Raw genomic sequence first — 72089 nt, 5'->3', positions numbered from 1 at the left:
CTGTCAAGATCCTTCTGTATCTTAAGTCTATCTTCCAGAGTGTTGGCTATTCCTGCTAGCTTGGTCTCGTCTGCAAATTTTATGAGAAAATATATATGAGAAAATTTGAAGAGGAAACTATAGGAGAAAAAAACCTCTGGAAGTAGAGATTCATGGCTGCTTTTATCCTATTTATCACCAGTAGCATTTGAAACAGAGAAGACAAGAAGGATTTCCACATTTGATTTTCTCACATTGGATGACCCTTCATCTCCTTCCTTCAGTCTACTTCCTATAGGAAGAGTGATTTTTTTTCTTTAATCTTCTTCCTTCATCCTCCATGAGAACAGCAAACTCAATGATGCTGGGTTGTTGTTTTTTAATTAGAGAATGTAGAGTTAATTGAGTTTACGTGCCTTTTGCCCCTTAAGAATCTGTCTCTAGATACTTTTAATGGGTTTATTCTCATCTGCTAAATATGGAGCCCTTTGAATGAAATGGAGGATTCCAATCAAGGTGACCTTGACAATCTCCTTTCATCCACTTCAGTATGCAAACAAGTTTGCAAATATGCTTAAATTACTGTATGTTTCATACAAGTTTTTAAGGTGAAACTAACAATATTAGCTAATGTAAAGACTTTCTGTGGGGGGAAATGATAAAAATAGTAAGGATTAGATTTGTGGTATATACAATTCTTGTTTCGTTCTCCTTTTCAGTAATTTCCCTGACTGGAAGTAGGAATATGTTTATGTTATATGGGAAGAATTACAGGAAAATGTAATCTGATAGTAGATAATTTAAAAACAACTACTATTTGTCAAATATTAGATTCTCAGATGAGATTTCAGTGGACCTTTTGAAGTTCATCTGAAACTTGAACATTTTATTTTATTTATTTATTTTATATAGTTTGTCAAACATGTACAAGCTAATAGGTATAAGTATAATCATGGACATAAGTACATGAAATGAATACAAATAAATGGGGACAATAGGACATGGACAGTAGGCACGCTGGTGTTCTTATGCACAGACCTCTTAGGAATGGTGTGAGGTCCACGGTAGACAGTTTAAGGTTCAAGCTATGGGGGTTTGAGGAAGTAACAATGGAGTCAGATAGAGCATTCCAGGCATTGACCACTCTGTTGCTGAAGTCATGTTTTCTGCAATCGAATTTGGAACGGTTTATCTTGAGTTTGTATCTATTGTTTGCCCCTGTATTACTGTGATTAAAGCTGAAGTAGTTGTTGACAGGTAGGACATTGTAGCAGGTAGGACATTGTGTACTATGCTTAGGTCAGACAGTAGGCGGTATAGTTCAAGGTTGTCCAAGCTCAAAATTTCAAGCCTAGTGGCATAAGGTATTCTATTATGATCAGAGGAGTGGAGTACTCTTCCCATGAAATACCTATGGACCCAATCAATTGTATTAATTAACATTAATTAACTTTCCTAAAAACCTTTTATTGTTTTAATGCCACTATTCTTTTAAAGCCTTTGGCCTAGTATGGCTTCCAAAGTTGACACTATGATGATGTTTTCATACAATCTACTAATAATGAGATTCAGCATATAGAAAATTATTATACCTTGGTGATCTTTGTTTTATTGACTCAGAGTCACTACCTTCCAATACTATATAATGAAAATTATTCCGAAGTAGAAATGAATTAATTTTAAACTTTTTCAGCTCTATGGAAAGGTTAAGGAAGGGGGAGGGGTTTGAAGTGTTTGTGTCAGGGGTGAAATCCATCAGGTTCTAACATATTCTGGAGAACCGATAGCGGAAATTTTGATTAGTTCGGAGAACTGGCAAATGCCACTCCTGGCTGGCCCCAGGAGGGGACAGAATGGAGATTTTTCAGTATCTTTCCCCTGGAGTGGGGTGGGAATGGAGATTTTGCAATAACCTTCCCCTGCTAGGCCCACCAAGCCATGCCCACAGAACTGGTAGGGAAACATTTTGGATTTCACCCCTGGTTTGTGTGTACTTATTGCATGTGTATGTGCATGTGTAGTCTATCTATCTCTCTATCTATCTATCTCTCTATCTCTCTATCTATCTATCTATCTATCTATCTATCTATCTATCTATCTATCTATCTATCTATCTATCTATCTATCTATCTATCTTTCTGTCTAGATAGATAGATAGATAGATAGATAGATAGATAGATAGATAGATAGATAGATAGATAGATAGATAGATCGATTGATCGATCGATCGATCGCAGGTGTCAAACTCATAGTGTCACATTGCCATCACGTGACATTTCATAATGTTTTTCCCTTCATAGAGCTGGGGTAGGCCTGGTCTGTGCATGATGCATCTGGCGGTTTGACACTCCTGAGAGAAATAGGTGATAGATGATAGAGACAGAGAGATTGATACCTCCAATACTAGGCCTTTCCTCTTGAACAAGGGAGAGCTTTGGCAATATGGAGCCTCAAAGTAACATAAAAATTATTTAAAAAATAAATAAGTTGAAACAAACCATAAAGGATACTGAAATCATATGAGAACATTCAACCAAATGCCATTTTATATGCTACTTTAAGGAACAATGTTTTGGTGCTGAAAAGTATGTTATGTCAGGACGTTCACAGGTTCCTAGATACTGTCCTTAGCAAGCCTGTTAAGAAGTTAAAAACAGTAGCCAACAAAACAGCTGTCTCAAATAGGAATCATGCAAAATGGGTGCAAGATTTCCTTAATGCCTAATCAATTAATAATTTAGTGATCCATCAACTATTTGAAAATAATATTCTAATTGCATTTTACCAGATTAGTAGTTGATAACAGGGTGCTCTTTATTTGCAGGGATAAGGAACAGTTGCCTATCATTTATAGGTGAAAAGCAACTCTAAGCATTTGTCATTATTGGCAAGAGTTTTATTACAATTGCAGTTCAACAACATCTGGAGAAAAAAAGACTTTTTCAACAACTGTTGTATATTAACTGAACAGCTGGGACTCAGTTTAAGCATTGGGATGCAGAAGATGTTGAAGTTATAATATTTATACTGATATTGATTGTTTCCTGATTGCTTGTTTGTAGCCTATGACTATCAATAAGAGTTGTATCATTAAGTGTTAAATTTGTACTCTATGACTATCATTAAGTGTTGTACCTTGATGAAGGTATCTTTTCTTTTATGTACACTGAGAGCATATAGACAAATTCCTTGTGTGTCCAATCACAGTTGGCGAATAAAAAAAATTCTATTCTAAAGTTCAGGGATCTTTCCCTCCTGAACTTTGGAAAACAGATTTCCATCCAAATGTTGTAAATTACATTATGTTGCCCTCAGTCTTGTATAGTCCTTAATTCTAAACCAGATTACTGACTTTGGTAATTGCATGAACTACTAAAAATGTATTTCTTAATAATAAAATTTAATTTGTAGTAATAGGTAAAGTCTAGTATTTAATTTAGCAACATTGGTTCCGTACATAGTGACATCTATATCTACTTCATGAAATGGAGATAAAAAAATGTTGCACTAAAGAAATAGGTGCTTTTATGCCTTACCCCACAAAAGCTTTGGAGCAGAATTTACAGGAAAATATTTTTTGAAAATTCATATTCACCAACCAATATTATTGTTATTACTCAAGATTCTAGGTTAATGTACTGACCTAGAACACAGCAGTTACAAGGAAGAGTAGGTCCACATAAAAGTAATTTTGCCTGAGCATTGAATCATGGACATTCATCAGAAATTCTAGATACAATACAGGATTTTCAGATCAAAACATGCTTTCTAAATTACTGACCTACAGCACTTTTTTCTCTTTTAAAATTTGTGGACCCAAAATTCTGACATAATTCTGATATCTGAACATAAAATACCAATCTCCTTCTTGTTATGTATTTGAATTTTTGGAGGGAAATTTGGGCCGGAAAAAGCACGTTTCTGATTGGCTGGTGCCTCAGCCAAAATTCTATTCTAAAGTTCAGGATCTTTCCTCCTGAACTTTGGAAAACAATTTCCATCCAAATGTTGTAAATTACATTATGTTGCCCTCAGTCTTGTATAGTCCTTAATTCTAAACCAGATTACTGACTTTGGTAATTGCATGAACTACTAAAATGTATTTCTTAATAATAAAATTTAATTTGTAGTAATAGGTAAAGTCTAGTATTTAATTTAGCAACATTGGTTCCGTACATAGTGACATCTATATCTACTTCATGAAATGGAGATAAAAATGTTGCACTAAAGAAATAGGTGATAGATGATAGATAGATGATAGATAGATAGACAGATAGATAGATCGATTGATCGATCGATCGATCGCAGGTGTCAAACTCTCAGTGTCACATTGCCATCACGTGACATATCACAATGTTTTTTTTTCTTCATAGAGCTGGAGTGGGCATGGTCTGTGCATGATGCATCTGGCGGTTTGACACTCCTGAGAGAAATAGGTGCTTTTATGCCTTACCCACAAAAGCTTTGGAGCAGAATTTACAGGAAAATGTAATCTGATAGTAGATAATTTAAAAACAACTACTATTTGTCAAATATTAGATTCTCAGATGAGATTTCAGTGGACCTTTTGAAGCTCATCTGAAACTTGAACATTTTATTTTATTTATTTTATATAGTTTGTCAAACATGTACAAGCTAATAGGTATAAGTATAATCATGGACATTCATCAGAAATTCTAGATATAATACAGGATTTTCAGATCAAAACATGCTTTCTAAATTACTGACCTACAGCACTTTTTTTCTTTAATCTTCTTCCTTCATCCTCCATGAGAACAGCAAACTCAATGATGCTGGGTTGTTGTTTTTAATTAGAGAATGTAGAGTTAATTGAGTTTACGTGCCTTTTGCCCTTAAGAATCTGTCTCTAGATACTTTTAATGGGTTTATTCTCATCTGCTAAATATGGAGCCCTTTGAATGAAATGGAGATAAAAATGTTGCACTAAAGAAATAGGTGATAGATGATAGATAGATAGACAGATAGATAGATAGACAGATAGATAGATAGACAGATAGATAGACAGATAGATAGATAGATGATAGAGACAGAGAGATTGATACCTCAATACTAGGCCTTTCCTCTTGAACAAGGGAGAGCTTTGGCAATATGGAGCCCTTTGAATGAAATGGAGATAAAAATGTTGCACTAAAGAAATAGGTGCTTTTATGCCTTACCCACAAAAGCTTTGGAGCAGAATTTACAGGAAAATGTAATCTGATAGTAGATAATTTAAAACAACTACTATTTGTCAAATATTAGATTCTCAGATGAGATTTCAGTGGACCTTTTGAAGCTCATCTGAAACTTGAACATTTTATTTTATTTATTTATTTTATATAGTTTGTCAAACATGTACAAGCTAATAGGTATAAGTATAATCATGGACATAAGTACATGAAATGAATACAAATAAATGGGGACAATAGGACATGGACAGTAGGCACGCTGGTGTTCTTATGCACAGACCTCTTAGGAATGGTGTGAGGTCCACGGTAGACAGTTTAAGGTTCAAGCTATGGGGGTTTGAGGAAGTAACAATGGAGTCAGATAGAGCATTCCAGGCATTGACCACTCTGTTGCTGAAGTCATGTTTTCTGCAATCGAATTTGGAACAGTTTATCTTGAGTTTGTATCTATTGTTTGCCCCTGTATTACTGTGATTAAAGCTGAAGTAGTTGTTGACAGGTAGGACATTGTAGCAGACAATTTTGTGTACTATGCTTAGGTCAGACAGTAGGCGGTATAGTTCAAGGTTGTCCAAGCTCAAAATTTCAAGCCTAGTGGCATAAGGTATTCTATTGTAATCAGAGGAGTGGAGTACTCTTCCCATGAAATACCTATGGACCCAATCAATTGTATTAATTAACATTAATTAACTTTCCTAAAAACCTTTTATTGTTTTAATGCCACTATTCTTTTAAAGCCTTTGGCCTAGTATGGCTTCCAAAGTTGACACTATGATGATGTTTTCATACAATCTACTAATAATGAGATTCAGCATATAGAAAATTATTATACCTTGGTGATCTTTGTTTTATTGACTCAGAGTCACTACCTTCCAATACTATATAATGAAAATTATTCCGAAGTAGAAATGAATTAATTTTAAACTTTTTCAGCTCTATGGAAAGGTTTTTGAAGTGTTTGTGTCAGGGTGAAATCCATCAGGTTCTAACATATTCTGGAGAATTTTGATTAGTTCGGAGAACTGGCAAATGCCACTCCTGGCTGGCCCCAGGAGGACAGAATGGAGATTTTTCAGTATCTTTCCCTGGAGTGGGGTGGGAATGGAGATTTTGCAATAACCTTCCCTGCTAGGCCCACCAAGCCATGCCCACAGAACTGGTAGGGAAACATTTTGGATTTCACCCCTGGTTTGTGTGTACTTATTGCATGTGTATGTGCATGTGTAGTCTATCTATCTTTCTGTCTAGATAGACAGATAGATAGATCGATTGATCGATCGATCGCAGGTGTCAAACTCATAGTGTCACATTGCCATCACGTGACATTTCATAATGTTTTTCCTTCATAGAGCTGGGGTAGGCCTGGTCTGTGCATGATGCATCTGGCGGTTTGACACCCTGGTTTAAACAATAGTTTATTGCATTCTAGACAAAACTGAAACTGAAACACTAAATGTTTCACAATGTTAATACTGTTCCACTACTGAGAAGACCCTCTGTGAGAGCGCACGGGTCGGTGGGAGGCATGTGGAACAGCAGGCGGTCCCGTAAGTACCCGGCCCTAAGCCATGGAGCGCTTTGAAGGTGGTAACCAAAACCTTGAAGCGCACCCGAAGACCACAGGTAGCCAGTGCAGACTGCGCAGGAGAGGTGTTACCGGGAGCAACGCGTGCTCCTCAATCACCCGCGCAGCTGCATTCTGACTAACTGCAGTCTCCGGTACACTTCAAAGGTAGCCCCATGTAGAGAGCATTGCAATAATCCAGTCGAGAAGTGACGAGAGCATGAGTGACCGTGCATAAGGCATCCCGGTCAAGAAAGGGGCGCAACTGGCGGACCAGGCGAACCTGGTAAAAAGCTCTCCTGGGGACGGGCGTCAAGTGATCTTCAAACGGCAGCCCCTCACCCAGGGGGACGCCCAAGATGTGCACTCTTTCCGTTGGGGCCAGTGACTGCTTCAACAGCCAGCCGCAGTTGCAGCTGACTGTACCGGGATGCCGGCATCCACAGCCACTCCGTCTTGGATGGATTGAGTCTGAGTCTGTTTCTCCCCATCCAGACCGTACGGCCTCCAAACAACGGGACAGCACTTCGACAGCTTCGCTGGGGTGGCCTGGGTGGAAAAGTACAGCTGAGTATCATCAGCGACAGATGATAACTCACCCCAAAGCCACTGATGACCTCGTAGCGGCTTCATGTAGATGTTGAACAGGAGAGGCGAGAGAATCGACCCCGCGGCACCCCACAAGTGAGGCGCCCGCGCCGATCTCTGCCCCCTGTCAACATCGACTGCGACCGGTCGGAGAGGTAGGAGGAGAACCACCGATAAACGGTGCCTCCCACTCCCAACCCTCCAACCGGCGCAGCAGGATACCATGGTCGATGGTATCAAAAGCCGATGAGAGATCCAACAGGACCAGGGCAGAGGAACAACCCCTATCCCTGGCCCTCCAGAGGTCATCCACCAACGCGACCAAAGCTGTCTCCGTGCTATAACCGGCCGGAAGCCGGACTGGAACGGGTCTAGATAGACAGCTTCCTCCAGGTACTGAGGGAACTGCCGTGCCACCACACTCTCTACAACCTTCGCAACAAAGCGAAGGTTGGAGACTGGACGATAATTACCCAAAATAGCTGGGTCCAGGGAAGGCTTCTTGAGGAGGGGTCTCACCACCGCCTCTTTCAAGGCAGCGGGAAAGACCCCCTCCATCAAAGAAGCATTTATAATACCCCGGAGCCAGCCTCGTGTCACCTCCTGAGTGGCCAGCACCAGCCAGGAGGGGCACGGGTCCAGTAAACATGTAGTGGCATGCAGCCTCCCCAGCAACCTGTCCATGTCCTCGGGAGCCACAGAATCAAACTCTTGTTATGTATTTGAATTTTTGGAGGGAAATTTGGGCCGGAAAAAGCACGTTTCTGATTGGCTGGTGCCTCAGCCAAAATACTATATAAAGAGGGATGTTTAACAGTTGTTTTTGCTGGGTTCTCACAATAAACTTAAGAGCTGTTGTCACCAATGATTGTCTCCTGCCCCCTCATTGCCCGAACTTAACACTCCTGACAGTTATAACTTTAACAAAAAGATTGGCAAGTTTAATTTATGCTGAAGTAATAAAGTTTAAGCCAATTTTGTTCATTATTGGCTTCTAGCTCAGCACTGCAATTCAACTGCTCCCTTTTGTTACTAAACTACATGATACTGTTCACACAGAGAGGGAGGAAACATGCCAACTGAAGTTTTCAACTGGCAGTTTCATTTATGTTTTCTCAAATTCTGTTCATACAGAAGTGTGTCAATGCAACTGCTGTTGCCTGATGTTATTTTTAATCACATCAGCTTGGACTTTGATTGTATCATGTTAAAATATTTCTTTCAAAGAATACAATAGATTCAGGACAAAAATGGTATATTCAATTGAAGAACTACTGTTAAGGCAAGAAAGCTATTTACAGTATTTTCATTCTCAACGGTCTTGAATAAAAGCTAAAATGCCAGAAAAGATCAAAACAAGTGTCATTTATTAGAAATTATTTCATGCTATTTAAAAAAAAAGATGCACCCCCCTTTTTAGAACATCTAAACATATTATTTCAAAAACTAAACAACAAACAAAATATAATTTTAATATGCTTGCTCCAGGGAATCATTGCTGTGATTGTATCATTTTTATAGATCATATTTATTTTTAATCTTTGGTTTCATCAAATTAAATTTTCTTCTGAGATTATGTTATCTTTTAAACAAATTTAAAACTTTCATAACGAATTCAGCTTTGAGTTGTTTTCATTTTTTCACAACATTGAGAGCTACCTCACATTTTTTTATGCATTAGAAATAATTAGATGGGTGGAAAAATTGCAGAAAGGAAAAAAATGTAATTATGTACATTTGACTCTCTCTATGGCAGGACCCACGTCATAGAATAAATTGCCACTATAGAGTCAAGGCAGTCTCCTTTTTCTCCTATAATTTAGGAGTTAAATTAACTGAAAAGGTCTGAAATATTGTTATTTTTCAGATCTTTTCAGATTTTTTTCCAGGTTTTGTGTTTTATTTTGATGATAATGATCTTACAAACTACTTAGTGCAGTAGAAGAGTAGGCAGCCTAGAAATAAATAAAGAATTCAAAAAGTGTTTATTCCGATTTATTTATTTCTGAACTGGCCTGATTTTCTTTGTTTAAACCAGGGCTGTCAAACTTGCAGCCCGCAGCCCTGATTTGTCACGTGCTGGCCATGCCCACATCCGGTTTAGCAAAGGGGGAAAAGTCCTGATAAATCAGGTGACGCTGTCATGATGCCGCGAGTTTGACACCCCTGGTTTAAACAATAGTTTATTGCATTCTAGACAAAAACTGAAACTGAAACACTAAATGTTTCACAATGTTAATACTGTTCCACTACCTGGTATCCACTAAATAGTATACATGCTCAGTACACCCTAACAATATGTAATATATAATATGTACTCAACAAAATAAATAAATAAAAATTAATTAAAATCTCCCTTTTGGTGTTTTCAAATTGAGGCTGGATGGTCATTTGTCAGAAATAGTGAATTCTTGTACTGAGGTTATGCTAAAACAAGTGCTTCCAACTCCTATATAGATACTTTTCATTTAGCTATTGTTTGCAGTTATAGCAGTGATGAAAACGTAACTTTGCAACCAATTCTCACATTTCCCACCCGACAGGTCTGTAAAACAAAGGAAAGCTGAAGTAACTTCAGAAGCACAGTCACCGTTTTTCTTAGCAATCACATCACCAAGTTGCCGTTCCAGTTATGGTCCCTAAATGAGGACTACTTAATATTCTAGAATTCTATGAAATGTTAATATTTTAATTAATTATAAATATTTATAATTATTTTTTTAAAGTATCAAACCATAATTATAATGCTTATAATTGTAAGAAATAAAATTTTGAGGGGTTCTTGGTGAATTTGTTTGTTTTCTTGCAGATGTTTCATTATCCAGACTAGGTAACATCATCAGTGCTGGTATTTAAAATATTAAAATATTTCTCCAGTCAATCATATCCTGTAGATCAAACTGTCATATACTGTGTCAAACTGATGGCCCATGGACCGGATGCACCACACATTTTCCACAAAGGCCAAAAACATCATGATATGTCATGTGACATGATCGAGTTTAACACCTGTGCTATAGATCATATGCTTGCATTGAATGGATGGCAGAGTTTGTGCCCACTAGCAAGGAATGTGAACAATTTTGCTAGCAGGAAAAAAAAAGGTTTTCTTTCTGGAATAGATATCTTGAAAATAGGCAAACAATGTGGGTAAGATCAGTGCTGTGCTTCCTTAAATTATGATCCTCTATATAAATGCCCTTCAGTATTGGACAGTATGGGACTGAAAGTGAAATCTTATTTTGTAGGTATGTTCCACAATGAAGATCCAAGTATCCATCATCCATAACAATTGTTTAAAACTGTAGTTTCTTAGTTTCCCCCGCTGAGTCTAAACTGGGAGAAAATGTGGCATGAAAATACTAAAAACAAAATAAACTTCATTTCTTGAAAAACAAGAAGTACACATACAGCATGTTTCTAGTGGAATAAAAACTACTCTCTTATAGTTTTTAAGGTTATTGCTTAAAACCTGTGCTGAGCTGGTTACAATCAGAAATCTATATATTCTGGTCACCTGTTGACAGCAGCAGCAATTCTTAAAAAAATATGGACTCAGGAATCAAAAGAAAGGGATTACAGAAACATTTCTGAGAATGCACTTGTAGGCTAACATTGCTCTTGTTTCAAATATTCCTCTTGGTGGATTAAGGGTGTTTAGGCTTTACTTGGAAGGTGTGTTCCTTCTTTCTTGAATGCAGTGACTGAATTGAGCTTGTCACAAAGACTGCACTTTTTAAGATATATTGACACAGGGAAAAACATTTGTTAGCTAGATCTAAGTAAATTCAGACTTCTAATAGAAGCAAATGATCTATAGATATAAGTATGTGTCATTTAAGAAGGCTGTGGTATGAAAAATTATGATTGATAACTGAACTCGAAGAAAATAGCATAAGGAAAAATGAAGGCTTCAAAGGAGGAGGAAACCTTGTATTAAAAATGGTTCAGGTTTTTATTATCAGCACAATCCCGAACTTTCAAAGCATCAAGGCAATGTCCCCCCCCCACCCCAATATTATGAGAAATCAAAACATACTCTTAAATATGTCTTTTTGAGAATGCAAGCACAAATGGTTGATTTCATGCATTTCATAAGTGGCCGTCTCTGCATACAGACTCTTTGGGATGGTTTTCCTTTTCTAGGCTGCAGACATGGATAAGGTGACGCATACTAGCCTGATTTTCTATGACCATCTGCACATCCTTGAAAAAAGTCAGGGTGTACCTAAACTAGCCAGCTCTGATTGCTTTTATCTCAGTCAGATAGCTGGCTGAGACACCAGTATAGATGCCTATGGGCAAAGTCTCTGTTGATCAACCTGCCTATGATAGAAGATCTGGAGGCAGAGAATCCAGGTTTCCTGGAAAACTCAGAATTGCAGAAACTTTGCTTGCCTTCACTAGGGAAGTGGGGTAACTAGTGAGCCATTTCTCTAGTGGCTTTTCACTAGGCTTTTCCTAGTGAAGATGCTGCTTTCAACGACACTGCTTTTTCCATACTCACACCAACAAGCCATTTCTTCTTCTTCAGAAATATCATAAAAACTTATTTTCTTTATCAATGGTATCTTTCTTTTTCAATTGTATGCCATCCAGATTTTTTTCTCCCTTTTCCTGCACTTCTTTTGATTCTGAATTTTGGTTAAGCTCTGCCATCTGCTAAAATGAATGCTATAAAATTTTACAAAAATGCAACACAATAATCAGGATCCTGAAATTTATCAATGAATGAACCACTCGCATTTCAGGGGGGAAAAATCACAAACTTTCATTGCATCTTTCCCCAAAACTTTCAAACAAGTTTTGGAATTTAATATAGCTGTTCCCTGGAGTATATCTGCTTTGGAAGGATATCTAACTATATTTGCTATTCTATTTTCCAGATAGCAGCTTGGCTAGGCTTTGAAAAAAAGGATGTTAGCATTTTTAAAGCCTTTCTACCCTCCCTCCCCCTTTTTATTATATGAATCAGTGTTCTTGGAGAAGTCAAAGTTCAAACCTCCTGCTGCATTACAATGCCTTTCAGCCTGATATTAGAGAGCAAGTCCCATTTTACTTTGCAATATGGAGCTTCACTTCAGCATTAATTCCATTCGGAAAGCAGCTGCACTTATAATAGATTCCTTTTAAGCAAAATGGAAAAGTATACATTTATCAAATAACTTTCTTTCAGTAGTGCTGCTATGGCCTTTGTTGCATCAAAGTTGTCAGCAATCAGCCCATCTTTTTTGAATAAATATGTGCCAAAATCTAACATCAGACAATATATTGAATACGCAATGAGAAAAAGTACAGGACAGCATCTGTCTGTATCCCTTTCTCTACAAGCTACTTTAATATATATTTATTTATGCTCATATTACCTTGCTGTACCAAATAAAAACTGTGGTGTATTTATTTGCTCTGGCAGCTAAACCCATATATTCACAAGCATTTGCCTTTATTGTTAAAAATGAGGAATGCTTTTTGTCTGGGGTTGCTTCTTTTGTGGGTCTGAGAGAGAATGACTAGCACAAAATAATATCTAGTGTCTTACCACCAAAGGGCAGGAGAAATCTATTCCAGCCTCCATTTTTTGTAGGCAGATCACATAAGTAGGTACTGTGATATTTAAGCTATGCCTTGGAAGATAAAAATGCTATTAGTGTTTGCTACGATTTGTGGGGTTTAAAAGCCAGATAATAGGGAAGGAAGTATCAGTCTCCTAGCTTGCTTTGCAATAGTTGAATGAACTAAAAATGACTATTTCGTGAAAGACCCAACCATTGTATGTTGTTTGATGTACCATGTGAATAAAATCATAGACTGTGGGCACTGATAGTCCATGTTTTCCAGAAAGTGTTCTACAATATTTTTATGATATAGATTGATTGTCTTGGTAGCAGTCATCTCTGAGTTAATAAAAATCCATTCAAATAAAAAATAGATACAACATATATTAGCCTAGCCCAGTAAACCATGTCTAAATGGCAGAGAGACAGAATTAACAGAAACTTAACTCATTTTTCTTTGTAGAGTGAAAATAATATCCTAGAGTGGAAGGGTTGGGGGAGAACATGGAACCACTCTAGGGCCTCTCTTTCTATATCTTTTTTCATATTGGTGACTTACAGAGTTTTAAGATGTAACTCAGGTATTGCTGAGGCAATATAAACCTGTCTCTATTACCGTTATATTGCTACACTGATGGTTGGAGCACAAAAAAATATAAGTCAGTATTTCTGACCCTTGATAGCTTTAAGGTATGTGGACCAACTCACAGAATTCTGACTGACAGGGGAATTCTGTAATTTGAAGTCCACATATCATAAAGTTTCGAAGCTTCTGAAATACTGCTGTGAGTCATAGTAAAGATCCTGGCTCTGCTCATTAACTGCCATTGTGAGGGATTTAAAGTGGGCAAGGCTGCTTTGTGGATCAATGATAATCCTTCCATGCACTTTGGAACACAAATATGTTATGTTTCAGTATTCAAAGAACATACAGGAATCTGGTAAGCAAGTACAAACACTATTTTAAGAGGAAAAAAACCCAGTATTTCAATGTAGGAGATTATGTTCTTTGAAGGAGATTGTTGTTCAACATGTTTCACAAGACACATTTCAACCAAGTAGTGGCATTTCCACAATATAATTGTTTCCTGCCATAACATTTACCACAAATTGAGCTTATTCTCCAAATTTAACCCAGCATAAACCCAGTGAGATCAGGAAAGTTTGCTTTTATTTGTTACAAGTAATTTTCTATCATCCTACCTGACAGCTAAATAGAAGCTTGATTGGAAAGCAATTATCATATTGGGGGAAATTGTGGATAAACAACATATTTTCATTCAATGGCAGGTGAATATACATGGCAAGTGATTCTGTGAGTAGCATTGTGTCACTTAAAAATTTTGCAAATGTAGTCAAGCCCAATTATCTTGTAGACAGCTGGAAACCAACATAGATAAAACATTGAAAAGCATTAACAAGAGTGTATATGTAGAAATATCAACAGTATGTATCTATTCTCAAATATTCCTGTATATCTATCCTTCTTGTATATCTATTCATGTACTATATATCTATCTGTATATCATTTTATTCTTTTAGAAGCATAGCTTTGTGCAGATCTAATTTATTCCCAGCCAATCAATTACAATTCAGCAAATGGTACAAAAGCCTAAAAATGATGTTGTATCCCAAAGGTGCTTTTTCAGGAAGCAACTGGCTTTCTTGTTTTTTCTTTTGAAGACATTTCACTTCTCATCCAAGAAGCTTCTTCAACTCTGACAGGATAGTGGAGTATGGAAGGATTTATATTCCTTGCAGACAGCTGGTAATTTGCATTTTTTTAGAGGGTCCTTGAAGCATTTGGAGGTTTATCTGTATCCTCAGGGTAACCTGAGTAGTGCTCCTGGTTCCTTTAGTCTGCAATTTGCAACTTCTCATCCAGGAAGCTTCTTCAGCTAGGACTTGACTATACTGTCAGAGCTGAAGAAGCTTCTTGGATAAGAAGCAAAATGTCTTCAAAAGAAAAAAAAAAACCAGGAAAGTCCAGTTGCCTCCTGGAAAAGCACCTTTGGGACAACCATGACCCGGATGACTGGGAATCTCTGCAGATGTTATATTATGATACAACTATGATATCGTATTATTTGATGAAGTTCCAGGTCCTTACTAGTTTCACTGGTAAGGCATTATAAAATGTGAATCTAGCATTTATGGTCTATGAAAATGAATCAGGGGTATGCAGTATTTCTTGCTAGATATTTTGAAATATTTCAGAGTCAGGAGGTATAATTTGTCCTGTTCCTTCCAGTGTTTTAAATTAATCAAATTAAAACAAGCGATAACTGAGGGCAGCATCTGGGTGAACTCACTCATCTCATCCTCCTAAGGAAAGTTCCATTTCATTCAATAAAAGCAGAGCATCTGCTAGGTCTACTTGTGCCTAGTGAATCACTTCCATCAGCAGATTAAGGCAAAGTGTTTAAACAGGGGGAAGTGCCAAAATACTGCCACATGTTAAGCAATGCTGGTGATTTTTAGGCTTTTGTATCATTTGCTGAATTGTAATTGATTGGCTGGGAACAAATTAGATCAGCACAAACCTCTGCTGCTAGAAGAATAAAAAGACAAAGGCCTTTGAAGGAAAAAGAGGTAAAGTGTTCTAACAAAATGTGATTAATTTTGTTTTTAACATGCAATAACAACAATTTGCAAGATGTTTTCATCTTCACAATTGTGGAGGACAGAAGAAAAACTATAATAGTAAATCATAAAAGCAATGTTATATCTTTATATTGGACAAATTCCACAGATCTAAGACTGAATTGGCTAAGCCATAATGTAATTGGGAAAGACAAATGGTTTAGCAAGACATATCTAAAGCATGTTTTAGATTTTGTTTTAGACTCCAAAAATCGTAATTGCTAAACAGCCTTTTTTAGGTTTATCTGCTTTGCCTTTACATTGGGCTAATGAAGATGAACAATGCAGGTCCATGAGTTTCATGTGACCCACAGGCTAATGTTTGTGGTCACAAAATCCTTTAGGATTGTGTTGAAGACTTGAAAGAGCAGACTCCATGTGAACATTTACATATTTGAGGCTGAATATTGTTGGAGTGCTCCAGGGATATTCTGGGAGTCACAAAACAGGGTTTGGGAGTCACTAAATAGCATGGGGACAGTGGCTATACATCCTTAGGTAAGAAAACATCAATGGCTCTTTTTAATACTGTTTTGTATTAAGAAGTATTGCACTGTTTTGCCATTTTGAGAGGGAGCAATACACTCAGAGAAGTGAACAATGGTAAGGATGGAATATTTTCTCTCTCAGTCCTTCTGTGCTGTACACACAATAGTAGGAATGAGCAATTGGATATTTTTTTTTATCCTATTGTTGGGAGTGCATTTTTACATGTGGGGACACATGCGTATATTCACACATGCATTTTTATATTTATCTCACACAAATTTGTAGTGGGGTTGCTGGAGGAAGAAAACTGTAATGTATCTGAATATTAGGAGGGAAATTTGGGCCGGAAAATACACATTTCTGATTGGCTGGTGCCTCAGCCAAAATACTATATAAAGAGAGAGGTTTGCCTGGTGCTTTTGGTGGGTTCTCACAATAAACCAAAGAGCTGTTGTCATTCATGTGATCTCCTGTTTCATCATTGCCCAGACATAACAAAAACTTTCTTCTTATTTCTGCTAATGTTATTGCAGATCTCCATTATCTCAATGGAAATTTAGGGATATTGTGGAGTGGGAGAGGGAAGATAATGAAAAACAACTTGAGTTACCTGAAGTTTAGCCTTTTCCAGTGAAGGATATTCTCTATCAAGTGCCACAAATGGTCCAGAGGAAAAACAACTTTGAGATATACTGATAGTTTATCCATGAACAACACATTTCAGAAGTGTCTTGGCTTCTTTAAAGACAGTTTAAAGCAGCTTGCAAGAGTCATATCCTTGGCTTTCTCTGAAAACTGTTTCTCCCTTGCTCACTTCTTTATGCTGTCAGAGATTGAAGATAAGGGAAATAAAAGGAGGAGAATTTTGCTCAATCTAGCAAAAAAAACTAGGTTCAAGTAAATATTCTGTTCTCCCACTCCAATAAAGAATAATAAAAGAGAAAGGAGATGACTGTATGATGGTTAATGGGAGATCAGCAGGAATGATTTTATTTTTCATTTGATCTGTTTGTCCATTTTTGCCTATTCCTATCTCTTTCTGTATGTGTTATACTACCACATACTTCTTCTTTCTTTGTTGTGATATCTGTTGCAAAAAACAAATCAATAATGAATATCAGAAATAGGGATGCTTTGATGAGCAAGTGGCAGGAGATTTCTACTATGTTCTCCAGTATCTGCAACACAAAATGTTTACCTAGTCTTAGTGTGGAGAGTATATATTGGAATGTTTATATACTGCAAATGATTTGTCTTTAATTGCTATATGATCAGGTTTTTTTTCTGAGCTCTTTAGATGTTCTTCAATTTGTTTTGTTTGAAATTTCATTGCAGGCTCAGTGAATGAAGGAATATAGCAATTTTTTTTCTTTCTAACATTTTGTTGACGGGTTATTGTTGTTGCTTTTTGGCCAGCCTTTTATTTTGGAGTTCAGAGTAATATGCAATGCCACTGTCATGAAATTCAAGTAACTACAAACTCTATCTGGGTGCACTTTATATTTAGTAAATTGGCTACATTGCTCAGCTTTAATGGGACGTTTGATAAAATCTTGACAAATCACATATGATTTGTATTTGTAGTTATTTTGTTACGAATAACAGTTTGAGGGTAATTAATAATTGTAGATACATAAAATCATATCAAAATACAAAATAGATTTATTTATTGTCTGATTATTGATTTATTGATTATGCATCATCAAGTTGGTATCAACTCTTAGCAACCACATAGAAAGATTTTCTGTACAATAATCTGTCCCTAAGTTTCCAATGGTCTTCCAAGCATTTATATTAATTCATTATCTGTTGTTAAATGGTGCAGATTCTTAGCAACTACAAAGATTTTTTCCATGATTTGTCTTTAATTTGGTCCTTTAGGTCTTCCACCAGCAGACCACTGCCACTGTAACTGAGTCCATCTGCTCTTGCTGTTGATCCTGCTTTTCTCTTTCATTCCACCTTTTCCAGCATTAGAGTCTTCTACAGAGAGCTAAATCTACTCATAATTAGTTTGAAGTAGAATAATTTAAGTTGGATCATTGATCAATCATTCTCTAGTAAGAACTCTGGATTGATTTGTTGGATGATTGTTATTTGGCTTTCTTGGCTGTCCACAATATTCTCAAAAGTCATCTCCAGCACCAAAGTTCAAAGGCATCGAGCTGCATCTGCCTCCAGCACCTTCCTCTACAACTTCTGCACAATATAGGTGCCTGTTTGCTTTATCTACCTTCATGTCTTGAATGTTCTTGCTGGGGATATGGACACTTTACTCATCCCTCTCATGAACACCACCACACACCTCCCAACTAAGGGGCAGCACAGAAAGGCTTGAGAGGGAGAGTACAAAATACAAGTCAATAATAAGGCCATACATAACAAAACAGGGTAAAAGGTAAAACTAAATGTTTTCTAGTGGTTTTGAGCATTTGTGACTTGTGGTTAGCTAAAATGTATTTCCCTTTGAGAAATACACTAAAGTAGTATCTTCCTGGGTTTTTTTTTATTGGAAATGATATTTCTGTATTGTTTGCTCCAACTTCATAATACAGTTACATTTAAAAATTAGACTATGCAAACAAATAGCATGCTTGAAAACTTTCAAAATAATCCTAATGATTTGTTTCAAATTATTGCTTTTTCATAATATATCATGATAGATATAGTTGCTAATTAATGCTATCATATTCACAGAAGGTAGAAATATTTTTGTATTTTGAAAATGACCTTTGCAGCCTCCTTCCATGTCTGAAGCAATGAGATTTTTAACAAGTTGAACAAGATAAAAAGCTGATCACAGTAATCTTACACTTTTGATTTCATCGGATATGATTTTAAGGTGTCTTTGAACCAGGGGTGAAATGCTCCCGGTTCGGACTGGCTCACATGATCCGGTAGCAATGGCGGCTGCTGGTTTGGAAGACTGGTAGCAAAAATCCCTGGCCCTGACCCCCCTGCCTCTGCTAAGCCGCACCATTAGCAAAGGTTTTTTTTTTTTACTTTTAAAAGCAGGTTTTTCTTCAGCCGAAACATGCCTTTAAATGTAAAAAAAAAAGCCTTTGAGGATCCCGCCCCTCAACTGAGATCGGCAGAGCCTTTAAACTTTAAAAATAAAATTAAAGGCTCCTCTGGCAATCTCACCTGAGTTCCTCATCAGCAGAACCTTAAAAAACATGTTTTCTGTAGAAAACATGTAGAAAACCTCCTTTTGAGAGATTCTAAGGCACTTTCCTGATTACTGATCGAATGCATGGCTTTTTTCCCAGCCCGAAAGCCCCACTTTCACTTTCAGCATCAGACAGAATCAGTTGCTTAGCTAATCTATTTCATCACTGAGCAACTAATGCTGGCTGGCTTTGCTGGCTGAGGAACTCTGGGAATTGAAGTCCACAAACCTTAAAGTTGCTAAGGTTGGAGACCCCTGATCTAAAAAAATATAAATAAAATAAAATAATAAAATAAAATATTTGTGCAACTTTCTGAGATTTGGTGTGTTTCTGTAGTGTTTCACTCTAACTACACAAATAAACAAAATATCAGAAAGCTGTATGTGGTATTGTGTGTGTGTGTGTGTCAGTTGTTTTGTGTTGTGTGGTGTGTGTGTAAAGTGTGAAAGTTGGTTTTTGAGCTTGTGGTTGTGTGAAGTGTGAAGTGTGAAGTGCAGCTGATTTTACATTGTGCATGAGTCAGTTGTGTTGTGTGTCTGTAAAGTGTGAAAGTTGGTTTTGGTACCGCTTATTGTTTTTTATACTTTGTTTATTATTTTTATTATTTATTGTTATTGGCCACACCCACCCAGTTATCTGACCACCAAGCCACACCCACCAATTAAGCCACGCCCCCAAAGCAGGGATTTCACCCCTGCTTTGAACTCATTTGTTAGCAACACTAATTATAGAAAGACCTCATCAAACCCAACTTAGCATAGTAGAACCTTACTCTCTTTCAATAGTATCTTTAAATGCATAATTACAAGAATATGCAGATATTTACTATTGTATAAAAAAGGTAAAGGTTCCCTTCACACATACGTGCTAGCTGTTCCCAACTCTATGGGGTGGTGCTCATCCCTGTTTCAAAATCGAAGAGCCAGCACTGTCCAAAGATATCTCCATGGTCATGTGGCCAGCATGACTAAATGCCAAAGGTGCACAGAATGCTGTTACCTTCCCACCAAAGATGATCCCTATATTTCTACTTGCATTTTTACGTGCTTTCGAACTGCTAGGTTGGCAGAACCTGGGACAAGCCATGGGAGCTCAACCCATTATTCGAGCCGCTGAACTGCTAAGGATTCGAGCCGCTGAACTACTGACCTTAGCCACTGAGCCACCACATCCCTTTTACTATGGTATATCACCACTCAAAATACAACTTACTTTATGGGTTAAATTGCTTTAGTTGTGATCATTATTCCATTGATTGATGACATATAATTTTCCTTCACTGTGCCAAAGTTTACTGTCTCCAGTAGTTAACTCTGTTTCCAGAAAATATTTGTTAGAAGTACCAAACTGCTGAAAAATGGTACTAGGAATATCTAATTTCTTTCTTTTCTTTTCATATTTACTTTTTTTGGAATGGCTGAAGAAATAATTACTTGTTTATGTCCTCAGAAAATTAATCAATTGTTTCCTTCAATGCCTATTCTTTACTTTTACAAGTAGAAGGAATAAAAAAGAATGTTACTACTAGTATGTATAAAGGTCTCCTGTCACTGTCTCTCCCTCCCCGCACCCTTCTCAAGTGTCTATTCATTCTAGGCTATATGAAAACTATAAAGAAAGAAGGGCAACATATCTAGGACTATTGCTTTTAAAGGCAGACATAAAATTATAATTAGAATACTGAGAGAAGAAAGAAAAAAGAGGAAAAGGCATATGCTAAAATAAACTTCAAAAATGTTCCAGATTTGAAAGGTCTTCAAAGAATTGAATCAAATTCTGTACATGCAAAGCCTGTTGTGTTTTCCATTTATTTAATGTTATGCCTTTAAAATAAGTAAATATTTACAAACATGTTAAAATATTCTGTCATCAAGAAGAAGGAAACCACTTTCTCTTTGCACTGAACTAGCTAGTGAATCACACTGCTAGGAATTTTGTCCAAGACTGAGGCTATGAATTTTTAACAAGATCCTGCATAAAGCTGTCTTTTGAAATGTTCTTTCTACAACCTAGCATTTTTATTGGAAGTAATGTTTGAATTTAATATTATACTTTAATATTTAATATACTTTAATATACTTACCTTCCTCTGTCAAGCAGTACCTAAAATGATCCTTGGAAGGAATTGCCCTACATAGTTAACAAAAAGGTTGCCAATTTAGGGTAGCATTTTTTTTTCAATAGTTCCTTGGCATTACTAGCCCACAAGAAGCACTATGATTCAAATTTGTAAGGATGATATATATTTCCAAATTTGAAATTAGACCAATAGAAAGAAAATTAGAATTCAGATTCAGTGAAATAATTTTAAATAATGATTAAATATTCCTCTTTATGACCAAGGGTTTAAATCAATACAATAAATGCAATGCAATACAATACAATACAATGCAATACAATAAATGCAAATACAATACTATCTCTCTGTCTCTGTCTCTCTCTCTCTTCTATCTCTATATTGGGGTGAAATGCTCCTGGTTCAGACCAAATTGCTGATCCAGTAGTGATGGTGGCTGGTGGTTCAAAGAACCGGTAGCAAAAATCCCTGGCACCCCCATGCCCAACTGAGCCACGCGATCATCAAAGGTTTTTTTTTTTAAACTTTTAAAAGCATTTTTTCTTCAGCCAAAAAAATGCTTTCAAAAGTTTAAAAAAAGCCTCTGACGATCAGGCAACTCAGCTGGGCTTTTCAGAGGCTTTTAAAACCTCTTTGGCCAAAGAGGTTGTAGAAAAAAATCATTTTAAAAGACTCCTCTGACAATCCCAGCTGAGTTGCCTGATCATCAGAGGCAAAAAAAATGTTTTTAAAAGAAAAGAAAGCAGGCAACTCAGCTGGGATCATCAGAGGAGCCTTTTAAAAGAATTTTTTCTACAACCTCTTCAGCCAAAGAGGTTATAGAAAAAAATGCTTTTAAAAGTAAAAAAACACAAAAAAAGTTGCCCATGCCCACCCAGTCACATTACCTCCCCCCATCAAGCCATGCCCACAGAACTGGTAGTAACAAAGTTTACATTTCACCCCTGCCGTCTGTCTGTCTTTCTTTCTATCTATCTATCTATCTATCTATCTATCTATCTATCTATCTATCTATCTATCTATCTATCATCTACCTATCTATCTATCTATCTATCTATCTATCTATCATCTAGCTAGCTAGCTATACATTACATTAAATTCGGTGAAAGTGGTATAATTGGATGAACTGTATTGAGGATTCAATAAGAGCAAACATTAACCATTACTTTTAGCAGTTTTCTACTTTTAACATTTTACTACAGGAAGTGTACAAAAACATCACAATGTCAGCAGACCTGGCTTCTGAAAATGAGAAATACTTATTTCCAATGTTGGAATGCATTTTAGAGGTCAAGACAGGAAGAGTGTCCAAAACATGTTGGATCAGACTAAACACGAACACATGACTTACATTCCAAAAGGAACTGTTCCGTAATCTACTTTGGATTTTTGCAACTGTTTCGACTTCAATATCAGCGGCAACAAACTGACCAAGTATTACTAGGGCAAAAGTGGACCATATATTCCTTCAGTGGAAATATGTAGTTTATGTGATTTACAGCACAAAGGTGGAGACCACTGATGGGAAAAAAAGGAGAGGAATTTGCACATTTTCATATGGTGTCATGTGGGAATAAATTAGCTGCCACTTCTACCTGAATGAACCTTGGAAATGGATATGATGAATATGATGGTTTCAGTATACATCTATTACAATTTGTTGTGTAGGCAAAAATCAACTCCTCTCTTCTTTTGAATTCAAGATGGCCTATCATCAAAAAACGACTGCAAATAATTTGCAATTTATTTATTTCTTCTCAATCAGGCTTAGGAAGGAAGGAATGATCACATTTTCTACAACAGGAAAAAAACATGTATTGGACACAGAATCATCAGTTTTGTATTTATTAACACTTCTTTAATGACACATCTTATGATAGTACCGATTTGTACAGATTTGCAAGGTGGGGATGGTAAAGGTAGAGGGTTTTCTCCCACCCCCCACCCACCAAAGGAGTAAAAACAATAGTTATTTGAGAAGAAAATAAGTTTATTTCTTTAGTATTGAATCCATTACTACCAATGAAAATTGTAGTGGTTTGTTAGTATACTGACTCAACTCACAGTGACAGATCCTGCCTTTAGAAAGAAACCTTTTCATTCAGTATAATGCAGCAGAGTATGATTTAGTCATGTGTAATTAGGATGCAAGATAGAGATGCCAAATTATCTTGGCCTTGAAGAATAAATTTGATGGATTCAAGACTGAAGCTGTTAAAGCAGTAACATAGCACAACCTGCCTCTCTGCATCAAATATTTTAATACATAACTATTGAACTGAAGTTGTAAAGAGAAATGTTAGATTATCAAGAGATTCAGATATTGCAGTCAGTCATATAATAGGTCATCTGAGTTTTCTGAGTTCCCATGAACATTTCATTTAAGGTCGGAATATTTTCTTAGGCAATATTTTCTTCTTCGTAAAGAAGATATTCTAGGTATCAGTCTCCCTATCTCTCTATCTTTCTGTCTCAGGCAATGTGTCACTCTGCTATTAATAGAATATTAATTAATACATTATTACAATACATTAATATATCTTTTGTAATGATAGCCACATCCAGTTCTACCCTAACCCAACACCACTGCTCAGGTTATCAAAGCAATTGGCATTGCTTTTTTGAGGCTTACCGAGCAACCACAGTTAATTGTTTGGAAGTAGCCTTTCAGACAAGGTTGCCAAAGCTTCCAACTATCATGTTACTTCGATTCCAGTTCTTCTTTGAATGTACATTTTCTACCAGTGAACTAAGGGTACATAGATCGTAGTAACTCTGATTCATTCTATCATGACATGTGTTAATATTTTACAATGCTTTTATTGCTGTTCTCTAATATGTACATGCATGAACCTCACTAGCCTTAATATATATTCATTTCTAGGCAAATATTTTCCAAACATGATCAGTTTTGCACACAGCTTTCCCAAACAATTTCTCGAATGTATGATAATTTCTGAACTGTGAAATACTTCAAGTCTGACACTAACAGATTCTGTTTTGAAGGATTATGGCATTTGACTTGAAAATGACAAATTACTTTTACATCTCTATCTGAAACAGAGCTTGTTCCCAATTGTTCATCAGCTGTCTGAACTTGTATTCAGTTTAAAATGGAAGAATACCAGTCTTGGCTAATGGACTAAATAAATAAAAGCTTAAATCAAAAACTGTGCTTATTGCTTAAATAATTCCTTTCTTTTCTGGTCTGTATATTCAAATTCTCCCAACAACAACTGTTGGAGGAAAATTAGATGACATGAATAGCTGAAAGTCATCCAGCAATCTCCAAGATCAAGGAAAAACCTGAACCCCGATCTTCCTAATTCACATAAAACAGCTTAACTACTCAACCATACGTAATGTTAGACCACACCCATACAAAAAGTTGTCATTTCCATGGCTATATGCTCTTCATTGGTGATCTGAATTGAAAGGACAATTTTCCTATAATGCAAAAGTATGGCTTCAAACTAATTTGTCAAGGTGTCCAGTAGTTTCACAAGCAATATGTTTCTCTTAATCTAACTCCACAATCAGGGAACTGATTTAATTTATGTCTATAATAGACTTTATTTATTTATTTATTTATTTATTTATTTATTTATTTATTTAGTGAGCTAAAAACCGTCGTGAGCTAAAAACACACCTATTTATTCAAGCGGGACTGGCATAATAGTGTTAAATTTTAATTCGGGGTTTTATTAATATTTCTAAAATTTTAAAACTAAATTTTTAATTATCAGCCTTTCTGTAATTTGCTATGTTTTAAATGTTTTAATTGTATATATTCCGTGTTTTATCTTTGGCTGTACACCGCCCTGAGTCCTTCGGGAGAAGGGCGGTATAAAAATTTAATAAAATAAATAAATAAATAAATAAATAATAGACTAAATCTGAACCAAATTGTGACATTCACAATTCCACAATCAATTCTGTATGAAATCAGAGGAAATTCAGAATAGACTAAAAGGACTGATTCTTTTTAAATTGAATCTATATACACTTTCAAAGATTCTCAGTAAGTTTGCTGGAAAGTCACAACTAACAGTTTTTATTACTTTTATGCCTATTGGGTGAAGCTGCATGCATCTTTTCCTTGTATATGTTTCTTTTAACAATTTAAAAAGATTAGCAGGGATGGAAGGGATCTTATAGGTCATCTAGTCCAACCCCCCCACTCAAGCAGGAGACCCCATACTATTTCTGACAAATGGCAGCCCAATCTTTTCTTGAAAGTCTCTTGACTCAGCCTTCCATCCTTTATAAGGTAGGTAAAATGAGGACCCAGATTGTTGGGTGCAATTAAGTTGACTTTGTATATAATATACAAATGGATGAAGATTATTGCTTAGCACATTGTAAGCTGCCCTGAGTCTTCGGAGAAGGGCAGGATATAAATTCAAATAATAATAATAATAATAATAATAATAATAATAATAATAATAATAATAATAATAATAATAATAATAATAATAATAAAAAGTGATGAAGCTCCCACAACTTCTGAAGGCAAGCTGTTCCATTGGTTGATTGTTCTCACTTTCCGAAAGTCATCCTCATTTCTAGGTTGAATCTCTCCTTGGTCAGTTTCCATCCATTATTCCTTGTCTGGCCTTCTGGTGCTTTGGAAATTAGCTTGACCCCTCTCCTCTCAAATATTGGAAGATGGGTATCATGTATCCCCTGGTCCTTCTCTTCACTAGACTATCCATGCCCAGTTCATGTAACTGTTCTTCATTTTAGTCTCCAGTCCCTTAATCATCCTTGTTGCTCTCCTCTGCACTTTTTCTAGAGTCTCAACATCTTTTTTATAGTGTGGTGACCAAAGCTGGATGCAGTACTCTAGGTGTGGTCTTACTAGGCTGTATAGAGTGGTATTAGTACCTCCCTTGCTCTTGATTGTATCCCTGTGTTAATGCAATTTAGGATTGCTTTGGCTTTTTTAGCTGCCCCTGCACACTGCTGGCTGATATTTAGCTGATTGTCCACCAAGGCTCCAGGATCACTCTCACAGTCACTGCTATTAAGCCTGGTTTTCCCCAGTTTATATGTGTGCTTTTGGTTTTTCTTAGCTAAGTGTAAGACTTTACTTTTCTCGACATTGAATTTCATTTTGTTAGCTAGGGCCCAGTGTTCAAGTCTGTCAAGATCCATCTGGATCTTCAGTCTATCTTCTAGGGTGTTAGCTATTCCTGCCAGCTTAGTATCATTTGCAAATTTGGTGAGTTCCCCTTCTATTCCCTCATCTAAGTCATTTATGAAGATATTGAAGAGTACTGGGTCTAAGACGGTACCTTGTGGCACCCCACTGCTTACTTCTCTCCATATAGACTTAGACCCATTTAGGACTACTTGTTGAGTACGGTTTGTCAGCCAGTTGTGAATCCATCTGGTGGTGAAACTATCTATCTCACTTTTTTCTAGCTTATGAAGAAGTAGGTTGTGGTCTACTTTGTCCAATGCCTTACTGAAGTCTAAGTATGTCCACAGTATTTTGCTGGTCTACTAATTTAGTCACTATGTTGAAGAATGAAATAAGATTGGTTTGGCATGATCTGTTTTTAACAAACCTGTGCTGACTGCTAGTTATTATTTTACTCATTTCTAGTGTTGGCAGATCTGTTTGTTTTTTTTTAATTATCTTTTCCAGTATCTTCCCAGGTATTGATGTTAGGCTGATTGGTCTGTAGTTTCCTGGGTCTGTTTTTCCCCCCCTTTTTTGAAGATGGGAACCTCATCAGCTCTTTTCCAGTCCTCTGGTAGTTCCCCAGTGTTCCAGGATTGTTGAAAGATGTGGTGCAATGGTTCTGAGATGACATCTGCCAGCTCCTTTAGAACTTTGGGATTTAATCCATCAGGTCCTGGTGATTTGTATTCATTGAGATCAGACAAGTGTTCTCTTACTATTTTTTTTGCTTATTTTAACTTTTATTTCCAGTCTGTTTTTTACAGTTATGTTTCTGGTAGGTTGGGCTATACTTTCTTTTTGCGTGAAGGCCAATGCAAAGAATGAGTTAAGCAGCTCTGCTTTCTCTCTGTTACCTGTTGCTTTCTTGCTGTCTTCTCTCTTTAGTGGACCGACTGTTTCCTTGATTTTTTTTCTTGTTATTTATATGTTGGAAGAAACTTTTTTTGTTATCTTTGACTTTTGTTGCAAGTCTTTGTTCATTCTGAGTGTTTGCTTTCCTGACTTCATCTTTACAGATTCTGGTGGTCTGATGATATTCTGCCTTAGTTATGTGTTCTTCTTTCCATTTTTCGTACTTGTCCTTTTTGTCTTTCAATTTGTCAGAGAGATCTTTGTGCAGCCATGATGGTTTCTTCTTGGATTTCTTGTTTTTCTTTTTCAGTGGTATTGCGCTGATAAGGGCTTTTATGATTGTATTTTTCAGAGTTTCCCAAGATTCTTGAGTTGTTTTCCCCTTTAGGATTTTCATCCAAGGAATCTTTCCCAAGTTCCCTCTGAGTTTATTAAAATCAGATCTTTTAAAATCTAAGACTCTAATATCATTTTGTTCTATTTCTTGTATTTATGTTATGTTGAATTCTAGTATGACATGGTCACTCCAGGGGTGAAATCTAAAAATTTTCCCTACTGGTTCTGCGGGCGTGCCTTAATTGGTGGGCATGGCTTGGTGATCGGGTGATCAGGTGGGCATGGCCAATAACAATAAATAATAAAAATAATAAACAAAGTACAGAAAACAATAAGAGGTACCAAAAAACAACTTTCACACTTTACACACACATAACACAATACAACTGACTCACAAACAATGTAAAAGCAGTTGTACATCATCCAAAATGGCCCCTGCAACAAGCAGGAGCCTCACAGAGCCACAAAAAGCTCAAAAACCAACTTTCACACTTTACACACATACCCAACACAACACAACTGACTCACACACAATGGAAAAGCAGCTGTACTTCACTCAAAATGGCCCCTGCAACAAGCAGGAACCTCACACAGCCACAAAAAGCTCAAAAACCAACTTTCACTTTACACACACACACAACACAACTGACTCTCTCTCTCTCACACACACACACACAAAATGCCACATACAGCTTTGTGAGATTTTGTGTATTTGTGTAGTTAGAGTGAAACACTACAGAAACACACCAAATCTCAGAAAGCTGCACAAATATTTTATTTTATTTATATTTTTAGATAAAAGCAGTTAAATTTAAAACTTCCTTAACTTTAAATTGCTGTCTAAAAAAAACTCCTTAAGAAACCCTCCAATTAACTATTTTTTAAAGCTTCCCCCCCCACCCAGTTACTTACCCAATTGGAGACAGGCAGATTGAGTTGGTCACCAAGGAGATGGATTGCAGGCAGGAAGATTCAGCTGCTAGATGATGCAACTGATTGCAGCAGTCGAAGCAAGCCTTAGCGAGCCCTAAAGAAGCAGCGATTAGACAAGTGGGGACAGGGAGATTTGGGTGGGCATGGGCGGGGGCTGTTGTAAGAGGTTGTAAAAAAATGATTTTAAAAGCTGTGATGATCAGGCAACTCAGCTAGGATTGCCAGAGGAAAAAAAGATTTTAAAAGGCTCCTCTGACGATTCCAGCTGAAGTTGCCTGATTGCCAGGACCTCTTAAAAGGATTGTTTTAACAACCTCTTTGGCTGAAGAGCTTGTAGAAAGCATGTTTTTTAAAGGTTCTGGCAATCAGGCAACTCAACTGGAATTGCCAGAGGAGCCTTTTAAAAGCTTTTTCAGCTGGAGAGGTTGTTAAAAAAAAGTTTAAAGTGTTCTGAAGATCCCAGCTGAATCATCAGCCGCGTGATCATCAAAGGCTTTTTTTTTACTTTTAAAAGCATTTTTCGGCTGAAGAAAAAAATGCTTTTAAAAGTAAAAAAAAACATCTGATGTTCGCGCGGCTCAGCTGGGGCAGGGGGTGGGGCCAGGGATTTTTGCTACTGGTTCCCTGAACCGCCCACCTCCATCACTACCAGATCGTGTGATCTGGTCTGAACTGGGAGCATTTCACCCTGGGTCACTCTCACCCAAGGTTCCTGCAGTTTCACCTCCCTCTATCACTTCTTCTCTGTTTTTAAGTATTAAATCCATTATGGCTGTCCCTCTGGCTCCCTCCTCTTTGTTTTGGAGAACCAGGTCGTCAGCTAAGTTGGTTAGGAACCTGTTTTATTTTTCATTTGGTGCAGAATTAGTTTTCCAATTGATATCAGAGTAATTGAAGTCCCCCATTACTACTGTAGTGTGTTTCCTACATACAATTGTTAGTTGGTTGGCAAAAAGGATATCTATTTTTTCTGCTTGATTGGGTGGCCTATACTATATACCTATGGCCATTGCATTCTTTTTGTCTTTTATCTTGACCCATATGCATTCTAGGAGGTTTTCATCTTTGCTTTCATGCAATTCTATTGCAATATAGTGGTCCTTTACAAACAGTGCAATTCCACCTCCGTTTTTTGTTTTTTTTTTGAAGAGTTTATAACCTTCTATCAGTATGTTCCAGTTGTGGGTTTCGTCCTACCAAGTTTCTGTTATTCCTACTATGTCATATCTACCTTTGTGTGTTAATAGTTCAAGTTCACCCTGTTTGTTTCCCAGACTTTGTGCATTTCTATTTAGGCACTTGAGATCTTTATGCCTGACTCTGGGTATGCTTCCTATAACTCCTATTTGGTATCTGAATTTGTCTACCTTCCCATCCCTCCTTACTTTGTTATTTGCCTTGCTTTCTAGGGGTTTCTGCTTGGAATTAGGTCCTGGGGATCCTAAAGCAGAAGGACAAATAGTGTTTTTGGTGATTTTTTAGGAATCATTATGTACTTACCTGAAACTACCATTGAGGTTCTGTGGTTTCATTGTGGGCAATATTGGACATATAAAGGTAAAGGTAAAGGTTCCCCTCGCACATATGTGCTAGTCGTTGTCGACTCTAGGGGGAGGTGCTCATCTCCGTTTCAAAGCCGAAGAGCCAGCGCTGTCCGAAGACGTCTCCGTGGTCATGTGGCCGGCATGACTCAACGCCAAAGGCACACGGAACACTGTTACCTTCCCACCAAAGGTGGTCCCTATTTTTTCAACTTGCATTTTTACGTGCTTTTGAAACTGCTAGGCTGGCAGAAGCTGGGACAAGTAACGGGAGCTTACCCAATTACACGGCAGCACTGGGGATTCGAACCGTTGATCTGCCAACCTTTCGATAGACAAACTCAACATCCTAGCCCCTGAGCCACCACGTCCCCATTGGACATATAGTATGTTCTAAAATGTTGCTTTGAAAATCCTTCCCTGGACCCGGCTGTTTTAGGTAACTATCGTCCGGTCTCCAACCTTCGCTTTGCGGCGAAGGTTGTAGAGAGTATGGTGGCATATCAGTTTCCCTTGCACCTGGATGAAACTGTCTATCTAGACCCGTTCCAGTCCGGTTTCCGGCCCGGTTACAGCACGGAGACGGCTTTGGTCGCGTTGGTGGATGATCTCTGGAGGGCCAGGGATAGGGGTTGCTCCTCTGCCCTGGTCCTATTAGACCTCTCAGCGGCTTTCGATACCATCGACCATGGTATCCTGCTGCGCCGGTTGGAGGGATTGGGAGTGGGAGGCACCGTTTATCGGTGGTTCTCCTCCTATCTCTCCGACCGGTCGCAGTCGGTGTTGACAGGGGGGCAGAGGTCGACCCGAGGCGCCTCACTTGTGGGTGCCGCAGGGGTCGATTCTCTCGCCTCCTGTTTAACATCTACATGAAGCCGCTGGGTGAGATCATCAGTGGTTTCGTGTGAAGTATCAGCTGTGGCGGATGACACCCAGCTGTACTTTTCACACCGACCACCCCAACGGTTATCAAGTGCTGTCCCGTGTCTGGAGGCCGACGGGTCTGGATGGGGAGAAACAGGCTCAAGCTCAATCCCGCCAAGACAGAGTGGTTGTGGATGCCGGCATCCCGGTACAGTCAGCAATCCGCGGCTGACCATCGGTGGCGAGTCATTGGCCCCGATGGAAAGGGTCCGCAACTTAGGCGCCCTCCTGGATGAACGGCTGTCTCTAGAAGACCATTTGACGGCCGCTCCAGGAGAGCGTTTCACCAGGTTCGCCTGGTACGCCAGTTGCGCCTTTCTGGACCGAGATGCCCTATGCACGGTCACCACGCACTCGTGACGCCTCGCCTGGATTACTGCAATGCTCTACATGGGGCTCCCTTGAAGGGCATCCGGAGGCTGCAGTTAGTCCAGAACGCGGCTGCGCTGGTGATAGATGGAGCCCTCGTGGCTCCTGTGATAACACCCATCCTGCGCAGACTGCACTGGCTACCTGTGGCTTTCCGGTGCGCTTCAAGGTCTTGGTGACCACCTTTAAAGCGCCCATGGCATTGGGCCGGGTTACTTACGGGACCGCCTACTGCTACCGAATACCTCTCACCGACCCGCGCCTCACAGAGAGGGTCTCCTCAGGGTGCCGTCAGCAAGGCAATGTCGCCTGGCGACGCCCAGGGCAAGGGCCTTCTGTGGGGCTCCCACCCTTGGAACGAACTTCCCCCCGGACTCCGCCAGCTTCCGGACCTTCGGACCTTCCGCCGCGGGCTTAAAACATATTTATTTAATTGTGCAGGACTGAGCTAGGTTTTAAATTCATGGGTTTTAATTGGGTTTTATTTGTATATTTTAATTAACGGGCTTTCAAATAAGTTTCTTAATTGTTTTTATTCTGTATTTATATTTATATGTTTTTAAATGCCTGTGAACCGCCCTGAGTCCTTCGGGAGATAGGGCGGTATATAAATACGATTAATAAATAAATAAATAAATAAAATAAAATATATTCAATATAGCGTTCTAACACATTTTTCTACAATGAGGACTTATATTAAGCATTTATAGCAGCTACAAATTCACAGTATGGTTTTGATGCAGTAATAAAAACAGAAAGAAATTGGGTCTGACTGTGATTTTACAACTGGAACAAAGGGTTGAAAGTTTAAGACTTATCTCCCAATTCTCTTTGTTTCATATTTTTAGCTAAGCTGCATATCGGTTGGATAAAACCTTTTACATGACAAAGGACATTTGCAAATTAGGGCCTTCAGTTATGTCAAAAAGACAAGTAATTTGAATAGAACATAATCACTGAGGGTCAACATTTCTTCATAGTTACTATCCTGATATTAAAGAGTTCATAAATGCCAATCCATTTATAATTCACTCTTTTGTATTTATTAACATAGAGAAGTCTGGCACTATTTCAGCTTTATAGTTATAGTGCAAATCAGCAACCTATTGCATTTAAGAATACAGTCAAGATTTCAGTGAACATTATAAATGAAACCTAGACTTCTAGACAGAAACACCTGTTTTCACTAAAGACTATCTTAAATAAAAACATTGCCTTAAGGATCTTCATAAATTTATGTACAAATGTTATGCATAGAAGTAAAGGTCTGGGATTTATATAGTTTAGGATGACACGCAATTCTGGCCAAAATCTAAAAGAGCTATCATTTATATTTCAAAACTCTTTAGGATTTACCCATCTCTGTGTTCAGCAAATCAGTTTATATCCAAATTTAAGTAGGACAGTAACTAGAATCCTGTACTGCCTATGCATAAAATTGGATAAGACTGGATTTATTTTGGAATGTGTCTCTTGTTTATTATAAAAGAAAATAATTCCTTCAAAGAGATAGCAGGAGTGAGAAACTGAAGGGCTTCTTGATGTTCCTGAGCTATATTACTGACAATTTTTCTTCATTGACCATGCTATCTGGAACTATAATTTCTGGATTCTCAAAGGCAGCCAGAAACATCATAGTTGAGGTGACTTCTTTAGTATTGTTTTACAGAAAGAAAATTTGTTCTTTATAATCAAGGGATTTTAAAATCTCTTAATGATGTGTAGGCTAGGAAGAATAAAGCTAAATAACAGTGGGCAAAGAAAACAAGGAGTTGAATTTACTTTATTCATCAACCACTCATTGCCAAAATCTTTGACAGTAATATACAAAAGTCAAACATATTAAAACAATCGAATCTCACAGTTAAATTACCAATTGTTATTTCAAAATGTTGGAATTTGCTATGTTCTTTTCTTTCCCCTTTTTTCTTTTCTTTTCTTTTCTTTTCTTTTCTTTTCTTTTCTTTTCTTTTCTTCTTCTCTTTTGGATGCTGTATACCCCAAACTGACAGCTGTTTCTGCTGTGATGTGCAAACAATATAATGTTACCTTCTTGTGGGAGCAAATTGTGATCATCCTAGCATTGCTAAAGTTGCTGAAAATGCTATAGATCTGCTTCATCACTATAGAAACATGTATTCTACTCAAATTCCATACTGACATTTATAGCTGAGAATTGAAATTATTTTTCAAAAACAGGAGTATTTACCGTCAAACAGATCATCTGAGTTAAATTTTCTTCATTCTCAAAATGTTTGGGGCACAGTAAAATAATAAGTGTATATTCATATATCCATGTTCTCCTTTACACACACATGCACACAGACATACATTACACAAGCACAAACACACAGTGACAGTTTCATACTTCATATGTTTTCATTGTTTAATAGATTTTTTTAATTCCAGAAAATGATTTTGTGACTTAAGAGTTTTGATGATTAAAAAGAATAGCTTTTAGTAATAAGGAAATTGTAATAATTTTTTATCTTTATCTTTCAAAGATCCTGGAATACCAGGAAACTACCAGAGGACTAAAAAAGAGCTGATGTTGTTCCCATCTTTAAAAAAAAGGGGAGGGGACTAGATTCAGGAAATTACTTTATCTGACCAGCCTGACCTCAATACCTAGGAAGATTCTGGAAAAGATAATCAACCAACGAATCAGTGAACACCTAGAGGCAAACAAAGTCATAACCAAAAGCCAACATCGGTTTATCAAAAACAGATCATACAAGACAAATTTTATTGCATTTTTTTGACAAAGTGACAAAATTAGTGGACCAGAGGAATGCTGTGGATATAGTTTATTTGGACTTCAGTAAGGCATTTGATAAAATAGAGCACAACTTACTATTTGATAAGATAGAAAAATGTGGGTTACACAAGATCACCATCAGATGGATTCGTAACTGGCTCACCACCACACTCAACATGTAGTCCTGAATGGAACTGCACCTACATAGAGGGAAGTATGCAGTGGGGTACCCCAAAGCTCTTTTAGGTCCAGTACTCTTCAATGTCTTCATCCATGATTTGGATGAGGGAATAGATGGGGAATTCATCAAATTTGCAGTTGACATCAAGCTGACAGGAATGGACACCACTCCAGAAGATAGGAAGGATCTTGACCAGTGGTGGGTTGCTACTGGTTCAGACCGGTTCTTAAGAACCATTGGCAAAAATCTGGCCAAGTTCGCAGAATCGGTAACAATGCCCAGCTGCCCACGCCCCTGTACCAGTTCCCTTGGCCGAAGAGGTTGTAAAAAAAAAAAGGTTTTAAAAGGCTTCTCTGGCGATCCCAGCTGAATTGCCTGATCACTAAAACCTTTAAAAAGTATGTTTTCTACAAGCTCTTCAGCCGAAGGGCTTGTAGAAAAATCCTTTTAAGAGGTTCTGGGCTGCATCAGGCAACTTCAGCTGGGATTGTCAGAGGAGCCTTTAAAAATCTTTTTTTCCTCTGGCGATCCTAGATGAGTTTCCTGATCATCACAGGCTTTTAAAATCACTTTTTAACAACCTCGTACAACAGTCCCCACCCATGCCCACCCAATTTTCCCCTCCCCCACTTACCTAATTACTGCTCCTTTCGGGCTCGCAAAATCATGGCTTCTGCAATCAGTTGCATCAGCTAGCAACTCATTCTGCCTGCCTGCAATCCATCTCCTCGGTAAGTAACTCAATCTGCCTGCCTCGATTGGGTAAGTAAACTATTAAAAAAGAGTTAATTGGGTTTTTTTAAGGAGTAGGGTTTTTAGACAACAATTAAAAGTTAAGGAAGTTTTAAATTTAGCTGCTTTTATCTAAAACAACCTTAGTAACTTTAAGGCTTGTGGACTTAAACTCCCAGAGTTCCTCAGACAGCTTTCCTGGCTGAGGAATTCTGGGAGTTGAAGTCCACAAACCTTAAAGTTACTAAGCTTGGAGACCCCTGATCTAAAACATATAAATAAAATAAAATAATAAAATAAAGTAAATTATTTGTGCAGCTTTCTGAGATTTGGTGTGTTTCTGTAGTATTTCACTCTAACTACACAAACACACAAACTCTCACAAAGATGTATGTGGCATTTTGTGTGTGTATGTGTGTGTGTGTGTGTGTGTGTGTGTGAGAGAGAGAGAGAGAGAGAGAGAGAGAGAGAGAGTCAGTTGTATTGTGTTGTGTTTTGTGTGTGTGTAAAGTGTGAAAGTTGATTTTTGAGCTTTTTGTGGCTGTGTGAGGTTCCTGCTTGTTGCAGGGGCCATTTTGGGTGAAGTGCAGTTGCTTTTACATTGTGTGTGAGTCAGTTGTGTTGTGTTGTGTGTGTGTAAAGTGTGAAAGTTGTTTTTTGGTACCTCTTATTGTTTTGTATACTTTGTTTATTATTTTTATTATTTATTGTTATTGGCCACACCCACCCAGTCACATGACCATCACACCATGCCCAGTGTCACATGACCATCAAGCCACACCCACAAAATAAGCCACATCTGCAGAACCAGTAATAAAAAATTTAGAACCCACTCCTGATCTTGACAGATTTGAACATTGGGCCCTATCTAACAAAATAAAATTTCATGATGAAAAAGGTAGGGTTCTAAATTTAGGCAAGAAAAACTAATTGCACAGGTATAGGAGAGGTGATACCTGGCTCAATAGTAGTAAGTGTGAGAAGGATCTTAGACTCCTAGTGGATAATCACCTGAATATGAGCCAGCAGTGGTCTGCAGCTGCCAAAAAAACCCCAACACAGTTCAAGACTGCATAAACAGAGGGATAGAATCAAGATCACATGAAGTGTTAATACTACTTTATACTGCCTTGGTAAGACCACACTTGGAATACTGCATCCAGTTTTGGTCACCATGATGTAAAAAATTATGCTGAGACTCTAGAAAGAATGCAGAGAACAACAACAAAGATGATTAGGGGACTGGAGGGTAAAACATATAAAGAACGGTTGCTGGAATTGGGTATGGCTAGTTTAATGAACCAGTTCTATGTAGTCCTACGGCACCTTATAGAATTAACACCAAAAAATGATGTCCTTATCATCATGGGGGATTGGAGTGCTAAAGTAGGAAGCCAAAAGATCACCGGAATAACAGACAAGTTAAGCTTTGAAGTACAAAATGAAGCAGGGCATAGGCTGATCGAATTCTGTCAAGATAATACGATGGTCATAGCAAACATTCTTTTCCAACAACCCAAGAGATGACTCTACATATGGACATCACCAGACAGTCAACAAAAAAATCAGATTGACTATGTGCTCTGCAGCCAAAGATGGAGAAGCTCTATACAGTCAGTAAAAACAAGACCAGGAGCTGACTGTGACTCAGATCATGAGCTTCTCCTTGCAAAATTTAGGCTTAAATTGAAGATAGTAGGGAAAAGCCCCAGGCCACTCAGGTATGAACTAAATCATATCCCTGATGAATATACAGTAGAGGTGACAAATAGATTTAAGGAATTAGATGTGATAGACAGAGTGCCTGAAGAACTATGGACAGATGTTTGCAACATTGTACAAGAGGTAGCAACTAAAACCATTCCAAAGAAAAAGAAATGCAAGAAAGTAAAATGGCTGTTTGAGGAAGCTCTGCAAATAGCTGAGGAAAGAAGGGAAGCGAAAGGCAAGGGAGAAAGAGAAAGATACATCCAGTTGAATGCAGAATTCCAGAGAATAGCTAGAAGAGATAAGAATGCATTCTTAAATGAACAGTGCAAAGAAATAGAAGAAAACAATAGAACAGGGGGGACCAGAGATCTATTCAAGAAAATTGGAGATCTGAAGGGAACATTTCATGCAAAGATGGGCATGATAAAGGACCAAAATGGCAGGGACCTAACAGAGGCAGAAGAGATTAAGAAGAGGTGGCAAAATTACACAGAAGAACTATACAAGAATGAGCTTAACATCCCTGATAACCATGATGGGGTGGTCACTGACCTTGAGCCAGACATCCTAGAAAATGAAGTCAAATGGGCCTTAGAAAATCTGAGCAACAGCAAAGCTAGTGGAGGAGACAGTATTCCAGCTGAGCCATTCAAAATCTTAAAAGACAATGCAGTAAAAGTGCTACATTCAATCTGCCAGCAAATTTGGAAAACTCAACAGTGGCCACAGGACTGTAAAAGGTCAGTTTACATTCCAATTCCAAAAAAGTCAATGCCAAAGAATGTTCAAACTACCACACCATTGCACTCATTTCACACGCTAGCAAACTTGTGCTCAAAAGCTAGGCTTCGGCAGTATGTGGACCAAGAACTATCAGAAGTACAGGCAGAATTTCAAAGAAGCAGAGGAACTAGAGATCAAATTGCCAACATACACTGGATCATGGAGAAAGCTAGGGAGTGTCAGAAAAACATCTACTTCTGCTTCATTGACTATACTAAAATCTTTGATTGTGTGGATCACAACAAATTGTTCTTAAAGAGATGGGAGTACCAGACCATCTTGTCTTTTTTGTCTCTTGAGAAACCTATATGCGGGTCAAGAAACCACAGTGAGAACTGGACACGGAACCACTGATTGGTTCAAAATTGGGAAAGGAATCCAGAAAGGCTGTATACTGTCACCCTGCCTATTTAACTTATATGCAGAGCAGATCATGAGAAAGGTGGGGCTGGATGAATCAAAAGTTGGAATTAAGATTGCCGGGAGAAATATCAACAATCTCAGATATGAAGATGATACCACTCTAATGGCAGAAAGCAAAAAGGAACTAAAAAGCCTCTTGATGTGGGTGAAGGAAGAGAGTGCAAAAGTTGGCTTGAAACTCAACATCCAGTCTTCTCAGTTCCTGGCAGATAGATGGGGAAGAAATGGAGGTAGTGACAGATTTTATTTTCCTGGGCTCCAAGATCACCGCAGATGGGGACTGTAGCCAAGAAATTAAAAGACGCTTGCTCCTGGGGAGGAAAGCTATGGCAAATCTAGACAGCGTACTAAAAAGCAGAGACATCAACCTGCCAACAAAAGTGCGTATAGTCAAGGCTATGGTTTTCCCAGTTGCAATGTCTGTGAAAGTTGGACCATAAGAAAGGCTGAGCACCAAAGAATTGAGGCCTTTGAACTCTGGTGCTGGAGAAGACTCCTGTGAATCCCTTGGACTGCAAGACAAACAAACAAGTCAGTCCTAGATGAGATCAACCCTGACTGCTCTTTAGAAGACCAGATCCTGAAGATGAAACTGAAATACTTTGGGCATTAGAAGGAAGGACTCACTGGAGAAGAGCCTAATGCTGGGAAAGATTAAGACAAAGGAAGAATGGGATGACAGAGAATGAGGTGGTTGGATGGAGTTACTGAAGCAACAAGCATGAGTTTAAATGGACTTCAGAGGATAGTTGAGGATAGGAAGGCCTGGAGGAACATTGTCCATGGGGTCGCAATGGGTTGGACACGGCTTTGCAACTAACAACAAAGTTTAATGAAAAGAAGAACTAGGAATGACATGATAGCAGTGTTCCAATATCTCCTGGATTACCACGAAGAAGAGGGAGTCAACTTATTATCCAAAGTACCTGCAGGAAAGAAAAGAAGAAATGGATGGAAACTAATCAAGGAGAGAAGCAAATTAAAACTAAGAAGAAATTTCTTGACAGTGAGAAGAATTAATCAGTGGAACAACTTGCTTCCAGAAGCTGTGAATTCTCCAACACTGGAAGTTTTTAAGAAGAGATTTGACAACCATTGTCTGACATGGTATAGGGTTTCCTGCCTGAGCAGAGGGTTTGACTAGAAGGTATCTAAGGTCCCTTCCAACTCTGTTATTCTATTCTATTCTAATCTTATATATATATATATATATATATATATATATATATATATATATATATATATATATATATATATATATATATATATATATATATATATATATATATATATATATATATATATATATATATATATATATTTGTTTATTAGATTGGCCCCACCAACACAGGACACACCCCATCCAATCAGAGCACAAAACCCATTTAGAGCACAGCCAAGCTCCCACCCAATCAGTTCAAACCCCACTAGCAGTTAAAAGGAAGAAACAGCTGCGATCACACATTGCTCCCAGAAGCACGAAGCTGAAGCCTGAAGATGACGAATGAGACTTCGAAACGTCACCAAGACACTTTCAATTTTACAGGAGAAAACCCGAACAACCAAAGACTATATATATATATATATATATATATATATATATATATATATATATATATATATATATATATATATATATATATATATATATATATATATATATATATATATATATATATATTTGTTTTCTGAGGTTTTCACGGTGTTTGTATGTAGGTCTTTGGTTATTCGGGTTTTCTCCCACGAAATTGGAAGTGTCTTGGCGACGCTTCGATGAAGTCAATTAGTCAAATCCCCTGCAACTCAGACTAATCTGAGCACAACCAAATCCCCACCCAAACAGGACACACCCCATCCAATCAGAGCACAAAACCCATTTAGAGCACAGCCAAGCTCCCACCCAATCAGTTCAAACCCCATTGGAATTAAGATTGCGGAGAAATATCAACAACCTCAGATATGCAGATGATACCACTCTAATGGCAGAAAGCAAGAGGAACTAAAAGCCTCTTGATGGGGGTGAAGGAGGAGAGTGCAAAAGTTGGCTTGAAACTCAACATTAAGAAAACTAAAATCATGGCATCCCCTCCCAGTTCCTGGCAGATAGATGGGGAAGAAATGGAGGTAGTGACAGATTTTATTTTCCTGGGCCCCAAGACCACCGCAGATGGGGACTGCAGCCAAGAAATTAAAAGACGCTTGCTCCTGGGGAGGAAAGCTATGGCAAATCTAGACAGCGTACTAAAAAGCAGAGACATCACCCTGCCAACAAAAGTGCGTATAGTCAAGGCTATGGTTTTCCCAGTTGCAATGTCTGTGAAAGTTGGACCATAAGAAAGGCTGAGCACCAAAGAATTGAGGCCTTTGAACTCTGGTGCTGGAGAAGACTCCTGTGAGTCCCTTGGACTGCAAGACAAACAAACAAGTCAGTCGTAGAGGAGATCAACCCTGACTGCTCTTTAGAAGGCCAGATCCTGAAGATGTAGATGAAATACTTTGGCCACCTAATGAGAAGGAAGGACTCACTGGAGAAGAGCCTAATGCTGGGAAAGATTGAGGGCAAAAGAAGAATGGGACGACAGAGAATGAGGTGGCTGGATGGAGTCACTGAAGCAACAAGCATGAGTTTAAATGGACTTCAGAGGATAGTTGAGGATAGGAAGGCCTGGAGGAACATTGTCCATGGGGTCGCAATGGGTTGGACACGGCTTTGCAACTAACAACAAAGTTTAATGAAAAGAAGAACTAGGAATGACATGATAGCAGTGTTCCAATATCTCCTGGATTACCACGAAGAAGAGGGAGTCAACTTATTATCCAAAGTACCTGCAGGAAAGAAAAGAAGAAATGGATGGAAACTAATCAAGGAGAGAAGCAAATTAAAACTAAGAAGAAATTTCTTGACAGTGAGAAGAATTAATCAGTGGAACAACTTGCTTCCAGAAGCTGTGAATTCTCCAACACTGGAAGTTTTTAAGAAGAGATTTGACAACCATTGTCTGACATGGTATAGGGTTTCCTGCCTGAGCAGAGGGTTTGACTAGAAGGTATCTAAGGTCCCTTCCAACTCTGTTATTCTATTCTATTCTAATCTTAGAGAGAGAGGTTTAATTAGAATTGTATGTGTGATTGCCAAGAGAAAGATCAGATTTCACTGATATATATATATATATATATATATATATATATATATATATATATATATATATATATTCATATTTTTCTTTTTGTATACCCTTTTATCTCTTCCTTTCTTTTCCTTTCCTTTTAGCAATTAATTACATTTTAACATAATTCTTTAATGTAATGCTGAGTTATAGAGTAATGTAAAGTACTTGATTATTTCAACCAATCCCACCTCCATCCCCATTCATCCCTTCTACCTGTTTTCTCTGGGATGATCATTCCTGCTTTTGATCCAACATTTCCAGATTTGTCATCTTCAGAGCACAGCCAAGCTCCCACCCAATCAGTTCAAACCCCACTAGCAGTTAAAAGGAAGAAACAGCTGCGATCACACATTGCTCCCAGAAGCACGGTTGAAGCCTGAAGATGACGAATGAGACTTCGAAACGTCACCAAGACACTTTCAATTTTACACAGGAGAAAACCGAACAACCAAAGACTATATATATATATATATATATATATATATATATATATATATATATATATATATATATATATATATATATATATATATATATATATATATATATATATATATATTTGTTTTCTGAGGTTTTCACGGTGTTTGTATGTAGGTCTTTGGTTATTCGGGTTTTCTCCCACGTAAAATTGGAAGTGTCTTGGCGACGTTTCGATGAAGTCAATTAGTCAAATCCCCCTGCAACTCAGACTAATCTGAGCACAACCAAATCCCCACCCAAACAGGACACACCCCCATCCAATCAGAGCACAAAAAAAACCCATTTAGAGCACAGCCAAGCTCCCACCCAATCAGTTCAAACCCCCACTAGCAGTTAAAAGGAAGAAACAGCTGCGATCACACATTGCTCCCAGAAGCACGAAGCTGAAGCCTGAAGATGACGAATGAGACTTCGTCAAAATATCACCAAGACACTTCCAATTTTATGTGGGAGAAAACCCAAATAACCAAAGACCTACATATATATATATATTCATATTTTTCTTTTTTGTATACCCTTTTTATCTCTTCCTTTCTTTTCCCTTTCCTTTTAGCAATTAATTACATTTTAACATAATTCTTTAATGTAATGTAATTTATGTGTTAAATCTTTCACAAATCAAAAATCCCCACTTTAAAAAAAAATCCTACATTGCTGTAAAAAAAACCTCTACACAATAAACTGCAATGCAGCTCTAAAATATTTCTATGGCCAAATCATTGACTGTTATTTGTATATCGAGAGACACATTTTCCCTCATGCCTGCTTGTATTGCACCATTGAGGCACGAGAACTAGAATCCAAAGTATTACCTCTGTTATCTGAACCAGCTTCCTGAAACATCAACAGGCACAGGGTGTTTTTTAAGTACTTCTCATTGTGTTCTGCTCTGCTGCATCGGTTCAAAATGGCTTTCTGTCTTGCTCCACTGATTTCACGGAGGTGGGGATTGATCTGTGAATCTCTTGCATGATATGTTTGAAATATTTATCTGAGGTTGAGCTGTCAGGAGGTGTCCAACTCACTCATTACTAAGCAGCAGAGGGAAGCAGGACTGTCAGAAAGTTACCATTTTCTCAAGATATAGCTCTGTTTTGATTTTTATGGACAGCAGGTTCTGTGCTTTGTTAGACTTTGTTCTGGAAAAGCTGGGACATAATTGAAACAGTCAAAATGTTAATGTAATGCTGAGTTATAGAGTAATGTAAAGTACTTGATTATTTCAACCAATCCCACCTCCATTCCCCATTCATCCCTTCTACCTGTTTTCTCTGGGATGATCATTCCTGCTTTTGATCCAACATTTCCAGATTTGTCATCTTCAGTTGTCAAATACCAATCGTTACAAAAGCCAGTTTATCTATTATTGCTTCAATCACAGCATGCCATGGGTATATTCAGGATAGAGCTTTAGGAAAACAACAGTCTCTACAATATAGCCTGAGAGAAATGTTCCAGTAATGTTCTAGTCACAGATAGCACTTTCTTAGCTTTTCTTTACAGGTAGTTATGAACTTATGAACTATTTGTTTAATGATGGTTCAAAGTTATGGCAGCCTTGGAAAAAGTTACTTATGACCTGTACTTGCACTTATGACTGTTGCATTACCCCCGTGATCACATGGTCACAATCCAGGAACTTGGAAATCACCCCACATTCGTTTTCCTTTTTAAAAATTAGTTTATAACATAAAATACAAAAATACAAAAGAAAATAGGAGGAAAAATAAGCAGGGAAAAGGGAAGGGAAAAGTGTAGAAAAAAATAGGTAAAGGCAAGAAAAGGCATTGACTTCCGATTCCCTTTGATGCAGTAGAATAAGATAATAACAACAAACATAAGCTTTTTACTTTTACAAAGTAATATTTATTTTATTTTTTATTTTATTTATTTTGTCACAATACTATATATAAGCATAAGCATGAAGTAATTATATAATATATAAGCATGTATATGAGTATAAGTATGTAATAACTATATAAATTGGATATAATGAAAGGAAACAGTAGGACAGGAACTGTAGGCACGTTTGTGCTCTTATGCATACCCCTTACAGACCTCTTAGGAATGGGGTGAGGTCAATAGTTGACAGTTTTTGGTTAAAGATTTGGGGATTTTGAGAAGAGACCACAGAGTCAGGTAGTGTGTTCCAAGTATTAATAACTCTGTTACTGAAGTCATATTTTCTGCAATCAAGATTGAAATGGTTAACATTAAGTTTAAATCTATTGTTTGCTCTTGTATTGTTGTGATTGAAGCTGAAGTAATCCTCAACAGGAAGGACATTGCAAGAGATGATTCTATGTGTTAAACATAGGTCCTGTCGAAGGCGGCGGAGTTCTACGTTTTCTAAACTAAATATAAATTATAAGCTAAATATAAATATAAACTAGCCATTTCTATAACAACAAACCTATCCAATCAGTAAAACCAAAAAGCAAATCATTTTTTTCCACCTCGAACATAAAGTCCAGAAGTGGTTTCCAAGTAGAAACAAAAGTAATTGTGTTTTTCTCTTTATTCAAAGCAGTCAGTTTAGCCATTTCTGCTAATTCCATCAACTTTTGCAACCATTTGTCCATTGTGGGAATCAAAGTGGCCTTCCATTTTTGTGCATAAAATAATCTTGCTGCCATCAACGTATATGACATCAAAGTAACAATTTCCCCCCCAAGTTTTTGGAAAGCGTTGGAAGTACATTCATGACCATTTGCAGCACCCTGCAATCATGTGATGGAAATTTGAAAACTTTTGGGCCAATTTCTGACAAATGACAAAAAACACCTATTGAAGAAGCTGGATTTGTTGAATGACTGCATGATTTGTTTAACGATCAACATATAAATTATTGTAAAATCAGATATGACTCAAATTATGAGCACAATGACCTATGATGGAAATAATAGGGTTGACATCAATCGTGCAAGTCTGAAAGTACAATTCTCCATTGCTTTTACAACCCAATAACTTAGAGTTGGTTCCTCCTGAGCTTCTTAATCTCCCCACTATGCAACTGTGGGCTCTGCTCCTTCTTATTCAGCTGTTCCCTAGGCAAGATCTTTTCATCCAGAGTCATTCCAACATACTACTATAGTTTGCAAACCAAGTGTTCTTCAAGGAGCCAACTATGATTTGAGGAAGACGGCTATTACCTCATCTCTTAACACTCTAAAGACCACATGAGATCACTGTCTTATGATCTCATAATGAAGAGCAACTATCTGGAGCAATTGTGGGCAATTTGAAGTCCTCTTCTTCTTGTCCAAAGAGGAATTCTTGCTGGTTCCTCATTTCACCACAGTCATTGGTTCTGCTTTTAAAGGAACCATCTTCTATTTGCCTGGAAGTCTGAAGTCTCCTATGTTTGTCATTCTTAATTAAATGTAGCTTAGTGTTTGAAATTGTGTGCACACATTCCAAACAACAGCAACGAGGAAGAAAGAACAACTAATTGACTATTGTGTGATGTAGAATATTATCTTTATGTCAAATTACTGAGTGTTGATGCATGACCCAACTCTCAGCTTATTGCAAGCAATTCTTTTGGGGCTGTGCAAATAAATTAAAAGGAAAGGAAAAAGAACCCTATCTACCCTTTGAATTTGCTGCTCTTATTTTATTTTGATTAAAACACTGCTGATTGCTAGTTATTATGAGATAACATAAAATTGAAAGAGACATATTTAAAAATGACCTGATTCAGATGATGACACAAAGCTTGCAGATATTTTCTCCACTTCGCAAGAAAGGGTAGCTTTAAAAAAACAACAACATAAAAGTATTTTGATAATTTTTTGTCTGATATTTGACAAAAATGTTTAAATGAATAAGATTGATATAAATTAAAAGTATGGTGCTTTAGTGTTTATTTCAACTTTTCTACCCTTATAGTGTAGCAAAATAAGGTTCTGAAAAGCAAACAAAAAAGGGACAAAAAGTACACTATAAAAACTAAGTTGAAAGAAACAAAAATAAAGTCTCATCATATACTGATTTTTACCTAGCTGTTGGTTGTTATCCATTCTGTCTCCAATATCTGATGTTGTCCATTGGAATTTTTTTAGGATAGAATAGAATGGAATTCTTTATTGGCCAAGTGTGATTGGACACACAAGGAATTTGTCTTGATGCATGTGCTCTCAGTGTACATAAAAGAAAAGATACATTCATCAAGAATCATAAAGTACAACACTTAATGATAGTCATAGAAAACAAATAAGCAATCAAATCATATTAGGAAACAGTCAATATAAATCATAAGGATACCAGCAATAAGGTTACAGTCATACTGTACAGTCATAAGTGGGAGGAGATGGGTGATAGGAATGATGACAAGATTAATAGTAATGCAGATTTAGTAACTAGTTTGACAGGAGGGAATTATTTGTTCAGCAGAGTGATGGCATTCAGGAAGAAAATGTTCTTGTGTCTAGTTGTTCTGGTGTGCAGTGCTCCATAGTGTCATTTTGAGGGTAGGAGTTGAAACAGTTTATGTCCAGGATGCGAAGGGTTTCCATATTACTAAAATCAAAGATGGTAAAGTCATGCAAGGGGATGATTAGATTAGGTTAGGTTAGGTTAGAATTCTTTATTGGCCAAGAGTGATTGGACACACAAGAAATTTGTCTTTGGTGAATATGCTCTCAATGCACATAAAAAGAACAGACAGATTTGTTAAGAATCATAAGGTACAACACATTGATAGTCATAGGGTTATGATAATGTGGCAACTAACATACCTACAGTTGAAGGAAGGACTAAAAGGAAGGAAGCATACAGGCATCTGGAGACTGTTCTCTTTACATGGCCATAACTTTCCTAGTCTGATTGACCATGTTGCTTGACTTCAGAATTTACAATTAACAGCAATATATATAAACACATAAATGATAAAGTATTCTCAGCCAAAACCAATAGAATCATTTATTAAATGGAAATCAACAAAATTAAATACAAAACAGAACATGGAATTGGATAATGATGTACCCAAGGGATCTCAGAAATCTTTACATCAGACTGAAGTTCTTGTTATCAAACTGGATTGAAGATGAACATAGTGAAAACCAACTCTCTAACATATTATCCTGCCCAATTTAGGATAAACTCAAAGTCCATCCAGAGTTATTTAGAAAATAAACAAAACAATTGCTTTAGAGCAACACAGGAAATCTTCTAATAGCCTTTTATGCTCCCAACAAGCCCTGGACCACCCTATCTAAGCAACAGGAATCCATATGGCTACTAGATGGCATCAAAGAGTCAGCACTTTCATTATCAATTGCTGATAATGAACCCAATTAGATTTCTTTGGCAACACGGATATGTTAAGCATATCCGCGTGCAGCAAGGTCTCCCTTCCATCAAATCTGATCTTGGGATACAAATCATTGTCATTGTCAGCCATTCAGTTGTGTCCAACCCTCAGCCACTCTATGGATCAGCACAGTCCTTGCCCCTCTGTCTCGCACTTGCTCCTTCAGATCCACCATGATCATCCCAGTCTCATCCTTTATAGTGTACAGGCAGTGGAACCTAGGGCAGTACCTTCTCCTTTTTCCACTGATCAGTCCCAGCATGATTAACTTTTCAAGTGACTCAGCTCTTCTGACATGATCAAAGTATATCAGCTTCTGTTTGGCAAACTTAGCTTCAAATGATATTTTTTGTGAAGTTCAGTCTAGGACTTCTTTGTTTGTTGTTGTTGCAATCCATGGGATGTGTAATAGTTGCCTCCAGCATTACAGTTCAAAGCTATATACCCTTCTCCTACCTGCTTTTTTCAGAGTCCACGTTTTATAGCCATAAATAGCAATTGGAAAATTATTGTGTTAACTAATTTGCATTTGCTTGTGAGGCTGACGTCTTTGCTATTCCAGATGTTATTCATGCTAGACATTGCAGTTTTTTCCAAGTGCTATATCGGGGTCAATTTCTCAATTTCATTGAGATCCACATCAGGATTGTGTTTGACCTTGGGGGGCTGGGATGAGTATGGCCAGGGTGGGTGTGGTCAACTCAGTGTGTCAGGGTGCCTGAGCTCTGCCAGTGAAAATGGGCTCCTGAGCTCCTGCATTGGAGCTCCTGGGATGACCTCCTGCAACCCTCTGTCAGTGAAAATGGAGCTTGGGAGTGCTGCCTGTGGCCCTCCAGAGCTCCGTTTTCAGCTGCAATGGTCTCCTGCAACCCTCTGCCAGTGGGAATTGATCTCAAGAGGGCCCCACGCAGCCCTCCCAAACTCCATTTTTGCTGGCAGAGGAACTGCAGGCTGGTCCTTTGACCAATCTAAGCATCCCACAGGCCAGATCCAGCCCCCAGGCCTTGCACTTGATACTCCTGTGATATACGCTTTCTGATCACAGGGTTGCAATCACCACTTTGGTCAATTTTAGAGCCCAGAAACATGTATTACTTTTCTGGTCTCATTGTCAATCTGCATACTGACCTGTGTGTTCTCTGCAGTTGTCAGTTTCTTTGTTTTCTTAATGTTAACGTTCAATACATTTTTTTTCACTTTCAACTTTGACTCTCAGGATTAGTCACTCCAGTCCCTCCTTGCTTTCTGTGAGCAATGCTGTATCATTTGCTTATCGGGGGATGTTGATATTCCTTCCACCAATTTTAACCCCAGTTGTAGATTCCCCCAAATGTGCTTTTCTCATAACTATTTCTGTGTACATGTTGAATAGTATAGATGACAGGATGCAACCTTGTGGAATGTCTTTTTCAATTCTGAATCATTTTTGTCTCTATTTTCTGGTTTTACAGTGGCTATCTGACCAGAGTATAATTATTGAATGAGTTGGATGTCATAGGGTGATAATCCCTGTTATTTGGGGCAGTTCCAAACCTTGTCATGGTCAACACATTCAAAGGTTTTTGTATAGTTAATGAAGCACATGTAGAGGTCTTTTGGGTATTGCTTTGCTTTTTCCATCATCCAATATAGATTGACAATATGATCACGCATTTCTCTTCTTTTCCAAAATCTTACTTGTACATCAGGAAGTTCTCTGTTGGCGGTTGGATGCAAACGTTGCTGGATTACCTTCAAAAGAATTTTACTTGCATGTGGTATCAAGGCTATAGTTTGATAGTTGGAGCAGCCTTTTGTATCACCTTTTTTTTTTTTTTAGTTGGGATAAATATTGACATTTTCCATTCATTTGGCTACTGACCAGACTTCCATACACTTTAGCAAAGTGGCAAATATAAATAGCTTAGACATTTTCTAGCTCATTATTCTCAAGGTACCAAGCTCACTTTCCCTAATATAAATGCAGTTCAGATAACATAGACCAAATTCAGAGTTGTTGAAAGGGAAGAATAGCTGAGTTCCCTATGTGTGCCTCATTTTATTGTAAGGTATCTTTACAGTCATGGTAGGGAACATTTTTGCTTTCATAGCAGGTACTATAAGGGAAACAATTGTGTTTAAATGAGAGCTCTCCAAAGCTAATCATGGTTGGGATTGGAATGTGGATCGACACAGATTTTAATAGAATGGATTATTCACAGACAGGGAGCATTAAAAGACTCTCTTGGATTGGTCTTAAGGCCATTTTTCTTTCTTCTGCTGAATTTTATATTCCAGCTTAATTAGTCCTTCTTTACTGATTAGTGCAGAAGGAGACTTATGGGTACCTATCTGTGAGTGTAATTTATAAAACTCAGTAGTTAGCAGCAGCATAAGGTTAAGGAGGCAAGATGTTATATATGTAATTATATAGTTTAGGTAAGGTTATTTGTTACTACCAGGAAAGACAACTCGTAGGATTTGTGGGAGTCTTGCTAAATAGTGCAATCATCTTGAAGTCTTGGAATAAGGTGCACTGTAAATCCTTTTTCCTCCGCCAAGGGCTGATCGTTCAATTAATTGCATATGTCAGGAGAATGCAGTAGCTTTAATTCTGTAAGGGAGCCAGTTTTTTAAAAAAATCATATTCCAAACTGGTTATTGAGTGTAACATATGGCAGTTCTATAATGGTATCAGTGATAGTTAGCATTCACACAATGTTCTGTAGTCCAAGCATATGAATAATCTTTCAGAAAACCATGAAAATGTGAATAATTTTTACATCCATGCTAGTTAATACAGATTTAAAGAGAAATGGGACCATGATAGATTCAATAGAATTTGCTTTATCTGGAAAGTCTTTTCAATCCCAATGATTTTTTCATGGCACGCAAAAATAAAATAGCAATAAAATCAAGCATTTGTTTTAAAACCTAACACATAGAAACATAAAAACTCCAAAAGTTTTCTGCTGACCACAATCATTAGAGGGGCCAGTCTTGACCACAAATACCAAGTTATTTCATAATATAGGTTCTTCTGCAGATATTTATCAAAATGTGCATGTGTGTGTTAAACTTATACAACATTTAAATTGGCTAAACTTACATTTTTGCAAGCCAGGCACATGAAGATTTCCTGTTCCTCAATTGGATTCTATTGCTCTTCTCTATCTAGAATCCCTAGATCCTTAGAATCAGACTTATTAATATTATGTCATAAATAGAATTAAATCAATGAAGATAAGACTATTCTAGTACCATGATGAAGTATAGGTAGATTTGCAGTTGTGTTCGAGGCCTGGATAGAATAATTCTTCGTTGCGGATTTATCTTTAGGATATAAAAAAAATCATTTGGCTCTATTAAATTCCTACATTTGCACACCATAACCATAATGACTTCTTGGTACTAATAATTGACACAATTATACTTGGCATGGAATCCCTTATTGCTATGATAAACCCAGCTTATATAATGTTTAGTGTAAGCATTTGAGCAGCATCCTTAATTACATTTAAAACTACTATATTTAAATTTTATTAAGATATCAAACAAATATTCCACATGGGAAGTATAACTCTAGGAATCAATTATAAAACTTTTACTGTCTTTTTAAATAAAAAAAATAAACTGTTGCCAACCAACTGTCCTTAATACTCATATTAGTTTCTCGTACATTTAAATGTATGAAAAAAACAGAATCAATTAATCAAGTTCTCCTCTATATGTTCAGGAATAATGAACAGCTTAAACGTTCTCAGTGGGAAACACTGAATTACTGTGTATGAAATTCAGTATCAGTAATAAGGCATATCTGAAAAAATAAGCAGAAAGTGTTCTACAAAGGCCTATTAAGAAACATTGTTTAGGGTAATTCCCTTAGATAAAAGTAAATTTTGACAAAATGTGTCTGTGGGAAGTGACATTAACAGCAGGTGTACATTTTATGGCTACAAATCAAAGAAATTGCCATTTTCTCAGCTGTAGAAAGTAAGTGCTTCTTAAAAAGGCTACAAAAAGTTATTGTTGTTGTTTTAAATGTCAGCAATTCTGACTATTTCACTCACAATGCAGAAGAATTAAAATACAGTTTTTAGATTTTTCAGTGAAAGGCAAGCTTAGATTCATATTATTGGACAAAAATAAAAGTTACTGAATTTTTTTAAATGGTTTTGCATTAGGATGTTTCCACACCACTCACAATTTTCACTCCTCCATTCCATCAACATAATCAGATGATGACCTGAGGTTATCTTCACTTCCCCTCAAAAGTCAAAACACTGAGAATGGGCAGAGACCATCATAATTCAATCACGACACATCTCCACTGAGAACAAGGTGAAGAGAATCATTCAGTCTGCACATCTCTAAACTGTCCCATCCAGCTAAAAATTCCTCATTCACATTCCACTCAAAAATAAAGTACTTCATGTCCCCTGTCATTTTTTTAAAAAATTCAGATTCTTTGTGATCATTTAGAGAGAAAAAAATCAAATCAAATTGTGGGTGATTGCTAAAAATAAAGCTTTCCAGGTACAAACCCATTTTTTTACTTGTATTTTAAAGCCTTTATTGTACCCATGGTAATGAAATAATAGCATGTTAGATTTCTGTAATTGTGGGAATTTTTTCCCCTAGTGTTATTTAGTAACAGGGATCTGTCACACTCCTTTATTGAAACACAAATTGTTTATTTATGGTACAGAAGGCAGCTGAAACAAAAGCCTGAAAAGGGATAGAAGAGTAACCCTCTATATTTAATTTATAGTATGCATGTGAATAATAAAGCTGAATAATTGATTGAATGTGAGTGTTTAGTAAACTTGGAGGGTTGTAGTAAGGGATAATCAGGTGGCACTTCTTTATTGAATCAGACAAAGCTAAATATATTCTACTTCGTAAGCATTTTCTTTTCTCTAAGTAGTTTTGCTGCTCAACATTATGTCTAAAATAATGGAAAAATGGATTTGAGGAAGCAGACAATTGTTTTGCCCTTGCTAATACAATATCATCTACTACCCAATCAGGAGCTGTAACCATGGCTTCAGTGCTCAAAGTTGGGAAGAGAGAAAATATATTTTCAAAGAAGTATTAGGAATGAACCATTGGACTTGACAAGATGTGGAAGCTTATAGAAAGTAAGAAAGGAAGTTATGGTTTCCATGACTAAGAAGCCAAGAATTCCTATAATGGGAAAATAGGCACTTGGCAGTAAGAGAAATAAAATGACAACTTTGCTTCAGTTTTCAGATAAACCACAATGAAACTACTAAATAGCTTTTCTTACTCTAGTCAACTCCATTCAGTCACATTAGTATGGAGTTGGTTACAATCCAGCACAACTCATATGGAAAGTTGGTTGCTATTTTGGGCAGAGGGTGCCTTTAGATCAGTTTTGATTCCTGGAGACCGCCTGGATAAGTCCTTGCACTTTTCTTGGCAAGATTTCAGATGTGGTCTACCATTGACTCTTTCCTAGGGCTGAGAGTGATAGGTCCAACTCACTCAGCTGGCCTCATAACTAAGTTGGGACTAGACATCACATTCTCCTGCTTTCTAGATTGGTGCCTTAACTACTACATCAACTGGCTGTCTCATACCGAGATAGCCAAGCATGATGCATAGACTATATCAGTGATGGCTAACCTTTTCTGGACAGAGGTACCAATGTATGCAAAGCCCCAAAATGTAATGCACACTCACACCGTGCATGTGCACTGCCTCCCCCGTATGCACGGCAGAGACTTGATAACCAGCTGGTCAGTGGGAGGCATGCATGCAAGCACAGTGCAGCTGAACTGGGGCGATGGCTTGCGTGCCCACAGAGAGGGTGCTGCATGCCACCTGTGGCACATGTGCCATAGGTTCACCATCATAAGACTATATAATGGAGAGAATCTTACTTTTTCTGACCTACTCCAGTTCTGGACTTATAATACATCTATCCATTTTCCAGCATCATCCTGCACAAGAACTTCATTTTGCATTTTCTGTCTTTTAATGAAATTTTTCGTTCTATTTTCCCTTTTATTTTGCAGTTTTCTTTATCCTGCTTATTTGGACTCAGACAAAATGAAAATTACTCTTTCTCATTACTATTATGAATACATATAAAAACTCAATAGATATGCCGAGTAAAATGATAATGAAGGCATTAGCTATCGCTAAGCAAGTCAGTCGAGGAAGAAAGGGATAGAAAAAGTGTAACCAGCCAGAGTTGGAATTTACAGTCACCAAAAATACCACTAAAGATGTAGGAGCAAAATGCTCTCTCCCAATCCTGAAATTAAGGAGTAAAATGACTTTGGTAGCAAAGGACCTTACAAATGCTTAAAGAACACTTTTGAACCGTGACAACTCCTATGTTTACACACATGCACATCAGTAGTGAGTTTCCATTTCAGCTGCTACCAGTTCACACATGGGCACTTGCATGTGCCTACGCAATGCTTCTGTGCATACACAGAAGTTTCTGCACAAGTGCAGAGGTGTCCAGGCAGGTGGGTGGAGCCTCTCGCCATTGCTGCTACCAGTTCACCCGATCAGGGAGAACTGGTAGCAACCCGCGACTGATGCACACACAATGTCCCTGCACCTGCCTCTTTTGAAATATATACTTCTTTATGCGTCAAGCAAAACTTGAGCTGTCCACTGAATTCATAGAATGTGCCCCTGCAATAAAGAAATGATACTTGATTATACATAGCATTTTAATATGCAACCAAAGTGAGCATTACATACAAAACTTCTATTAAAATAAAACATACAAGCACATATAACTTCATAACATAACTTAGTGCACATATTTAATCACATCTGGTTACTGTACCAGGTTGCAATTTTTTGTATCCATTTCTTTTTGGACTAACCTGCTCAGTGATGACTAGTCCTTTAATCACCATGTCACTTGTTGGCACATTTATTGGATTTTTCTCTAATATTTATTACTTGTACTCTAGGATAACTGCCCTAATAAGTCTTTCTCTCAATGAGATCTCACGGATAGAGCTATCTGTTGGACAGACCTGTCACATTTCCATTGCCTTTCTTTCTCCTTCTACCACCAAGCCAACAACAGTATTTTGTTCAAAACTCCCAATCTTTCTCCTTTGGTCAAGGAGATGAAAATTATTTTCTTAGTGCTTTGTTAATTGACTTCCCACTTAAATATTTTTTTCCATTACACTAAAAATACAGTGTCAAAGACATATATGTCACATAATTTCAATCACACAGAAGAAAAAATGATACTTATTAGCAAACTAGAATATAGACTTCAGACACTGCTAAATTTTAGATGGAGAAGTTGTCAGGTAGATTATTGCCTGAGTATCCAAAATATTTTTTATTTCTTGCAAAGCATAGGGGAGGGAGAGAGGGAGGGAGTGGAAGAAAAAGAGAGAGAAGAGAAAGAGAGAGCGTATAAAAATGTATTTCTTAATAGAGACATTCTACAAGCATAAATGAAATATAGTATATGTCAGGATTCCAAGTAACACCCCAACAAAAGAAGACTCCGAGGCTTGAAATTCCTCAAAGTTCCATTTTATTAGAGATGTCATATTGGCACATCTGGGAAACCCGAATCTGAAAGCTTCCAGGTTTTCCCCACCCAAAGGAAAGTCCAGGTTCCTGCCCAGCACCCACATGTCCATCCCATGGTCCAATCAAAGCACCATCCCAGCTGGAGATGCCTCCCAGTCACACCTTCCAGGTGCAGGGCAAGTTGTCCTTGACTCTCTGAGAAAGGAATGTTATTATGATATATATCACCCCTGCTCTATAGAATAGAATAGAATAGAATAGAATAGAATAGAATAGAATTTTATTGGCCAAGTGTGATTGGACACACAAGGAATTTGTCTTGGTGCATATGCTCTCAGTGTACATAAAAGAAAAGATACGTTCATCAAGGTACAACATTTACAACACAATTGATGATCAATATATCAATATAAATCATAAGGATTGCCAGCAACAAGTTATAGTCATACAGTCATAAGTGGAAAGAGATTGGTGATGGGAACTATGAAACGATTAATAGTAGTGCAGATTCAGTAAATAGTCTGACAGTGTTGAGGGAATTATTTGTTTAGCAGAGTGATGGCCTTCGGGAAAAACTGTTCTTGTGTCTAGTTGTTCTGGTGTGCAGTGCTCTATAGCGTCGTTTTGAGGGTAGGAGTTGAAACAGTTTATGTCCAGGATGCGAGGGATCTGCAAATATTTTCACGGCCCTCTTCTTGATTCGTGCAGTATACAGGTCCTCAATGGAAGGCAGGTTGGTAGCAATTATTTTTTCTGCAGTTCTAATTATCCTCTGAAGTCTGTGTTTTTCTTGTTGGGTTGCAGAACCGAACCAGACAGTTATAGAGGTGCAAATGACAGACTCAATAATTCCTCTGTAGAATTGGATCAGCAGCTCCTTGGGCAGTTTGAGCTTACTGAGTTGGCGCAGAAAGAACATTCTTTGTTGTCCCTTTTTAATGATGTTTTTGATGTTAGCTGTCCATTTGAGATCTTGCGATATGATAGAACCCAGAAATTTGAAGGTTTCTACTGTTGATACTGTGTTGTCAAGTATTGTGAGAGGTGGAAGTATGGAAGGGTTTTTCCTAAAGTCTACCACCATTTCTACGGTTTTGAGTGTGTTCAGTTCCAGATTGTTTTGGTTGCACCACAAGGCTAGTCGTTCGACCTCTCGTCTATATGCGGATTCGTCATTGTCTCGAATGAGACCAATCACTGTTGTGTCATCTGCTACTGTTAAGCTTCAGTAGCTTAACAAATGGATCATTGGAGATGCAGTCATTGGTATACAGAGAGAAGAGAAGTGGGGAGAGCACACAGCCTTGGGGGGCCCCTGTGCTAATTGTACAGGTATTTGATGTGATCTTGCTTAGCTTCACCTGCTGCTTCCTGTTTGTTAGGAAGCTTGTGATCCACTTACAAGTCTGTTCCGGTACCTGTAGCTGGTTTAGCTTAGTTAGAAGAATGTCTGGAATGATGGTATTGAATGCTGAACTAAAGTCTACAAAAAGGACCCTTGCATAGGTCTTTGGAGACTCAAGATGTTGTAGGATGTAGTGCAGAGCCATATTAACAGCATCATCTGTTGATCTATTTGCTCGGTATGCAAATTGCAAGGGGTCTAAGAGCGGATTTGTGATGGTTTTCAGGTAGGAAAGCACTAGCCTTTCAAAGGTTTTCATGACTACAGATGTTAGAGCAACTGGTCTGTAGTCATTCAGTTCCTTGATGGTGGGCTTCTTGGCACTGGGATGATGGTAGAGCGTTTGAAGCAAGAAGGAACATAGCACATCTCTAGTGATTTATTGAAAATATGGGTGAAGATGGGGCCAATTGGTCAGCACAGACTTTTAAGCAAGAAGGAGTTATCTTGTCTGGGCCTGGAGCTTTTCCTGGCTTTTGTCTGTGAAATAGGTCCTGCACTTCCTTTTCTGTGATCACTAGGGGTTGTGAACCCAATGAAATGGGGTCAGTTGTAGGAGGCTTGGCTGTTGTTGGTGTGTCTGAGATGGGGGTTGTGGAGATAGGTGGCTGTAGTTTCCTTTCAAACCTGCAGTAAAACTCATTCAGGTCATCTGCCAGTTGTTGATTACCTTCAGCCTGGGAAGGAGGTTTGCCATAGCCGGTGATATTTTTAAGAGTTTTCCACATGTTTGCTGGTTCATTTGCTGAAAATTGATTCTTTAGCTTTTCAGAGTAGCTTCTTTTGCTGCTCTTATCTCCTTGTTAGTGCATTTCTGGCCTGATTGTACAGCATTTTATCACCTTTTCTGTAGGCTTCCTCTTTGGAATGTCGTAGCTGCTTAAGTTTAGGTGTAAACCAAGGTTTGTTATTACTGTGTATTCGCAAGTTCCTTGTAGGTACACATAGGTCTTCACAGAAGCTGACATATGATGTTACAGTATCTGTGAGTTCATCCAGGTCTGCAGAGGTATCTTTAAAAATATTCCAATCAGTGCAGTCAAAACATGCCTGTAGCTTTAATTCTGATTCCTCCGTCCAGGTTTTCACTGATTTAATTATTGGTTTTATGGCTTTAAGTCTTTGCCTGTAAGCAGGTACAAGGTGAATCATGCAATGATCAGAGTGTCCTACAGCTGCACGTGGTAAAGACCGATAGGCATCTTTTAGTGTTGTGTAGCAGTGGTCTAGAGTATTCTTGCCTCTGGTGGGACAATTGACATGCTGAAAGTATTTTGGTAGTTCTTTCCTTAAGTTTGCCTTGTTTAGATCTCCCAAAACAATGGCCAGTGAATCAGGGTGTTTGGCTTCAGCCTCCATGATTTGGTCAGCTAGAGTTCGTAATGCCTCGTTTACACAGGCTTGTGGTGGGACATAAACAGCAATTAGAAGAAATGAGGAAAATTCACGAGGCGAATAGTAAGGTTTGCAGTTGATAATTAGAGTCTCTAAATTGTTGTCACAGAATTTGTAAATTATGTTAAAATCTTGACACCAGGTTGAATTAATATATAGGCATAAGCCTCCTCCTTTCTTTTTACCAGATGTTTCTGGAATCCTGTCTGACCGTTCAATTTGAAATCCTGGAATGTTCAGGCTGCTATTTTCAATTGATTCATTTAACCAGGTTTCAGAGAAGCATAGGACTGCTGAATTGCGAAAATCAGAATAGTATTTGTTTAAGAGGAGTATTTCATACAATCCCCCCCTTCCAGTTTCCCACAGTACTAAATGTGGCAGGACTAAAGGCCCAATGCAAAAGATTGCTTCCAGGCCAGAGAGCATATTATGGTTTATGGTCAATGAATGTATTTATGAATGTAGTGAAGTAGTGAATGTATATATTTATTTAGTGATTTAGTGATTTATTTGCTTTATTATGAATATGTGTTTATATTTTTTCTCCAAATGAAAAGAAAATTCCCTTGAGAATGAAATGCATTTGAGAAGCTTTAATTCCATAACTCCTAGAGATGTTACCTGGGTAGAAAAACAATGCATCACGACATATGAACATACTGATCTGAGCATATCCCAAAAAGAAATAGAATAAAGGAAACACAACTAAGAAGCAAAAACAAGTACTACCAAAGCAAAAGGGGAGGAGGGGAGGGGGAGGAACTAAACAGATTAGGAGGAAAATTAAATACAAAAGAGCTCATATTTTAAGGTCAGTGCAACTCTTTGAAATGCATGTTAGGAATTAACAAATACTGAGGCAAAGCTGATACTTCTTATTTTATTTATAGGATTATACTACCGTAAGTGCTATTTATCTTTCTACTTTGTGAATTATATTGTGAAACAGCAAAGGACATTTTTTTTCTGAAAAATATCTATAATCATTGTGCTTATATATTAAGTTTCTGAAATTGAACATCAGTGCTATGCTTATTTAGAGGGCTGTTGGAGATATTGCCTCCATATTTATCTCTAACCTTTTTCGTCCGTCAATGAGTATTTAGATTCTTAAATATTATTTTCAGTGCACCTGCCCTTGAATTTTTTTAGAGGGCTTAACCTTGTGCAAAAGCCCAGGTATTTTTAACATTTATTGCTGATTCTGTAGAAGAATCTGTGTATAGATATGGGACTAATTGGACGTCTAAGATCAGGAAAAGCAAGTACAGAGGTACAAAGCATAATTACAATTATCTGTAGTTAAAAATAAGAAAACAAGGGGCAATGAAACATGCTAACAAACCAAGATTGAGAAAATCTGTAAGACAATTTTTGAGACTGCTGAAGCAGCACAATATTGTTTTCACTTAATTGTTTCATCTCTAACAAGGCCCGGAGCAGTAAGTCTTCTATCTGGAGATAACATCCACAGAAATCAGAGACCTCAACAAAATGCCAAAATGTATGTCGTGATGAAATTCAAGTGAAAAACATTTTATTTGGGGGTGGGGGGGTGGGGGAGAGAATGTGAAAGTTACAATAACTTTCCAGTAACTTTATGTTAATTAAAGGGATTGTGGGCTATGAGATTATGTTAATAAGCTTTTTACAATGGATATATGCTGTTCAGTTCAACAATGTGTTCTTTGCTGAAGTGTACAATGTTATGTGATTATAATGACTGTTCATAGTATGCAGTGTTACCAGGCTTGTGTGGAAGGTTTTATTATAAAGCAAAGTTTATATATGTAAGCCACCTCCAATCAACAATGTATTTTCATCTTTATTATACCAGATAGGTCTCTAAATCTACCCAGTTTTCTTCTTTATCTCTATTGGAAAGCCTGTGTTAGACAATCTGCTTTATATATTTGCACAAGATGACAGAAAACTAATGCAACATTATTGCAAAGACTGATTTATTTAAGATTTATACAAAAGCCGTCTTGAATTCCTACAAAATTGTATTCAGAATAAGGTTTACTTTTCTTTAAGAAACACATTGGGTAAAAAACAGAGGACTAAAAAGGTGTATACTGTAAAAACTACATCAAATTCCCACTTAAACATGTTACATTCATCTGTTCTGGCATCATTATTGATAATGTTAGTAAGAAATATTGAGAAAGACCATGTAAGCAGAAACTTTGGTACAGTACAGTGAAATTTATCGGTCACATCTGACATAATAGCTATGGAGACAAAACCCAGCTGATTCAGTGAAATGTTGTCAAATAGGTAACCTAGAAACCTACTATTTCCTGACTTCCTCCCCCCCAAAATAAAAGGAATAATTAATGGTGACTTTGCTGAAATTAGGGCTTATTTGGAAAAAACTGAATGATTTCATAGAAGTCTTTATAGCCTTTAGTGGGAGAAGAGAAGGGAGGATGAGTGAAAACAGGCAATACAAATGAACTATGCAACAAACTATACTAGTTTTTTTTTTTTAATAATTAGTTACAGTATATTTTTTTCAATTTTTGTAAAATGCTGGTAGATAATTGGCTTGACATGTAAAGCTTCATTCCACTAGTCAAGGTACAAAGAGAAAGTTTTAGCTCACAAGGACATATTTTATGAAATATACTCATCTTTTTTTTTTCTTAATGAGCTGAAACATTCTTCTATTTTCTCTCCTATAAAAAAGAAGAATTTGTCCTTTATTCTTCTTTAGCTCTGAGAGATATTCAGATTCATCTCATTTATTCTAGTGTATGTCATCCTATGGCAACGTGGTTTTTCATACTATGTATATGCTGCCATCCAACCTAACAGAGATAAAAATCGTTCTCTGGGGAAAAATGTTTGAGTTTGAACTAAAAAAGGTATTAAATCCATGCAAAACTTCAGTACAATTTGAAGATTTCTTCTTTGTGGGAAATTATTTAAAACATGACTTCATATTGATAGAACTGATAATGCAGTTAACAGATGTTAACAAACAGAACCAAAGACAATCTACTATCTACTACTGACCTTACCCCATTCCTAAGAGGTCTGTAAGGGGCGTGCATAAGAGCACCAGTGTGCCTACTGTTCCTGTCCTAATGTTCCCTTTAATTGTATCCAATTCATATAGTTATTTCATGCTTATGCTTATATATATTGTTGTGACAAATAAATAAATAAAATAAATAAATAAAATAGATTAGGAAACACAGCAGAATACATCTCTGCAAAAAGGTGCAGGATAATCTTCTGATTTCTTAGACTTGGTATCTTAGATAAGACAGTGTAAATAAGAATAAAATGGATTTGACCTGATATACTTGAGATTTCCATGGACTACTATCATTACATGCACTTTTCTCCACTTTTCTTCTATATACAATGGTTACTTAATCAAAACTAAACTATAGTTTAAACTATGGTTTAGGAAACTATACACACTTGATTCTTTGACAGTCTATCCTTAATTGCGAGAGATGCTGTATAAATAAGAAAGTTTTGTGCCATGTTTGTTGCAACCTTTTCTCAGAATCTTTCTGAGAAAATGCATGAAGACATCTCAAACATAATCTGCAAGTAATTTAATATTGGCATAAAAATATTGTACTGAAGACAAGGATTCTTCCTATGGGATTCATTCTTCTTGAGATTTTCTTTCCAAATCTTGTAACTGTTCTACTTAGGTAGTGGTAACTAAATTGGGATCTTACAATTCCAGAGAAATCCATGATGTTTTTTTTCAGACTGTCCAATTATCTCTGGATTATATTGTTCCAGTCAACTTCCATGAATCCAGGTCAGAAGTGGTATGATTGTGGAATGAACCAGCCATAGAACATCTGTTTTATCCAAAACAGTGCTTCCAAATAGAGAATTTACTTCCAGAAATTGCCTAACACCCAGCAGAGTCCAGAGGAAAATGGAACACTTTAGAGTTCTTTGAAAAAGTCTGCCCTTAAATCAGTGCATTTAAGTACATCCCTATAAGATGAACAGCACTGGACTGTCACTCTTCATTGTCCCAGCAAGCTGTCTGTCATATCCTGTATAATTAGAAGTTGAACAGTCATGTGTTTAAATTCCTCTGGACATTTCATATTCTTGTTTAATTTGTCTATATGATGCATTTGATTTATTACATTTGATGACTGTTTGCATTTCTTTTGTGGTTAGTACAGATACTTAAATGACTAACATGTCATGAGTACAAATAATTGTTCACGTAATTTTTCAAAGTTCCTCAACTAAAATTCTGTAATGAATGGATACAACCAATAGAGTTCTGTATAGGTTACAGTGTGTGTGTGTGTGTGTGTGTGTTAGAGACACACATAGAGACAGGGAGAGAGGGAGAGAGAGAGAGAGAGAGAGAGAGAGAGAGAGACAGACAGACAGACAGACAGACAGACCCAAACTCAACCACCGGATTTGTGCCTAAGGCAGGACTATAATTTATGATGTCTTGGTTTCTAACCTAGTGCCTTAATCACTATACGAATCTGGTCTCAAAGCATCTGGCACACATATTAAGTATATGAGTTTTATGTTTCATTATCCAAACATTAATGTGGGACATCTCATCACTTAACACTTACTCTTCAAAGAGATGACAAATAACATGAGTTTAGTTCTTTGAATTGGTAAATATGTGTATTGGCAATAGTGTTCCATACTGGAGGTATACCTGAAATATTCTTTCATAAGAACTATATGCCCTCTTTTCATCAATAACTAACTTGATGAATATCTTGGCTTCTATATGGAGGTCAATTTTATGAACAGCAATATTCTGTCATTCAAGTCTCCATCTGCAGCCTGAATGTTGCAAATCTGCCAGCTCTGTGGCAATTTGTGAGCAGCCCCTTCTAGCATTTATGGACGAAAATCAATAGTGGCACATTAAAAATCATTTCTGTCCATTTAGAACCATTGTGCTCATGACTACCTTTGTTCAAGTCATTAAACTTCCACCATAATACATATGTTTCATCACAGCATGATCAGTTCGGTATGCAAGTTATTATAATTCTATAGCACTAAGAACTAGGCAAATTTATGAAGAGCTATTTTATTTGTATGTCAGGGAAATTTATTTAGCATTATCACCACTATTTTTTTTTAAAAAGAATTATCAGTTTTAACAATGAGAAATTCTGCATACACAAAATAAGATATGGAACACATTTGAATTATAAACTTTTCTTAAAAAACAAAAGAAAATCATTAATTAAAAATGTACAAAACTCAATTGAATTTTTAAAAACTAGCTTAAGATTTATCAGAAAAGAGTGAGAGAAACACTCTGACATTTAGTTAAGACTTTTTTTTTCTTCTCATAAAGAACTTACAAAGAACTTTTTTCTCAAGACTCCATGCAATAGCAGTAGCACTTAGACTTATATATTGCTTCACAGTGCTTTAAAGCCCTCTCTAGGTGGCTTACAGAGTCAGCATATTGCCCCCAACAAACTAGACCCTCATTTTACCATCTTCGGAAGGATAGAAGGATGAATCAAACTTGAGCTAGTCAGGGTTTGAACTCCTGGCAATTGGCAGAATTTACTTGTAACATTCTAACCATTGCGCCACCATTAGTTATAAAACAAGTTATGAAATCCTGGGCAAAACTACTGAAAATATCTCCAACCAGCAAATTATTTCCTTCATGGACGAGCTATCTTACTTCTTATCTCTATTCTGCTGCCATTATGTACAGGAAAGGCTTAAAGCTGAAATAATTAAAGGCCCCTCTCTCTGAGGCTGCCCACAATGATGTTTTTGGGAATTCTGACATATTTCACCCCTTTTAATAATCAATCAATCAATCAATCAATCAGAATAAAGCTGGAAGGGACCTTGGAGGTCTCCTAGTCCATCAGGAAAATTATTATAAAATAATTAAGTTATTAATTGTTGACTCAGCCTTCCATCCTTTATAAGGTAGGTAAAATGAGGACCCAGATTGTTGGGGGGGCAATAAGTTGACTTTGTAAAAATATACAAATAGAATGAGACTATTGCCTTATACACTGTAAGCCGCCCTGAGTCTTCGGAGAAGGGCGGGGTATAAATGTAAACAAACAAAAAAAATTATAAATAAGAATACAAATCATGAGGAAGGTAAATATTTAGCTCTTTATATTGCTTTTGGCCTTGCCTTTTTCCCTGTTTGGCCAGTGTGCGGATTTTTTTATTAAAATAAAAATAAAAATAATTATTAAAATTATTATTTTATTTTTTATGCATATGTATGTGTGTGCCTTTGAGTCAATAAACAAATTCCGGCAGTTTTATTGCCAAGGTTATGGAAGTCCTTGGCATTGCCTTGCTTTCCTAGGGCTAAAAGAGAATGGCTGGCCCAAGGTCATCCAGCTGACTCTGTGTCTTAGGAGGGACTATCAGTCATGGTCTACCAGCTCCTAGCCTAGTGCTTTAATCACTATTTTTATTATTTTATTTGTTATGCACATGTACGTGTGTGCTTTTGAGTCAGTGTTGCCTCTGAAGCAAGTTCCGACAGTTTTATTGCCAAGGTTTTGGAAGTGCTTGGCATTGCCTTGCTTCCCTAGGGCTGAAAAAGAGTGGCTGGCCCAAGGTCATATAGCAGATTCTGTGCCTCAGGAGGGACTAGAACTCATGGTCTACCAGCTCCTAGCCTGGTGCTTTAATCACTACAACAAAGTGGTCACCACACTATATTTGTGCTAACTCTGCTGAATGGCATGTATGCTTGCTATGAGCTCTATATAGAGACTGAGATTATATTGAATACAAACTATACTGGAAACTGCCTGTAGTGATTTTTCAGCAGAAAGAAGCTGCTTAAAACATCAAAATTTGATTTTAGAAGTGGTAGCTAAGTCATAGTTAGCTGCCCATATTTCTCTAAAATCCATAGTTGATTATGACATTTTCAAGAACACCCCCACTCCATTTCTCTCAGATAGTTTTAACACTCAAAGCAAATGCAACTTGCATTAAGCACCAGAGGTATGGAGATAGAAGTGGAGATCTTTCTAGAAAGGAAGAAAAAAAAAAGACAAATAGCTTACTCTCCAAGGTTTCTAGAGCCATAATTCTATATTTATGTATGGACAACTTTTGGTATCAAATGAGAAAGTGAGAGAACTACAATCTGGAAAATAAATTTTTAAAAAATCTGTTGAATAGTTAAATTATATATATATAGTTAAATCATAGCAGTGGTTCTTGCAAAAACTCATGTATTATTAAATGTCATATTCTTATTTTTTTTCAATTTGGATTGTAGACAAATCCTAAAACAATATGTTTCCCCAAAACGTAGCTACTTGTCACCTATCAGTAACAGAAACAAAGGTATTTGAAAATAAATTATCCTGACGCTATTTTAATTTTATTACAAGAGCAGTTCTCACTGAAATCTTGCTAATGAATAATATTATTCATAAGGAGAGAAACAAAGCTGGATTCATGAGGTAGAGCAGCAATGAATCAGCACTTTTTATTTCAGGTTTGACATATATATTTCAGCAGTGAATTATATTACTGAACAATAACAGCTTTGATCATATTCTCCATTGGTAGGAAGAAGGGAGAGAGTTTGAAATCCATTTTCAGCTCAGTTTATGGATGAATTTTATTTTGCCAATTTGTTTCTATCCAATTGCAATACAAGAAAATATTGTTCCCTATGCTGTTTGGCAATGCAAATGTACTGAGATTTATTTCTTTTAGTGAAAGAGTGGTAGACATAATATACTTCCAATGCTTTCAGTTCCTAATTGTGTTCCATCAAGTGTGCCCTATAGAGGCCATGTGGCCTTCAATGCTAACTTTGTTAATTCTATTTGAGATGAAAACATAGAGTTTTCAGTGTGATGTTTTCTTTTTCCACAAAATATTAAGCAAAATAGGATTTAAACTTTCCAGAAGCTTAAAGGACCTCACACATTTACTTTATATAAATCTATACATTTTAAAAAGAAAACGGAATGAAAAAATATTGACTTAATTTCCTCAGATAGTATCATTGTATTATTGGCTACACCTGCATTCTTTGTAGGAAGTCAAATATGATATCTATCTATCATCTATCTATCTATCTATCTATCTATCTATCTATCTATCTATCTATCTATCTATCTATCTATCTATCTATACATCACAGAACAAGGTCCAAGGCAGCATGACTTCTTGGTTTGTATAATTTTCATATTTGAGATAGGCAGGTGAAAAACTGGGAGAGATGTCTTTACTCAAGTACTACTGACTAATATGTCACTTTCAGCATTTCAGCTTCAGGTGTTGGCTGCATATCCAACTATTCTTCCAGATCTTTTTGAGTTGGGATGTAATAAGTAATTATTCCATATCATGTTGTGAGAACAACTCCCTCTTCCCTGTATTGCAGCATTGGGTAACTTCTCATTCATGCTTGGGTAGCATGAATGCAGTTCTTCTTTCCATCCATAGTTCCCTCATACATTTCATATATCTGCTCTCATTAGTAGTTGCAGCAGTCCATCAGTTCCAAGTTCCTTTGTCTCATCCATGTATGATTTATTGCAACAGCCCATTTATTTCATATTTTCCTAAACATGTGACATGGAGTTTGTTAATCCAGATGACATCTGAGCCAGCATGACTCTCTAAGTTATTGTTACTCTCATATCCAAGGTAGGCAAGTGAACTGCTAGGGGGACTTTGCTCAAGGACCCCTGTTGGTACCAGCTGGGATCCAAACCCAGTCGCTTGCATCAAAGCTCTAACCACTATGCTATTCAGCTGTGTGTGGGGGGTGGGGTGGGGTTCAGTTTTGGCGATAGTTCTGGTCTTTTTAAAGTCAAAGATATTTAAAGTCAATATCGTGTCCTGTGGCTTTAAGGTGTTGGACCAGGGAAGAAGTTGGTTCCTCTTTTTTGACTGAGTTCTTGTGTTCTTCAATGCGTGCATTTATTCTTCTGTTGGTTTGTCCAATGTATGTGGTGGGGCAGGGGGTGCATGGGATTTCATATACTCCTTGATTTTCTAACTCAATTTTGTCTTTGGGGTTTCTTAGGATGGTGGATATTTTTCGGTTTGTGCAGAATGCTGTCTTGATGTTGTGTTTGTGGAGGATCTTGCTGATTCTGTCTGTGGTGCCTTTTATATATGGGAGGAGGGCTGTGCCGTTTTCTTGTTCTCTGTCTTGGATTTTAGTGGGGGGTTCTTTTTGGATTAGTTTGGATTCCACATGAGCCTAGTACTCCTGACTCTGGTCCTGGGTATATAGACTTTGAACTGGAGCAGAATAGAATAGAATAGAATAGAATAGAATAGAATAGAATAGAATAGAATAGAATAGAATAGAATAGAATAGAATTCAATTCTTTATTGGCCAAGTGTGATCGTGTTGTTTGGTTGCAGAGCCAAACCAGGCAGTTATAGAGGTGCAGATGAGAGACTCAATAATTCCTTTGTAGAACTGAATCAACAGCTCCTTGGGTAGTTTGAATTTTCTGAGTGGGCACAGAAAAAATGTCATGTCCCACTCCTCGGCCGGGTCAGGGAAATCCGAATCAGGCGTGCCTCTGCAGCTCTGCCAAAGTCCTAGCAAGTTCTCAAGGCAAGCAGGAGACCAGAAAGTGATTTCAGCAAGATAAGGTAGGCTTTGCCTGACTCAGAGAATGCCAGAAAGCAGATCGTTTATATAGGCCATGGAGTGTGGCTCCATGACTCAGCATTTATCCAGGCCTGCCCCTCCCTTCCTTCTGTCACCGCCGCCTATCAATTCTCCTGAAGCGAGGATCACTCCAGTCTGCAGCTGTTGGTAATTGACCTTCCTCAGGCTCACATGCTGTAGGGGAGGGGGAGGGGTCTAGTTGCTCCGTTTGCCTGGGCATGGAGCCAGGGCTGGGGCCGGGAAGCACTTCTTCGGCCTGTCTGGGCATGGAGCCAGGGCTGGGGCCAGGAGGCATGCTAGGACATTCCTCAGTGTTCGGAAGCAGATAAGATGGGCCCGGCTGTGGGGAAAGCGGACGAGGCACAACAAAAAGAACATTCTTTGTTGTGCCCTTTTGGTGATGTTTTTGATGTTAGGTGTCAACTTTAGGTCTTGAGATATGATAGATATTACGTCAGCCTTATAACTCTAAATTTATTGTAATGTTATATTAGCCAAATCTTTCAAGTCTGAAAGTATATCTCTTCTGCCTCATCTTTAGTATCCAAGATCCTAAGGAGGATCCTTTCAAAGATGTATGTTATTTTTTTTGTGAGCAGAGTTGCCTCTTATCTGACTATTGTGTAATCTGGGATTCTTCCTCCTTTCTGTCAAGGTCATTCCCACATACAGTTTTACCCTATCCATCCAGTTCACAGGAACACTGCTACTACTAAGGAAAGATCAAGGAGAATGAAATTTGCAGAGCTACCTAGAAAAGAAGATGGGATGTGAAGCACTAAGTGGGGAAAAACAGTGCTGAAAATCAAGACTGTCCAATGCCATTTACAATGTGTAGTGCTTGGGAATCTTAAGGAAATTTCAGAACCCATCTGAGTCAATTCAGTGCTCGAATATTTACAAAACAAAAACAATAATCCTGATAATAATAATTATTCGTTGTGAATCCATCTATGAAGTTTTCTCAGAAATTCCAGTCTGAGAACTCCAGTTGATCTGAATGACTGTTACCTTGAAATGTGGGTCCTGGTAGGAATTCTGTCTTTTGAATTTTGGACAGTATTCATAATAACTTCGCCAGATGAAAATGGGATTGCTTGCTGATTCCAACACAAGAGACAAGTCATTATGGAAAATGAAGGAACATTTGTTCATCTAAACACAAATTAATGTAGTTGCTTCCCACTCTTCACTCCCAGAATACTCTTTCCAACCTCAACTTACTTTATCTTTGGGTTGGCAATTTCTTTACACAGGTGACAGTATTACTGTAGACTTTATGTCTTTTTAATTTCTATGAATGTGTCTGGCATATATGCAGAGCCCAGACTACATTTTGTGTCAACAAAGTTTGAGATAAGCAGTTCATTTTGCATTCTGTCAAGAGTGGCGTCCCTCAAGGCAGCGTCCTTGGACCAACACTCTTCATACTATACATTAATGATCTTTTTGACCATATCTCAAGTAATTGTGTTCTCTTTGCTGACGATGTCAAACTATTTAACACCACAGACAATACATCTATCATTCAAAAAGACCTTGATCATCTAACCGCTTGGTCTAAAACTTGGCAACTCCAAATCTCAACCAGCAAATGCTCAGTCTTACATATAGGAAAAAAGAACCCAAACACTAAGTGCATACTTGATGGACATTACCTTACAGATAACCCCATTCCCATTAAAGACCTTGGAGTTTTCATGTCAAATGATCTAAGTGCCAAAGCCCACTGCAACTACATAGCAAAAAAAGCTCTAAGAGTTGTAAACCTAATCTTGCGTAGCTTCTTTTCCAAAAACACCACACTACTAACCAGAGCATATAAAACATTTGCTAGACCAATTCTAGAATACAGCTCGCCTGTTTGGAACCCTTACCACATCTCTGACATCAATACAACTGAACGTGTCCAGAAATATTTTACAAGAAGAGTTCTCCATTCCTCTGAAAACAACAAAATACCTTATCCCACCAGACTTGAAATCCTAGCCTTAGAAAACTTGGAACACCATCGCCTACGACAAGACCTAAGTTTAACTCACAGAATCATCTATTGTAATGTCCTTCCTGTTAAAGACTACTTCAGCTTCAATTGCAATAATACTAGAGCAACCAATAGATTTAAACTTAATGTCAACTGCTTTAATCTAGATTGCAGAAAATATGACTTCTGTAACAGAATCATCAGTGCTTGGAATACTTTATCTGACTCTGTGGTCTCTTCCCATAATCCTAAAATCTTCAACCAAAAACTGTCTACTATTGACCTCACCCCATTCTTAAGGGGACCATAAGGGGCATGCATAAGCGCACAAAACGTGCCTACCGTTCCTGTCCTATTGTTTTTCTTTTCTTCTTCCTATATACATATATGCTTATACCTCATATTTATATTTACCCATATATGTGTTTATATATTATATAATCTTTTTGTATGATACCTACATATATTGTTATGACAAAATAAATAAATAAATAAATAAAATAAATCTCTGGCTTCCCTTTTGATTTCTTAAAATAATGATCTTTTTAAAAATTGGTAATTGTATCCTTTGGATACAAAGGAAGATATTCACAGGAATATTAATGTTGAACTGTCATTAATTAATTAATTAATTGAAATGTCTTGCATAGTTTCTTCTCCGGTAATATTGAACTGCAAACTAGGGCATACAAAACTTTTGCCAGACCAAGTCTTGAATACAGCTCATCAGTCTGGAACCCACACTGCATATCAGACATTAATACAATTGAACGTGTCCAAAGATATTTCACAAAAAGAGTCCTCCACTCCTCTGCTCACAACAAAATACCTTATGCCATCAGACTCGAAATTTTGGGCTTAGACAACTTAGAACTTGGCCGTCTTTGGCGAAGCATAGTACATAAAATCATCTGTTACAATGTCCTACCAGCCAATGAATACTTCAGCTTCACCCAAAACAATATAAGAGCAAACAATAGATACAAACTCATGGTAAACTGATCCAAACTAGACTGCAGAAAATACGACTTCAGTAACAGAGTTGTCAATGCCTGGAATGCACTACCTGACTCCATGTTTTCTTCCCCAAATCCCCAAAACTTTAACCTTAGACTGCCTACTGTAGACTTCACCCCCTTCCTAAGAGGTCTCTAAGGGGTGTGCATAAGCACACCAACGTGCCTACAGTCCCTGTCCTAATATTTTGTTTTATTTGTATCCTTTACATGTATTTATAATTATGTATATACTTGTATCTATCATAAAATAGATAGATAGATAGATAGATAGATAGATAGATAGATAGATAGATAGATAGATAGATGTTGGTGACTCAAGTTCTTGAGGCAGAATTCTCACTCAAATAAAGGTGTTGGTCAGTTCTTTCCAACTATTCATGGCCTGATGAACAACTATTCACAAGGATATTATTGATTACTCTTGCATTCTAACATATTCCACATAATTTTAACAAGCATCACAATTCAAAATCATTGATTCCATTCTCTGATGGTGTCATATTTCACAGCCATGCATTATGACTAAAATAATCATGATTTTGACAATATATACCTTTAAGACAGTGTGTTGCTCCTCTGCTTTGTTTGGTTCAGATTTGTCATAAGCTTTCTCACAAGAGGTAGGTATGATAGCAGTCACCATCTGTATTGGTTTAAATGTAAAAACAACCATGTGGCTTCACTGAACTTAATTCCACTGATTTTGTGTTTCAGCAGTCACTTCATAGATCGTTAAATCACATTTTCTTGGTATCAAAACCAGGAAACATGGTTAAATGCTCCACATGATATTCACCAAAAGCAAGGGGCACAAGAGATGAAGTGCAGCATATCATCACAACATAAACTCCATTCCTTTTTTTTTTTACCTGTACCATATCTTTGCATATAAGTACATGAGGAGCTGACATATTGTGCATTAGGTGTAATATATTTGTGGCTAGTTGTATGCATCAATTGATCACAGATTTATATATTTAAAAAACCCTCAATAAATGTTAAAGGGGAAAATGGAATTGAATAAGAAGCTTTGTATTTTATACACATAAAGAAAGAAAATAATGGAATTAGATAGGAATTGCTTTTGCTCAAAACTGGAAACAAGACAACACTCCCTCTAATGTAATGATAATAAGAAAGATACTTGAGTGTGCAGAGATGGACAGGCTAACTATGGAATTAAAGGACAGAGACGAAACGGAATATTATAAAATCTGTAATATATGGTATAATTGGTTAGAAAATAGACATAAATCTGCTATACGAGGAATATGTAATATATGAATATTAAAATGAGAAAATACTGTATATATTTATAATTATTTAGTATTAGTATAACCTAAAAGTAGACAATTAAATGATTATATAATACTTAGAATAGTACTCTATATAGTTAGAAATTATGTCAATACAAGTAATATCAATATTGAAATGCTGTAATGAATGAAAATGTGGTTTTTAAAGTTGAAATTTGTCTAATAAAAATTTAAATTAAAGAAAAAGAATGAACAAGGTGATAAAAAGATGGACTTTAAAGTAAATATATTATACACCGTAGAAAGCAAGGAGGAGAGTAAATTGTGTGTTTATGTGTGAATACACACATGCACAAAAGGGTACATTCAGTATAATGATGTATATATAATAGGCCTATGATTAATTGCAACAAAAATATTACAATGATCAGAAACACAAGACTGAATTAAATGCTTCTAATAATAGCATTCAAGTTGGACATTGTGAAAAATGGCATAAAGGAGTCAATGGACATTTGAACTGGTTGGTCATGATTATGTTTGGTCATGAGTGTCTCAGTTTTGTTTTATTCAAATCAATCCATTTAAAAATGATTTTAAAAACAAATAAATTTCTGCCAACTAGCATATTGGATAAGCATTTGTAAATATAATAATATTGATATTTAGCACAAACAAAATAGAGAAAAAATCAATCTATTTGAAGACAAGATTTAGGTGCAATTTTTATATCTTGTGTTAACTCTGAATAGAATTAAATAGTTTGCATAAATGATCAATAGTCATTTTCCAATACTTTTCTTCCATTCAAAGTTTGCACCATCACTAGTGCTGACATCCAAGGCCAAATACAAAGTTTCTTATTTTTCTTACATTTTTATTTCATTTGTTTTTCATTCCATGGTCCTCACA

Source organism: Ahaetulla prasina, chromosome 2 (assembly GCF_028640845.1).
Source record: "Ahaetulla prasina isolate Xishuangbanna chromosome 2, ASM2864084v1, whole genome shotgun sequence".
Lineage (NCBI taxonomy): Eukaryota > Metazoa > Chordata > Lepidosauria > Squamata > Colubridae > Ahaetulla > Ahaetulla prasina.
This window is presented reverse-complemented; position numbering follows the sequence as displayed.